Here is a 72,089-nt window from a genome sequence, read left to right on the forward strand (position 1 = left end):
GATTTGGGTAGGCATGTCCCTACTAATATTCAGGAAACACTGAATTGTCCCTAGCAATAATTTCAACCAAACTAATGATCTTTATTTATACAACTGATGTTCAATTTAATTTTATTTATATTGCACTTTTCAGAATTCTTTAATTGTTTTAAAGCAGCTTTACATTAATGGATGCAGGACAAAACACATAAAAATCATAAGACATAAGCAGCAGAAGAGCCGGTGCCCTGCAGAGTTTAGCTCCAACCTTAATCAAACACACCTACCTATGATTTTCTAGTGATCATGAAGACATTGATTAGCTTGCAGGTGTGTTTGATTAAGGTTGGAGCTAAACTCTGCACTCTCCAGGGTTGGGAGTGAAGAACACTGGTATAGAGTATTATATTATAGGTATGATTTTTTTTTTCAATTTTATAGGGATTAAAACATAATATATATGTATGTTTACACGAATAAGTAGATTAGATGGGGGCAGATGGTGGTCATTGGTCCGACATCGGTTGGGCACGTTGAAGGAAGGCCAGTAGATCAGTGGCGTGATGACCTCCTTGGCAGCCGGAACTGGGTCTGTAAGTCCCATTGTCCTCTTTACACAAAATAACCCCCTCCACCAAAACTGCACTGCTCTCAGTTATTAAAGCCCTAAGGCAGGAAAGGGCACCCTCCAAATAATATATACTTTACATTAATTGTTAGTTTTTTTAAAAGACCTTTTGAGAGCTGATTTGCACTTCCTGAATCTCGCATTCTCGCTGTGTTGTGGACTACAGACGTCAGTAATAGAAGAGATCGCGTTTGCGTATTTTTCCGCGGATTAAATCAATGCAACTGAAATACTAACAATGCATTTACATTAAGATGTTTATAAGGAGAATCAACAAGGTGAAATGTTGGTATGTAAATCTAAGTCTAGTGGTAATGCAAATTTGTTTCTGTGTGAAACAGCTAACAGTACAAATAATTCAACACCAATACAAAAGTTGGAAGGAATTCATTAAAAATATAAATGTCAATAGTCAAGAACAAGTTAAAAAAATTTATACATTTTATACAAATTTATACATTTAAAATTTTTTGCTCATCTCAAACAAGCCTATTGGCGAAGTGTCCGACTTATAATTAAGCCCTTTTTCACTCCTCCCCAGTGCAGCCGTCTGCTCTAGTCTAAATTTCAGGCGAGGCAAGGTGCACTTATGTCATGTTATAATCTTTATATTTATTCATTTATTTATTATTTTATTTTTGTTACTAAGTCTACATGTTCCTGTCTGTATTAAGTGCTCCCTCAGGCTATATCTTTTCTGTATCCTATTTTGAAGAAACACATTTTGTGCAGCCATGTTTGTTTGTAAATCTTTATATTTTAAATAAAATTTGTTTCTTCTTTGATGAAGCCATTATGGAAGTGATTTAAACTGCAATTCATCGACTAGCCGCTTGAGGCTGGCTCCAAAAGGAAGTCAATTCCCCATATACCTCCATGTTAAAATGCCCAACTCTACAGTAGAAAATATGTTTACAGCCTGATACAGCCTGGTGCTATTTTTTCCCATCATGACAACTGTGAGGTGGGGGTGAATTGTTTTGTAACTCATCCGTTTCATTTATATTAAGTTTTAGATAGAGCTCTGTATAATTAAAGGCGCGGCCAATTAAGGGACAAGTGAACTGCCACTGCTGTCACTAGAATCGAGCTTTTAGCAACCAGTCACCTCAACTTCACTAACCTCCCGCCTCTTTACCCATTTCGGTTATCCGCGAGTAATACGGATTGCGTCATAACCTTCGACTCTCTGTCGCACAGTAGAGAATTTACCGTATGGACAGGAGGAGAAGCGTACGTAAAATACATTGTACTGGCATTAAATTTTAAAATAAATACTATCCAAAATGACAAAATAATTAATCCGAATACTTACCAAAATGTGCTCCTGTTCACGCTCGCCGTCTCTGCAAGATTCGGTGGGTAATTCAGATTTCTCTTGGCACAGCTATTAGAAGACTTACAATAGAGGGTATGCATTGACGTCACTTTTCCATATGACCACGGGAGAGCTCACCCGGTTAAGTTGGCAAAACATGCAACAAAATGGCTGGTTTTCATAGAGGCTGCTGCAAAAATGCCAGTAAAACTGACTATTATCTGCTTAAATTTAGTTGGACTTGATAGCAGAGGTGGACAATACTTAGTTACATTAGTTACATTTTCCAAGCATCTGAGCATAAACCTAAGCATAGGATGTTTGTATTGGGAAAATTTTTACTGCACTACATTCTAAAGCATATAATCATAATGTGTATTCTTTAATATTGCATATTAAAATTTATTTAATACCTAATTACATTTAAATTGTGTACTTTTACTTGAGTAAAAGTACGTTTACCCCCAGGGGTCCAAAAACGCAGCGCCGCGTTTTGACGTGTTTTCTTCTTATCATAGCAGAATCAACTTTAAATACTCAATCATTAATAATAATACACTTAAGTGTTTTACATCATTTGAAACTGTGAAGGGTCCTCTTTAATGTGTGTACATTCACAAAAACAAGAGATCTTTGTGTTTTTGTCAAATAAAGAAAATAAACAGACATTTTTGTCTCCGCCAGCTGTCTCTCAAAACACGTTACAAAAATCAGTTAAAACTCCACGAATACTCGTCACACAAACATGATACACATATCCAAAGAAAGCCTGGAATGTCTACTTTTAAACAAGCTAATTATAATTGAAAACACTATTGCCTGTTTATATAATCTGCATTGAAGTAAAGAGAGTGCTGTTTTTCCTGGCTGACTTCATTATCTTTAATGCTGTAACGCCCACAGGCGGTACCCGCTGTTGACATGGAAATGACGAGCAGCAGTTCAAACCATAACAAAGCGTAAAGTTTGATCAGATTTAAATACTTTACAGCATGTTTGGATTATAAACTTTATACACACACGTGAGGAATATCTTCATTTATGTCTGGACATTGAGAAAGAGAACCGTGTATCTTTAACGTTAACGTTAAGTTGCCTAAGAAGAACAATGAAAGACGCACTGGAGGATGATATATTTCTGAAGTAAGTAACTTATTTATCCTTATTTATACTTGCTATCATATAATATGCTTATGGCTTGTGTAGGTCAGCCTACATAAGCGACCTCAGCAGACTGCACGCTTCGGATGGAAAAACTTTTGCATTGTTTACAAACGAGAACGATGATCTCACGTAATGGCGGATGCCTGTTACATGCTGTGCAGTGTTAAACACACTTATTCACTTTTGTATCCTCATGGCAACTTTGAGTTAGGCTGCACTGCACGATCTTTTAAGTGTGTGCTGTAATATGATTCCATATATTGTTTACATGCTTGTTTACAAACGAGGACGCGTGATCTCACGTAATGGCGGATAACTTTTACATGCTGTACAGTGTTAAACACAGTAAATTACTTTCGTATTCTTCATGGCAACTTTGAGTAAGGCTGCACTGCAGGATCTTTTAAGTGTTTGCTGTAATATGATTCCATATATTGTTTACATGCAACGCAATTCCATACATTGCGCTATACACGCGACACACTTTTTTTAATGAGCGCCACGTTGCTTAGGCGGAGACGTGAGTACTCACGCACATGGACGCAATGCGATGTGTTGTTAAAGTTCATATGCTCTTACAGAAACGAGTTTAAAACAGAAGCTAGACGATAAGGGGATAGGCATCTGAAAACAGCTTTTTATAAAATTAATCACTGCAGATGTTTATCTAAGATATTCTGAATTTAGTTTATGTACATGATAAATGTAATGCTATCAGTGATATTTACCCATCAGCATGTACCGGTATGTAAGATTATGTGGTATTTCTTTGGACAATTTATGCTAAAAGCTGTTTATAACTCTCTTACAGGTAGGCTTGGGTATCGAGTATAGAGAATCGACTGTAACCGGGCCAACTTTGCGATTTTCCCGGAATCGTTCAAAAGTTTAACTCTTTTACCGCCAGCGTTTTTTAAAAAAAGTTGCCAGCCAGTGCCAGCATTTTTCATGATTTTCACCAAAGTTTAATGCCATTCAGAAAATGTTCTTCTTTAAATATATGAACATACAATATACCAAATGAAAGAACAGACCCTCTGCTTTCAAACAAAACAAAAAAAAAAACGTTTCATCCTACCTTCAGTGGTTCTTTTGTAATCAGCTTTTGAATATGGGTAGGTTTGTGCAAAAACACCACATTTTGAGTAACAAGCTGAGATAATTCCATTTTTGTGACGGACTTTTCATAGAGAGATCCCATTCAGAGCGATCTTTAAAACAGACACGGACATGCAGCCGCTTGCCATAGGGCAATACTTCCGGGTTTTAAAAAGTCACCACCTAGTGGATAATAGCGGTATTGCGGAAAGACGGAAAATCTCGTCATTGGCGGGGAAGCGTTTTCTCTTAATTGACGAGATATCTCGTCAATGGCGGTGAAAGAGTTACATTTCAATTCCTAGTTTCAATTCAGTCCACCAGCGCCGACCGTAAGAAACCACTGAACACTAACGAAGAAGCGTCTACCAGAATTGGTGGCAAAACGAGTGAGTCAAACATGGAGAGCATGCGTCGGCGATCCAAAGTGTGGCTTCACTTTTCCAAACATAACGATACAACGGCAAATTTTGCAGAAAGCTTGTTTCATGCATAGGAGGGTGCACGTCGAAAATGATAAAGCACCTCCGAGTTCATTGAGTAGAGATAACTGTGTGTCCCGTTTTTGACGCGCTGCGTCGACCGTCCTTTGCTGCCTCTTCCTCTGGACGTTATTATTTCGTTCAGCATAGCGGCAAGGGGGAAGATGTCGGTGCAACAAAAGGAAGAGTGCCACAGAAAGGTCACTGTACACATTGTGAAAAGGCTGCATCCCTTTTCAGAGGTGGAATCACCAACATTTAGGTTAGTTAAGCAATAACAATAGAGCTAAGCTAATTGATAATGAGCTATGGTGCGTTTCCCAAAAGCATAGTTGATAACCTGTTTGCAAATTAGTTGGTTGGCAATGGGAAATTGTATTACAACCAACAAAGTTGCTAACTTAGTTGTTGTGTGGATGAAGAGGAGCTCAATAGCCAAGGTGGTTCTCGGAGAGAAGCAACAACTTCTTTGTAAGAAGTTCACTTTATTTAACTGTTGTACATTGACACATAACGACTTTACATGTCTTATCTATCTTATTAATGAGCTCTGCAGCAGAGTAGTACTACAGTATTTGATTCCAATTTTACAAAAGTATTGTTTGTCTGCTAGGATAAAAACCATCTGTTATGACTTAAAATTGATGTTATTGTTTTTGTCAGAGCTGCCCCGACACTCACTCATACTCGATATGAGAACACTGTGGAACTCTCTGTACCTAATGCTGGGGAGATTCACAGAGCAGTACCCTGCGATTCAAGGATAGGGACAGGTAGAGATGGATAGACAAGTTTAGACAAAAACACCAGTACAAAATACAAATTCAAAGAACAGTATTAGAGTGAATCTGATAAATCTGCTAATTTAGGGATTGCATATGTTAGGTGTTTTTTTTTAAGAAAAATGAGAATATTTCTAACTCCATGTGTTTTAAATTATTTTACATACAGACTTGCTCGCCTAACTGAGGAGGATTTTAGGAAAGCTGAAGACTTCATCAACGTGATGAAGGTGCTCTACACCTCAACAATCTGCGTGTCCTCCGAAAAGAGTCCCACATGCGGACAGATTCTGCCTATCCTCAAAAAGCTTGAGGCACACCTGGCTGTAAAAGAGGGAGACACAGTCTTTGTTTCAAACCTTAAAAAACAGGTTTGGGCACACCTATCCAAGCATTACCAGGTAAATGACAGAGGCAGGGCACCTGGAAAGAAATTGTTCTAGAATAGAAATATTATGTGGCTTGTTAAAAAAACATTTAAATAACATGTGTTTTGCAGACTGATGAGATCAGGAACTTTCTCCAAGTGGCCACTGTGTTGGATCCACGCTTTAAACATAAACTGGATGATGACACGGCTGACACCACCTGGGACCAGATCCAGAATAATCTGATTGAACAGGGGAAATGTCATTCATGCACAACTGTCCTTTTCAGCTATTACAATCTATGATCTAAATACTAATTATGTTCTTTGTAGTCAACAGAGGAAGACGGTGGAGCTGATGGGGACACCATGCAGTCTGAGAATGAGGATGAGCAGGAGAGTGTAAGTGTACAATAGCTGATATTATATAGGTTTTTAGTTTAAATAATGATCATTCCTTTAATGGAGGGTTTCCCTTTTTTTAGTGATAATACTGTTGTGTTGATGAACCTTTTGTTTTGTTTTTTAGAAACAGGCTCCCTGCAAACTGCCCAGGAAGACTCCACTGGAGGAGCTGTTCGCTGAGGAAGAGGCACAGAACATTGTGTCACAGCAGAGCTCCATGTCCATCAAGAAACAAGTGGAGAGAGAGCTGCAGATATACCAGGAAGTTCCACTGGTCCTTATGTCGGAGGACCCTGCTGCATGGTGGTGGAACCAACAAAAGACTTATCCTTTGCTGTCAAATCTCGCTTTCTCATATTTATGCGTTCAAGCTTCTTCTACACCCAGCGAACGTGTTTTCTCCACAGCAGGAGATACTATCTGTCCAGAACGCTCACGCATTTTGCCTGAGAAGATATGATCATTTTTCTAAACAAGAACTGTTTTTGATTTTATACTGTACCTGCTGCTAATCTGGACTGGGTTTTACCAGTTGTTTCTTATTGTTTGTTTGCTATTTTGCACCAGTGGCCGGTTGCATAAACATAGCCGTGACGTTAAAGGGGACCTTCCATGAAAATCAGACTTTTTCCATGTTTAAGTGCTATAATCGGGTCCCCAGTGCTTCTACCAACCCAGAAAACATGAAAAATAGCAACCCTGTAACTTTGTTTTGGTAAGGCTCTCTCTGCAAGCATGTGAATAAATAGGTCATGCGGATTTCGCTCCCCGCATGACGTAGCTAAGGGATCTTATTATAATGATACCGCCCCTTCAACTGCGCTATCCAACCATGAACGGCCTCACAAGTGCGAGAGACAGAGAGACAGAATGACTGACAGCACGACGCGTTTGTATTCCATCAAACACAAACAGGAGCCTACAATCTTATAACTTGTAGTTTAAATAATCTTTCTAAATATTGAATTAACGTTCTAAAGAATTAACGTTACCTTAGTGCAAGAGAGAGAGAGAGCGAGTGAGCGAACGAACGAGAGAGAGAGCAACGCGACGGTTCACTTTCAAGTAAGTTATGTTGTTTAATATGTTTCTCTGAAGTTTATATGAATGAACACGAGGATTAATGCACTGCACGAGACAGAGTGAGTGAACAACGCGTATTCACTATCATACACAATAAGTAAATATGTTGTTTAATGTTTCTCTGAAGTTTCAAATGAATGAGGAGTTACAAAATAGATGAGAGACTGACAGAAACGCGAATGTGTTCAATATGTGTACACAATAAACTTAAACATGTCATTTGATCTGTTTCTCTAAAGTTTAAGCATTAAATGTGTTGTTTTATTACAGATCATTTAAATGTGCTTGTGTGGTTTGGTCAAAAAGTAAACTTCTGAGTGTTTGTGGAAGTGTAATTTATGTAGTGGAACCTCCATGACACTAGAGGGCACACCAGTTCAGTAAGATGTATATAGTGAATGTATCGAAAGTAAGGAATAAGAAATAAATGGATGTTCAGTGACTGAGCTGTGTATGTGTTGTGAATCGATCTAACCATCTGTTACATGGTGTCAGAAGTGTTTTTCAAACCCTGAAAAGACGGAACAAGAAGCAAGCGCCTGGGATTAAGCGTGAGTCAACAGTAAAAATATGGATCAGATATTTTCGCTGACGCCTCCGGGAAGCTTCAATTTTGACGAGCCCAGTGCATGGCCACAGTGGATGCGCCGTTTTGAGCGATTCCGCGTAGCATCGGGACTCGCAGATAAACCCTCTGACTACCAGGTAAACTCGCTTCTTTACATTATGGGGGAGAAGAGTGACGATATTTTGAATACGTTACCCCTAAGTGAGGAAGAGAAAAAGAGTTATGAAGAAGTCAAGAAGGCTTTAAGTGAGCACTTTGTTGGCAGACATAACGTAATCTACGAGAGAGCGAAATTCAATAGCAGATTTCAACAGCCTGGCGAAGCAGTAGAGAGTTTTATGACGGACGTGTATAAACTTGCGGAACACTGCAAATATGGTGATTTACATGAGGAAATGATCAGAGACCGTATTGTAGTGGGCATAAGAGACGCAAAGCTCTCAGAAAAACTGCAACTTGATCCAAATTTGACATTGGACAAAACGATAACCCAAGTCAGACAAAATGAAGAAATAAAACGCCAGCAGCCAGTAATTAGACGTGAAAAGTCTGATGTGAAAGAAGTAAATGTGGATGCAGTCATGACAAAGAGAACATCTAAAACAAGAATGAAAACAATGAGAGCAGAGGGGACAGCACAAAGAACACAGAGTACATATGATGCAGCTCAGAAAATTAAACAGATGGATGCCTGCAAAAGATGTGGGAAAAGTCCACAGCACTCGTGGAAAATGTGTCCAGCCAGAGAAGCAGAATGCAGAAAATGCAGGAAAAAAGGACATTTTGCTGCAGTTTGCCGGTCAGCTCCAAGACTTGAAACGATAGTTGATAGCTCTTATGAGTCTGCTTTTTTAGGAGCAATTCAGACTCAAAAACAAGAAAATATGTGGCAACAGGAAATCCTGGTGAATACAGAACAAATCACCTTCAAAATCGATACAGGCGCCGCAGTCACAGCGATTCCAGCTTCTACAGTATGTATTCAGCTGAAAAGCAAGGGAAACTCAAAGATTCTAAAAAGATGATCTTAGGCCCTAACAATACTCCTTTGAAGGTGATGGGTAAATTCAGCGCATGTCTGCAAAAGGACAAAAAGAAGATTCGGCAGGATATTTATGTTGTAATGGATTTAGTGATGCCATTATTGGGATTACCTGCAATCCAAGGTTTACAGTTACTACAGCAGGTAGCCAACATACACGAACCTGGAGAGCAGTACAAAGCAATGTTCCCTAAGGTCTTCTCGGGTCTCGGGAAATTGGAGGGCAGCTACAATATCAAACTGGCAGATGGAGCTGTTCCATCAGCCCCACGACGCGTACCACTGCCACTTATGGAGCGAGTGAAAATGGAACTCCACAGAATGGAAGAGATGGGAGTCATTCGACGAATCGAAGAGCCTACCTCATGGTGTGCAGGAATGGTAGTCGTACCAAAACCAAACGGCAATATCAGGATTTGCGTGGATTTCACAAGGCTGAACAAACACGTTTGCAGAGAAAGACACATACTGCCAGCTGTGGATGAGACTTTAGGGCAGCTAGAGGGAGCAGCTGTGTTTTCAAAATTAGATGCCACATCTGGATTCTGGCAGATACCCTTAAACGAAGACTCAGAGCCGTTAACAACATTTATTACACCCTTAGGGAGATATTGTTTCCGGCGTCTTCCTTTCGGGATATCTTCGGCCCCGGAGCACTTCCAGCTCAGGATCGCACAGATCGTCGCAGGGACGACTGGAACTCTTTGCCATGCAGATGATATCCTAGTGTTTGGAAAGGATGAGAACAAACACAATAAGAGACTGTGTGAGGTGCTGAGGAAGTTTGAAAAAGCAGGACTGACGCTGAACAACAAGTGTGCGTTTGCAGTTGATAGAGTAAAGTTCCTAGGACACACTGTAAGCGCCCAAGGCATCGAAGCAGACCAGGACAAGATTAAAGCCATCGTCAACATGCCTGAACCCCAGAATGTGGAAGGAGTCAGACGTTTCATTGGGATGGTTAATTATGTCGGGAAGTTTTCACCTCATCTGCCGACTCTCACAAAACCACTGAGAGACCTGTTAAAGAATGACAGCACCTGGATATGGGATGCGCAGCAGAAAGAAGCATTTGCGAAGGTAAAGACAGAACTCAGCTCACCAGCTATACTGGCACAGTATAGTCCGAACAACGAGACTGTGGTTTCAGCCGATGCTTCCTCGTACGGTCTTGGTGGCGTGCTCATGCAGAAACAGAAAAGCGGTGAGTGGAGGCCTGTTGTGTATATCTCTCGAAGTCTGACAACCACAGAGACACGATATGCACAAATTGAAAAAGAGGCTTTGGCGGTAACATGGGCATGTGAGCGGCTCAGTGCATACCTGCTGGGATTGGAATTTATGATTGAGACTGACCACAAACCTCTAATATCTCTGTTAGGAAACAGACCAATTGATGACTTACCTCCAAGAATTCTGCGGTTCAGACTGAGGCTGCTCAGATTCAGGTACAACATCATGCATGTCCCTGAAAAACAACTGGTCGCTGCAGACACGTTGTCACGAGCACCAGCTGGGCTGGAAAAATCAACAGAAAGTGACACACTGGAGGATGAGTGCAATGTTTTTGTGGATCTCATAGTTCAACAAATCCCTACGACAAAAACAAAACTGAAACAGATTCAGGAAAAGCAGGACGAAGATCTAATATGCCAACAATTGAGACGGTATACATTAAAGGGCTGGCCAGCACATCGCAAGTCAGTGCCGGAGCATCTCATGCCATATTGGTCTCAGAGAGCGGATATCCATGTCGCCGATGGGATTCTACTAAAAGGTGAACGCCTTGTGATTCCGAAATCCATGCAGGCTGAGATGTTAGAGAGAATTCATCACGGTCAACAAGGCATGACGAAATGCATTGCAAGAGCACAGCGATCTATATGGTGGCCTGGTGTAATAAGAGACGTAAGGGAGTTGGTGGAGAGATGCGACATCTGCTGTCAGCATTCGCTGCAGAAAACAGAGCAGTTGATGCTGACACCGCTACCAGCGAGACCCTGGCAACGCGTGGCTGCAGATATCTTTCAATGGGACGGAGGCCATTATCTGGTCGTGATTGATTACTTCTCGAGATACATTGAGGTTGCAAACTTACCAAAACTCATAACAGCAACAACAGTGGAAAGGCTGAAAGTCATTTTTGCCCGGTTTGGAATTCCCGAAACACTGGTGACGGATAATGGTCCACAGTTTGCATCATCTGAGTTTGCAGAGTTTGCTCAAGACTACGATTTTGAACATGTCACAAGTAGTCCACGTTACCCTCAAAGTAATGGTGAGGTAGAGAGGGCGGTGCGAACTGTGAAACAGCTGCTGAAAAAGAACCTAGACCCTCAGAGAGCTCTTTTGGCCTACAGATCGACTCCATTAGCTCATGGAATCTCGCCAGCTGAACTTTTGATGGGGAGGAGAATAAGGTCAACAGTCCCAGTTCCACCTAAATCTCTCACACCAAAATGGCCAGATCTGAAAGTGTTCAGAAGAAAAGACAGGATGTTAAAAGAAAAACAACAGGAAACATTTAAGTCTAGACACAGAGCGAAAGATCTACCAGTCATCATACCTGGACAGAAAGTCTGGATCAGAACTTCAAAGACAACCGGAACAGTTCAGGGTGAAGCATCAACACCCAGATCATATCAGGTAGAAACTGAGATGGGAACTTTAAGAAGAAACAGAGCTCATCTTACAGTTCTTCCAGGACCAACTCATCAAGATGTCCAGGGAACAGTTACAAGGTCGGGTAGGATTTCCCGTCCACCAGAAAGACTGGACTTATAATTAAAATTTAGAATAGGAAAGACCTGCTGTCAAGAAAAGGGCAGAATAATCCCTTCAGCGGTGTCAGGAATGTCCAGGTAGTCTACCCTGGCTTCCAGCTTAGGAAAAGAAAGTTCAATGTTATATGTGTGAAATTGTTGTTCTAGCTAAAGAAAAATAATAATGCAACTATATATATATATATATATATATATATATAAGTATGCAGATTAATATAAAGAGATGTTTAGACTAAAAGGAGGGGATGTAGTGGAACCTCCATGACACTAGAGGGCACACCAGTTCAGTAAGATTTATATAGTGAATGTATCGAAAGTAAGGAATAAGAAATAAATGGATGTTCAGTGACTGAGCTGTGTATGTGTTGTGAATCTCTAACCATCTGTTACAATTTATTGTAACATGCTGAAAATCATTGTGCCTGTTTAAAAGCAGCATGAGAGCTAAAAGTCTTTATTTTTATTCTACAATGTTTCCCATCTGCTGATAAACATGTACTGTATTTAGTATGCATAAAACAGATAATTGACTTTTTAAACATGTTCAAATATATAATGCTTAACATCGCTCACTAACTTCTTTCGTGAGAGAATCTCCCTCGATGCTCTGTCTACAGCGCCAGCGCTTGAGACTCCGCCCACCTGAGCAGCTTGTTTGGATTTAAAGGGATACACACAAAAACGGTGCATTTTTGCTCAGCCCCATAAAGTGCCTATTTTAACCTGCCACAATAAATTAAAAACGTCTTCTGGAATGTCCCCTTTAAGACTGCGTCTTAAGTATGATTCTGACTAACTAGCAATTAGTTAGGGCTAATCAGTCTTATTATTTGGATTTAAATTAGACCAATCTACCTTTCTATGTAACATACTTAAAACAGTTATGATCACTCTTGAAGAAAAAAATTCATGACTAACTTTTAAAGCTAGTCTTAAAGTTTTATGCAACCGACCCCAGGTTAACTATTCTGCACCAGGTTCTGCGACGCTTCGATAGCATTTAGCTTAGCCCCATTCATTCAATGGTACCATTTAGAGATAAAGTTAGAAGTGACCAAACACATCAACGTTTTTCCTATTTAAGACAAGTAGTTATACGAGCAAGTTTGGTAGTACAAAATAAAACGTAGCGCTTTTCTAAGCGGATTTAAAAGAGGAACTATATTTTATGGCGTAATAGCACTTTTGGGAGTACTTTGACTCGGCGCAGTAACACCCTCCCTCTCCCATTATGAGAGTGAGAAGGGGAGCGGACTTTTCAGGCGAGTCGAAGTACTCCCAAAAGTGCTATTACGCCATAAAATATAGTTCCTCTTTTAAATCTGCTTAGAAAAGCGCTACGTTTTATTTTGTACCACCAAACTTGCTCGTATAACTACTCGTCTTAAATAGGAAAAACGTTGATGTGTTTGGTCACTTCTATCTTTCTCTTTAAATGGTACCATTGAATGAATGGGGCTAAGCTAAATGCTATCGAAGCATCGCAGCGCGCTCCAGCGCTTACGTGCACGCACACAGATGATAGAGTGATGTATCAACAATTGTTAGTTAAGGTAATAACATATTTTAATATTGAAAATGAGTAGAATATTCCTTTAAGTTTTTGAATGGGGTTTGTTTTCAAATAAACTTTGATAGGGGTTTGTTTCCAAATAAACTGAAAATGTCCTACTGACCTTCATTTTTATTTTGATTATATTGTTAACTTCTTAATAAACCACAAACGAACATGTATACTGTTTACTGTAGTTCCCTCTCACATTACTGCCTAAAAGGCTCATTATGCAGCTCATTATGTGAGTTTTTGTTTGCTCAGCTGTGAATACGACATACGGCTCCTCTAAACAAAAAGTGTCTTGCAATTTCTAAATCAATATATTGTTCCCTTTGAGTCGGTCACTATGACGTCACGCCATGTCCGACGAATTGGGAACTCACTTAGAGAGACCAATCTGCTTCGATAACTACTAAAACGCCAATGAACTTGACATTGAGGTATTTGCATAATGCTGGCGCCACCCCGCCAGCCGGCAATATCTGCTACTGAGAAGCTACTTGCTCTTCTGGGAACGGTTGCTGAAGTTGGTTGACAAGCAGTACTACCACAGCGGACGCTCGCAGTTTTCCACTGCTCTGCATTTTTTTATTTGAGTTTAGTGTGTGCGTTGCCTCTCCCTGTGCGCATCTTCAGCTGAGCACCTAAAGAGTGATTTCCCTAAAAGTGTAATACGGAGAGCTTTGTGTCTTGTTAAAGACAGCCACTCTCTCGTATATTCGGAGATCAGCGTCCTTTTCAGGATAGCTTTTCGTCCATGCGATCTTGGATGCGAGAAGTATAGGGATTCCAGAGATGGTCACAAGTGCTGTCTTCGTGCTTGGGCATTGAGTACTCCGAGGCTGCGTTCGTGGAGAGTTTTTGTTCTCTCTGTGAAAGGATAACCCCCTTGGATTGCGGAGACGACCTTTGGATTCCGCGCCTTTGCAGTGCTGACGCCGCCATGGGCGACCCGGAGTGGCAGAGGATCACTCTTCAGGAGACGGTGATTCGCTCCTTCCCCCGGTAGAGGGTCGGGTGGAAAATCCTTGGTTTGCATCTGTTCCACCAGCTGTCCAGCCGATACCCACTTAACCACACATAAGAGTGCATTCCTTGTCCCGCTCCAGGTCTCCAGAGGATCGAGAGAGCCGTGAGCGGGCACACACCAGCTCACCCTACCTCTCCTCTATCGCCAGCGGGTGTTTTCCGGAGTCTGCGCTCTCCGAGCAGGAGACTAGACAAACCGTCACCCTCAGCGGGCTCAGGTCAGTGTCACACACACACATACTGTAGATGTTTATGCTGTCACAGCAGACGCACCGGCAGTCCTACCTGTCTCGCTTCGTTGCCCCACCGTGGGTACTTCGGTAGTGCCGTTAATTCTCCTCGTACGGTCCCTGGATGCTTCGCTTCAGTTCCCAGCCCGTCTCGTTGTGTTTTACGCACTATCCGCCTCGGTTACAAAATACAATTACCGGCACTCCCCCAAATTCTCGGGCATTCGTTTCACTATAGTGAAAGCGTCCGATGCACATGTACTGCGTGCAAAAGTCGATGTCCTGCTGGCGAAGGACGTTTCGAGCCGGTCCCTCTTACCGAGATGATGATAGGGTTTTTCCAGCCTTTATCTCATAGTACCCAAAATACGCGGTGGGTTACGACCGATTTATTTATGCACCGGCTCTACAAATGTGATCCTTTAGGATGATACGCCGAGGCTCGTATTTCAATATGCAGCCTTAGACCTGTACACGTGTACTTCATGTGTCCATCTCCCCTCGCCTTAGACCGTTTTTTCGCTCTGCGTTCGTGGGGTGGGCATATTAATACTAAGTACACCATTCAAGCTGTATCTCTCTCCCCATGTCTCCATGAAAGTGCTAGTCACAGCATTAAAATCTCAGAGAGAGAGAGTGTTGTTCGCATTCTGCTTATATTTATGTTGACTTATAATAGCTCGTTCTTGGCAGACGTGTGCGAACACAGAGATTTAATGCTTCGGCATCTCGCTCGTTTAAGTCATCAGGTCAACTGGGAAAAGAGCAACTTTGCCCCGTGCAGAGGATCCTTTTCTCAGTATGGAAATAGACTCGATCGATTTATTGGCGTGTTTTATAAGAGCGCGCACCCAGTCAATTCTGACTTGCCTTGGTTTAATTTGGGAAGAACGCAGTCCCTCTGAAACAATTTCAGAAGCTCCTGGACATATGGCAGCAGCTGCGGCTATGACACCGCTCGAGCTGCTTCATATGAGACCGCTTCAGCGTTGGTTTTACAATCGAGTCTCGAGGAGAGAGTGGCGCACCGGCATACACCGTCCCAGCACGGGATGAGCAGCCACGTTTGACGGGCTTGCAGTCTAAGGGTTGTGCATAGCACCCCAACTGCCGCGAGCGGGGCGCTGTATATCTGGGACTTGTACGCTCCACTATGGAGATGCGAGGGAAGGATGTATTAGCCGGCACCAACAACATTGCGACTGTTGCGTTATTTACCGTTAAGGCGGTTTTTGCGCTCTCGTCACCTGTTGCATCTCGCTCGTCATCTCCTCCTTTGGAGTCAGAAGCATCTGAGGTCCCTTCATGCCATTTACATCCCGTGTCCGCTCAATACAGCGACAGACGCGCTTTCCCGAGCTGCGCGCCCCGGTGAATGGCGACTCCACCCCCAGACGGTCCAGCTAAGTTGGAAGAAGTTCGGTCGTGCGCAGAGATCTATTTGCGTCACCGGACGATACCCACTGTCGCTTGTTTTATTCACTAACCGAGGGCAGCCTCGGCGTGGATGCGTTGCCACACAGCTGGTCGCGGGGGACGCGCAAATACGCATTCCCTCCAGTGAGCTTAATCGCACAGACACTGTGCAAAGTCAGGCAGGACGAGGAGAGCCTTTTATTAGACGCCCCGTACTGGACGACCAGGAATTGGTTTTCAGAGTTAATGCTCCTCGCGACAGCCCCTCCCTGCCGAATTCCCCTGAGGAAGGACTTTCTTTCTCAAGGAAGGGCCACATTATGCACCCGCGCCCCGACCTGTGGGATTTCCATGTATGGTCTTTGAGCACACGCAAGGTTTAGGTGATTTATCGCAAGTGGTATCTAACACCATCGACGCGGTTCGAGCACCGTCCACAAGACGGGCTTACGCGCTTAAATGAAACCTTTTTCGTCACCTGGTGCTCTTCGCAACGTGAGGACCCCAGAGAATGCTTAACATTGTGCTTTTATATCTTCAACTTAGGTTGTTAGATGGTAGGATGTCACCCTCCACCATTTAAGTTGATATCGCCGCTATTTCCGCTCATCACTCACTTATTAACGGCAGATCAGTTGGCCAGCATGATTTGGTTATTAGATTTTAAGAGGCGCTCGCAGGCTAAACCCCTCGCGCCCTCCCTCTATTCCTCCTGGGACCTGTCCATGGTGCTGAAACTCCTACAGATCCCCCGTTCGAGCCTTTGCAGTCTGCGAGTCTGAAGTTTTTGTCAATGAAAACTCTGACCCTGCTAGCATTTGCCTCCGTGACGAGAGTAAGGGATTATATGCATTCTCTGTTGACGATTCGTGCCTTCAGTTTGGTCCTGATGTCTCGAGCGTAACACTCAGACCCAGACCAGGCTACGTGCCCGAAGTTCCCACCACTCTCTTCAGAGATCAGGTGGTGAGCTTGCAAGCGCTGCCCCCGGAGGAGGCAGACCCAACCATGGCTTTATTATGTCCCGTACGAGCTTTACGCCTCTACGTGGATCGCACACAAAGCCTCAGGACTTCAGATCAGCTCTTTGTTTGTTACGGTGGTCAGCAGAGAGGGAAAGCTGTCACTAAGCAGAGGATGTCTCATTGGATAGTTCATACTATCGCCCTTGCTTATAATCTGCAGGGCATTCCTTGTCTATTTAATTTGAGAGCTCACTCTACTAGAAGTGTTGCCTCATTTTGGGCACTCGCTCGTGGTTACTCGCTAACAGACATCTGCAGAGCTGCTGGTTGGGCGACACCTAACACGTTCATTAGGTTTTACAGTGTTCGTGTCGAGCCTGTCTCCTCTCGTGCTCTTTCCTCGTTAGGGGAAGAACACGAGCTCAGTATGGAAGGCCATCAAGGCAAAAATGCGTAATAATTTGATTTGTCTTCCTCCGCGGCCTTGGCAGCCTGATGTTGCGGAGCATCTGCTGCCAGCCTCTCACTAGCTGCATCCTCGCGAACCTGTGTTTGGCTCGGGCATCCACATTGCGTCCCACCGGGTTCCTCAGCAGAGCACTGCTTTGCTTACACAGCCACGGCTGTCATTTATATCTCAACTACGGTTGACTTTCGCCCACCAATAGCCCTTAACAGGGCGGTGGCTTCCGCAGCGTTCCTATACCGCTCAGATAGGGCGCTTCCCAGTTGCTGGCACTACTGTGGGGTTAAAGGAACATCTAGTGCCGGGCCTTCTGCCTTAAAACCTAATTCTCCTTATCCTTAAGTGGAACCGGAGGGCTTTACGCAGACACTGGAAGAGGTCAGCCATTAGTGGCGTTTTGGTAGGGATTCCCAATTCATTGGTCACGATGTGACGTCACAGTGACCGACTGAAAGGGAACGTCTCGGTTACGTATATAACCCACGTTCCCTGAAGGAAGGGAACGGAGACGTCACGTCACGTCGCCACAGGGCTGCTCCCTGCTGTTTTTCGGCCGGTCACACTTTCCGGCTTTCTCAGCGAAATGAAGCTAATTTCCATATTTGCACCTGCGGCTTATATACGCACCTGGCGGGACGGCGCCAGCATTATGCAAATATCTCTATGCCAAGTTAATTGGCGTTTTAGTAGTTTACGAAGCAGATTGGTCTCTCTAAGTGAGTTCCCAATTCGTCGGTCACAACGTGACGTCTCCGTTCCCTTCCTTCAGGAAACGTGGGTTACATACGTAACCGAAACGATCACATGGTTAAGGTTTAATATAACTGCATGACAGGATATCATCTGATCACATTGTAAAGGTTTAATATAACTGCACGACAGGATATCATCTGATCACATTGTAAAGGTTTAATAAAACTGCACGACAGGTAACATCTGATCACATTGTAAAGGTTTATTTAAACTGCACTACAGGAAACATCTGATCATATTGTAAAGATGACATAAAACTCGACAGGTTACATCAGATTAGCTTGTAAAGGTTTAATATAACTGCATGACAGGTAACATTTGATCACATTGTAAAGGTATAAATGCACGACAGGATATCATCTGATCACATTGTAAAGGTTATATATAACTGCACGACAGGAAACATCTGATCACATTGTAAAGATGTAATAAAACACACGAAAGGTAACATCGGATTAGCTTGTAAAGGTTTAATTTAACTGGATGAAAGGATATCATCTGATCACATTGTAAAGGTTAAATATAACTGCATGACAGGATATCATCTGATCAAATTGTAAAGGTTTAATATAACTGCATGACAGGTAAAATCTCATCACATTATAAAGGTTTATTTGCTAACACTTTACAATAAGGTTCATTAGTTAACATTAGTTAGCTACATTAGTAAACATGAACTAATAATGAACTGCACTTATACAGCATTTATTAATCTTTGTTAATGTTAATTTCAACAATTATTAATAATTTATTATAATCTTGTTAACATTAGTTAATGGACTCTGAACTAACATGAACAAACAATTAAAGCTTTAATTTTTATTAACTAACATTAACAAAGATGAATAAATACTGTAACAAATGTATTGCTCATGGTTTGTTCAAGATAGTTAATACATTAACTTATGTTAACTAAAGAACCTTATTGTAAAGTGTTACCGTTTATTTAAACTGCACGACAGATAACATCTGATCACATTGCAAAGTCTTAATTTTACTGTATGACAGATAACATCTGATCACATTATAAATGTTTATTTAAACTGCATGACAGGTAACATTTGGTCACATTGAAAAGGTTTATTATAACTGCATTACAGGATATTATCTGATCACATTGTAAAGGTTTAATATAACTGCACGACAGGATGTCATCTGATCACATTGTAAAGGTTTAATATAACTGCATGATAGATCACATCTGATCACATTATAAAGGTTTATTTAAACTGCATGACAGGCAACATTTGGTCACATTGAAAAGGTTTATTATAACTGCATGACAGGATATTATCTTATCACATTGTAAAGGTTTAATAAAACTGCACAACAGGTAACATGATCACATTGTAAAGGTTTAATATAACTGCATGACAGGATATCATCTGATCACATTGTAAAGGTTTAATATAACTGCACGACAGGATAACATCTGATCACATTGTAAAGGTTTACTTAAACTGCATGACAGGTAACATTTGGTCAGATTGTAAAGATTTAATATAACTGCACGACAGGTACATCTGATCACATTGTTAAGGTTTAATTTAACTTCATGACAGGATATCATCTGATCACATTGTAAAGGTTTAATATAACTGCATGACAGATAACATCTGATCACATTATAAAGGTTTATTTAAACTGCATGACAGGTAACATTTGGGGCCCTATCTTGCACCCAGTGCAATTGACTTTGTCAGTGACGCATGTATCATTCGTATTTTGCACCGGCGCACAACGGGTTTTTCCCTCCAAAGACGCACATCGGCAAACTAGGGAATGAACTTGCGCTCCCTGGGCGGTTTAGCACAAAAAAGGAGGCGTGTTTTGGCGCAAACCATCCCTGATGCTATTTTGCAGTTTCAAAAAACAATTGCGCCACTGACCAGAAAAAAATAGTCTAAACCCACGTATAAGGTGACGTTCTCGCGACCTTTCGCAACGTTCCCTAAAAGTTCTCTAAAGAGGATGAAAAGACCTGGGGCCTCATTTATAAACGTTGCGTACGCACAAAAGAAGGCGTACGCCACTCTCTACGCAATAGTTGTTATTTATAAAAAGCAAACTTGACGGGAAAATGTGCTGTCCGTCACGCAAGCTCTGACCCAGGCGTACGCACAAAAACGGGTGAAATGAGAAATGGCGACACCGACGGCAGATGGAAGAAACACGTGAAAGTGAAAGTAAAAATGACAACACAACCTCTAATAAATAACATGAAGACTTCACAAAGCAAGTCTTACAATTAACAGCCTACACGAACACCCGTTTGATCGATCAGCAGTGAAACAAAATAAATAAATAAATAAATCGGAAATTACAACAAAAATTCAAATGAACACATATTTGCTAAAAGAAAAGTGAAATATGTTCTGCAATAATATTGGCATGTTGTGCAATTCATCCTCATAAAGAATATAGTTAACAGAACGAAATAATGTACAAAACTGATATTCCCGTCTGGCGGAGCAGATATAGATGCAATTACATAGACAGATAGATAGATAATTAAGGAGATATATAGTTAGATAGATAGATAAATAAATAGATAGATGTATTAATTGTCCACTGGGGAAAGTTGTTTTCATAGTAAACCATATCTTCATAATCTACGGAATTATGGTATTCATGCATATGCCTTTAGTGTGTTTTATTTTTGATAATACAATGTATGGCGTATGTCTCAACCATTCAGGAAGCAACAAGAAATTACATTTGCGCAGAACAATGTCCCATTTCCACGTCGATTATTACCGACATCTGTAGCTTGTCAGATGCAATTAAATGAATGGAAATAAAATGCCCCATCACAATGCGTAATGCCCACACTGTGCCCTCCAAACAACGTTTTTCTCCTCTTTTCCCCCTCGCCAACGATAACTTCTACTTCACATTGAGTGAATTTACGTTTTTTTTTCCTCTATGTGTTTGCCATGATTTCGCAATCAATGCATATTAACTTGTGGGCGTTTCACGGACTATTTATGGGCAACTATGGGCGTGTCATGAAGCCGCAAAAGCTGCGCTACATTTAGAATTGATTGTGATTTATTAAGGGGAAAATGCGTAGGATGTGCGTGCGCACGGTTTTATAAATCCGAATATTTCTGTGCGTACGCCCGTCCTATGTTTCATCCGTACGCCACTTCTGACGCAAATCCTACGCAAAGTTTTATAAATGAGGCCCCTGAAACTTTAGAGAACATTAGGTACATTCCTAAAACGTCCTTTGTTGGTTATAAACGTCTAGCAGTTCAAGGTTCCTCATGTGACTTTAGGGGGACGCCCGAGACATTTACAGAACATTCCTACATGGTACTATTTTGGTCAGATAAAAACGTTCCCGAAATGATTGTAGGAAGACGTTCCATATTGGTTATCCTGTGGTCACATAAGAACGTTAAAGAGAGGACATTTGGAAAATTAACAGAACATTCCCACATGGTACTATTTTGGTCATATCATAACGTTCCTGATATGACTGTAGGATGACGTTCCATATTGGTTATCCTGTGGTCACATAAGAACGTTACAGATACAAACCACAATACAAGGCCAAAACTTCAAAACTAGACCAATAAAACCCCGAATCGGGCCATTAATTGCCAAGCGCAGAGGAGTGATTGAAAGTTATGTATGGCATTATGTTATCACTTGCTCGGCCCTCCTCCTGAGGTTTCTGAGTCGAGTAGGGGAGTACTGTGAAGCCCAGACAGGCATCAGGGAGATGGCTGGCGCAGTCACGTCCCCATCTCCCCTTTACTCCCTTGCTCGTCCGGATTTCAATAAAGCTCGGTGGGTATTGATTTGTGGTGTTAAGCCCACTAGTCGGGGGCGGGACTTCAGTCCTTAAAAGGGTGTCACTGCATGCCGTCCCGTGCATTTTTCTCGTTCTCCCTAAACCAAACTGTGCAGAGTCTGTCACTGGGATGACATTGTATCTTTAATACGTATATGTACATGTGTGTGTATGTGTGTATATATATATATATATATATATATATATATATATGTTTGTGTATATGTACATGTGTATACATATTAATGGCCCCTACGCTAATTGGGTTTTGTTTTTCTTTCTTCTTGTCTCATCCTTGTCTCCGAGGACAATGAGACAAACAGACCCAGTTCCGGTAAATGTGAAAGTCGGCACACCTCTGACCCACCGGCAGACCTTCAAGGTGATGCCCAGCTGATGCATGACCAATGACCACCGGCAGAACCCGCTTAACCTCCGCCTAATCTCCCCTTTCAATGTATATATAAATATATCTCCCAAGGGTTTTTCCCTCCTAGGACTTATTTTACTTCCCCGGCTGAGCCTGGGTTTTTTTTCTCCTAGGGGGTTTTTCAACCCGTGGAGGCAGCCTTCTTGGGCTTAACTTAGCACCCTCTTCTTTACGTTTTATTAGCAATACGCACGCTTATAATGTTGATTCATAGCCGCAGCAAATTTAGCTGCTTGTGCTATTGTGTATTATGTTGTGCTATCTGTCGTTTTTCTGTGCTTTCCACTGCTTCTATTAATGTAAAGCTGCTTTGAAACAATCACCAATTGTGAAAAGCGCTATATAAATTGAATTGAATTGAATTGAATAGGACACCTGAGACATTAATAGAACATTCCCACATGGTACTATTTTGGTCATATCATAACGTTCCTGATATGACTGTAGGAAGACGTTCCATATTGGTTATCCTGTGGTCACATAAGAACGTTACAGATAGGACACCTGAGACATTAATAGAACATTCCCACATGGTACTATTTTGGTCATATCATAACGTTCCTGATATGACTGTAGGAAGACGTTCCATATTGGTTATCCTGTGGTCACATAAGAACGTTACAGAAAGGACTTTTGGAACATTTACCGAACCATCCTACATGGTCCTCTGTTGATCATATAATAATGTTCCTGATATGACTTTAGGGGGACGTCCCATATTGGTTATTCTGTGGTCACATGGCAACGTTACAAAGAGGACATTTGGAACATTAATAGAATGTTCTCACATGGTCCTCTGTTGGTCATTTAATAATGTTCCTGATATCACTAGGAGGACAAAATATGAAATTACAGAGCATTTTATTTTTATAGGCAGTTAATACAAAGGATGTGTCAATGTGCAGTGGACCACACAAACAAAGTAATAAATAAATGATTTCAGAATGAAGAAATATAAATGAGTGATTCAGTCTGCACTATCGTACATCAGACAAAGACAAATAGTAATTAAATAAGACTTTACATTAAATTGTGTAAACAAGCACAAAAATACTAGTAAATAATACTATACTAATATGTATTATGTTGAACTCTCTGAATATGATGATGTAGATTGCAATGCATCTTGGAAACAGTAGTCAGTTAACAACAGCGTTCAATCCGCTTTATGAAAAGTACTACCTTTCCCATAATGCTACAGCTTACAAGAGGACCCGGAAGTCGCATGAAATTCAAACTGCCACACTTGACGACGCATGATCTTTGTTTTGTCTTTATATAATACTGTAAGGTAAGTTAAGATACTTTTCTTTTTAAACCTACATAGATTTCACTCGTTGTTCTACAGCGAGTTACATGAATGTTTTTTCTGTTTATTTGCTATTCTTTTCTGTGATGTTTTTTATTTCTATGTTAGGCTATATATTCTTATTTGCCATTTAAAGTATAACGATAAACATGCAGGCTTACAGTGAGCTAAACAATTTTCATAAAGAGGATGTTAAAAAAATCTTTAAGATGTTTGATCTTTACAAAATAAATGAATGCTCAGCCCACAAAGAAGCCAACCGAAGATCAAATGATTTGTGTACAAAACAAAAAAAATCAACACTTTTTGGAAATACTTTTGTAAAGGAATTTTACTAAGAATCATAAATTAGCGTTGGTCTTACTCTTTTATTTTCCTTTTATTTTTACAAAAAAAAAAAAATGTAATCATTATTGTTCTTTGTTTGCAGAAGACATGTACCACACATTGTCAAACCTGAAGAACTGTATCTTCCTGCAATCTGGGTAAAGAAGGTGTAACTTTAATACACTTTTTTAAACATAACAGTCATGTTCATTATTTATCTTTGTGTAATTTGATTTAAATTACAATATTGAATCTATTGAATTTGTTAAGTTTTGTAATAGTTAATTTCTTGTATGGGTTAATTTGCCTAATATTAGTATTAGATACAAAAGCACAAGTGTTTTGGCTTGAAAGTGACAGCATGTTTTAAAAAAGTTTCAGGTACTGGGGCTTGGATTGTTTGAAGTAGTAAAGAATAATGGCAAATAATGAAGCAGGCAATAAAAAATAATTGACCAAGAAGTTTTGGAGCTTAACATTTTTGTAGTTTGTAATTGCTTTTTTCTTTAAGTTGGTAATTTGAAAATCTTTTTGGAAGTCTGAAATCTTCCAACATATTTTTTTCACATCTCGATTTGAATGTTAAAAATCTTAGTTCTTGGATTTGTGATGTTTTTTAATATATGTTTTGCCCTTACTTATGCATTTTATGTAAATGTATTTTTAACTGGATTTGTATTTGTATGCTCTTATTCTGCAGGCTCCAGACCTGGAGATTGAAGTTCCTAAAGGTTGATGTTTATTATGATGTAGATTATTGCATGGTGTTATTTTTTTACATTTATATGTCACAGGTCGGGGCGGACCACAGAATGTAACGGGCCCCTTCCTAGTTTCCACCTTGAGGAGGTCCAAAGCCACCCCAATGACCAGACACACAAGGAATAAGTTATAATTAAAATAAATCTTGGTAACACTTTACAATAACAGTACATGAATAATCATGTACTTATACATAAATTAATAATTACTTTAATATGAAGTAATGATAAGTTAAGCCATGTACTAATCAATAACTAACCATAACTATGTCATGAGTCATATGAATTCATGCATGAATTACAGCCACCTTAACTACACATTAATACATGTTTGTTAGTTAATGCATTAATTAACACTTTGGGTAACCGAAATCAAACATGCTCTAAAACAGTGGTTCCCAACGGTCCGCATAATCTGATGCTTTGTTTGAGGTCAAATAAAGATGCATAAATTTTCCACTTATAATTTTAGAAACAAAAGATATTTTTCAAATTCATGTGCTCACAATACCAAGATAGCAGGTAGTTAAAGTATTTTAATTGTTCTCTATTTTTGTGTGCTTGTCAATGTAGATTGCAAAATCAAAAGGAAGGTGGATGTAAACGTTACGGCCTAAAACAGGCTGCTAGCTCGTTGCACTTGTGGTCTGCTGCTTTTGGCGCTGTCAAAATACAGTATTTCAGTTAAAATCATTCTGACTATTCATCAGAAATGACAAACATGTTAACCAAAGTCACAATGCCAAATGTATAGTGTTCATATAAAGACCATCAAACCGTTAATCATACCAGTTTATTTGTGAAAGCTATTAAAATGTTATCTCGATGTTATTTTAATTATTGTTTAATTAATTTTTCGCATTGTATCAGGATCAGCGTTCAGCCAGGGGCGGATCTACGAGTGGATTGACAGCTTGCCCATTCAATCAGATTCATGGAAATACATTATGTTTTTTCATCCAAACCGTAATTCTTCAACCATTTGAACTATCAAAAAATTAGAATTGCTCCTAAAGAAAACAAATTGTGCTTTTTGGCAATATATGGTTTATTACGGTAATGTCTTGCTTTCCGTCCACCAATCGCTGCTGTCATCTAGAGCGGAAGAGGCGGGTTTGAAGAGAGCGTGGTAGGTTAGATTGCACTGAGTAGCAGATTCGTGTGAACGTGTGGATCACTGCGGTAAAGAAAAGACTTCTAAATAAAAACGGTGTACATGACTTTTTAGGTCATGACTTTACTTGAGGGGGCACATCATTACTAACTCATCGTTAATTACTCATAAACTAACAAAAATTCATGATTTGTTAATGTATGATTGGGTCATGACTTTACTTGAAGGGGCACATCATTATTAACTCATCGTTAACTACTCATAAACTAACATAAATTCATGATTTGTTATGGTATGATTAGGTCATGACTTTACTTGAAGGGGCACATCATTATTAACTCATTGTTAACTACTCATAAACTAACATAAATTCATGATTTATTAATGTATGATTAGGTCATGACTTTACTTGAGGGGGCACATCATTATTAACTACTCATAAACTAACATAAATTAATGATTTGTTACTGTATTATTGTGTAGGTAATGACATTTCTTGGAGGGGTACATTGTTAAAAAGTTATCAATTACACATTCTATACAAATTCAGCTCATCAAAATCCAAATTTTTGGTGGTTTTAAAGGAGAGGAGCAAATGTGAAAATTGGTCAGACATTTGGAAGGGGTAATAATGGCTTAAAAGAAGAACAAGACATATACTGTATGTGCATTTTGATAATAAGACAAGCCAGTTCACACAATAACCATCGTCTGTAGGCTAATACTGATTTAAATTTAGAAAGAATAGCGTCTGTCACTCTTTTAATGGCAGCAGTGGAACTAATTTTAATTATTAATCCATAATTGCACATTTAATGATTAAGGTTAACTGTAAATGTTGCAAGAAATCCAGTGCCATTCAATGTTTTTAGCTCAGCTGCAGGAGCAAATGTATAAACAGTTTTGCATTACAAACCTAAACATTTTGCATTAACAAAAGTTATTTTCGTTCTTCTAGAGAGCTTGTTTGACATGGGGTATGCAAAGTGTTAATTAATGCATTAACTAACAAACATGTATTAATGTGTAGTTAAGGTGGATGTAATTCATGCATGAATTCATATGACTCATAACATAGTTACGGTTGTTATTGATTAGTAAATAGCTTAACTCATCATTAGTTCATATTAAACTGATTATTAATTTATGTATTAGTACATGATTATTCATGTACAGTTATTGTAAAGTGTTACCGTTAAGCATAATATTTACACATTATGTGTCAGTTCTAACACAAAAATGTGTTGGAATCCTTTTACACATATTTTGTGTAAAATTTTAACACATCAATTTTAAGAGTGTAGAATGGGAATAGGTGGTAAGATGTTAAATTGGATTAGAGATATTTAAGAGAAAGAACTATTGAGGTCAGGATTTGCATGGAATCTTTAAACATCTACTCCAGTGGTTCTCAACTCCAGTCCTCAGGCCCCCCCTCCCAGAAAATTTCAGATGTCTCCTTATATGAAACACCTGAATCCACTCATCAGGCTCCTGCCAGAATGTTTGAAATGTTTCCTTAATTAACACACTTACAAGCTGATGAACTGAATTAGGTGTTTTATATATGGAGACATCTAAAATGTTCTGGGAGGGGGGCCCGAGGACTGGAGTTGAGAACCACTGATCTACTCAATAAAAAATGGTACTCTGCAAGGAAGTGTATGCAGGCAGCCCAAATATTATTTAATGTTATGATTGATGATATATTTTCTGGAGTTGAACAGAGAATGAGTAAAGCCTTATATGCAGATGATGGGGCATTATGGGTAAGGGGTCGTAACATTAATGTACTGGAGTCAAGAATGCAGAAAGCAATAGAACAAGTAGAAAAGTGGTCATATGAATGGGGATTCCGTTTATCAGTAGAAAAAACTCAATATATATGTCTCTCTAAAAAAAGAGTAAATCTTAGATTAGATATTAAATTGTGTGGTTTGATAATAAAATTAATATTCAAAAAATGGTGGATAAATGTAAGAGAGGTATTAATGTACTTTAATGTCTGTCAGGATATAATTGGGGTTCATCTGGTGCATCTTTGAAAATTATATATATTGCTTTAAATATTTGATGGCGGAAACAAATGTCTTATTGTATAAGTCTGCAGGGAAAGGAAAAACACATCCTTCAAAAAAGGTACTTGAAGAGTGCTGGGAGTATGGCCGGACTAATGTCAGTAGTTTTGGGTGGAGTTGGGGAAAAGAAGTATTACTGCCATCCCTCCATGGTTATTTTGTTATTTTGTTACACTATAGTAAGCATGGAAATGAAAAGTATTATACAAAACGAAGCTGGATATCAAAATACCATAATGATGCAGTACAGATAAACACAGATGCGTCTAAAGATCCAGTTACTGGAAAAACAGGTGCAGCGGAATTCATCCCAAAATATAATAGACTATTATGATCCCAAAAAAGAATTACAGATCACCTTTGAAAGAAACTAAACTTGCAAATAGGAAGAAGCCTCAGCCCCCCATTTAGTTAACTTTAGTCGTATTTATTTATTTACCCCCCCCCCCCCCCTTTTACTCACCTCCGTAGTAGCGTAATATAATTGATATTCCAAGGAGTTCACACCTCAGTCCAGAAGATGGCGGTAATGCACACTGTTTGCAAACTGTCAGTAAAAGCTACCGGAGAAGAAGTGCTAGCGACCTTTACGGTGACGTAACGATCCGTAAGTTAACAGTGGTTTATTTCAAGGTGTCGACTTTTCGAGTTTGAAGCAAGAATCGGAGCGTCGGTGTCAGACGTAACATCACTACCTTTACCAAGTAGTGCTAAAGTTTACGATATGGCGTGAACGCACTTTGTGACACTTCCAGCACAGCACTTCTTCTTCTGGCTAGTAGCTACTAGTCATGATTCTAAACTTCGGAAACTGAACAGATTTCACACACTCAAACAAGCACATTGATTGTGAATGTAGTAATGCTTTCAGACAGGTCTACGCATTGAACGGAGACATGAATTCGCTTTGGTGGTGTAGAGTTGCAATTTTCCTCCTGGTTGAAGTATCACTGGGTAAGTTGCTACTACAATGATACAGTTTTTGTGAGTCTGCTTAACGTTACTGAAGAGTGTTCTGTAAGAGTTTGTTTTAAAATGTTAACCTTAGACGTTTTTGTTATAATAATGTAGTTTTTTGAAACATCCGCTGTTCTCTGTGAAATTATTTGAGTGATAATGTGAGAATTTATTAATGTCGTCAGACGACACGCAGTCTCTATGTTTTTGTTCCGACAGTTCTGTCTGAAACATACATTTAATACCCAGAGAGTAACGACAAAATGTAACAATGAAATGATTTAATACTCCATTGCATTAACTTATATTGATGCCACAAAGCCACTGAGAGATTGTAGTTAAGCAGGAAGTGAAAGTGAAAGGGTAAGTTACATGCCACTGCAATGCAGCGGAAGAAAATAAACAAAGCTGCGTGTAATTTCGCTTATTTATGCTTTAATAATAGCCTACTGTTTCTGTGTTAAGAAGTACAAATTTTTGAGTGCACAGCTAAAGTATGTTCCCCGGAGCTTTTTCCGAAACAGCACCATATCTCATCGTGCACTATTTGGGGCGTCCGCCACAATGCACTCTGATTTTGATTGTTCATTCGATAACTCACTATAAGACATGATTCAACGCGCGACGAACATGTGACTGGAATCAGCTGAAGGGGACTGTACAGGAAACACCACAATTGTATGTTCATACACTTGTGTTGGTTCCCTGTTTGTGCAGATGTTGTGTTGAAGTCTGTTCCCTCTATCATGTATTTCTTATAGCGTTTTCATCACGTTACGTTGATAATTTATTTAGAAAGATTAAAGATTTGAATGGGTTATACTAAAGAAGCAATAATATAATGTATTCTATATCATTTATTAAATATTTCTAAATTTTTTTCGTTTTCTAATATTTCTTTTTACCTTATACCTTAGCCTGTGTTTTCCTTTTTGTCCGTACTGTTTGTTTACATACTTAATAAAAATAGATATAGCACACATTCACATACATGATGTGAAGTGTTATTAATATATAAACAGGCCTACGCATATTAGTTTGTATGTAAACATAATAGTTTTAGAACAATCACGGCTAAATATAAGGAAGAAATAATAGAAAACAGGACAATTATTTAATATTTAATAAAGGGTATATAAAATATATAGTATTCCTTTTTTATGTACTTTAGCGGTTGATACTGTAAAAATAATTGTTTTACCAATAAAGAACAAACCATATACATTACATACATGCACACATCTCAGTAGCCTTAAGCCTTTTAAACTTTTAATGTATCTAAAAAAATAAACGTAACATGATGAAAACTCTATAAGAAACATTACACTAAAGGAAAACAGGGGGAACAGACTTAACACCTGTCCTAGATGCTGGGGGGGCCCTAAGCAAACCTTTGTGAGGGGCCCCCTATCAGTGCATTCAAAAAATCCATTCATTGTTTCTGCTTTAATTAGTTGTTAAGTAACCGCATATTGTATTATCTTACAGCTGTATATTATTCACATATGGACTTTACTTTGACACTCTTCTCTGCAGCAGGGCCAAGCTCAAATAGCGGCAGTGGCAGCTAGTAGTGGCACTTCCGGCATCAGTAGTGGCACTTCCGGCACTACTAGCTGCCTCAAAATAAGCCAGATGCCGGAAGTGCCACCACTAGCTGCCTCAAAATGAGCCAGATGCCGGACGTGCCACTACTGATGCCGGAAGTGCCACTACTAGCTGCCACTGCCGCGATTTGAGCTTGCTGTCTCTCCTTCTCTGACAAATGAATACTTGCTGATTATAACATGAAACATGAATTTGTTTTAAGGCTGTTTTGATTTAAAATGTGTTGTGGGAAGCACTAAAAATAAACCTGATTAAAATTTTAATTAATTTAATGAATCAAATTTAATAGAAATGCATAATGTTAATACAGTAAAAAATTAACAATTTAAAACGTTACCCATTCACCAAATCTAAACAAACTGAAAGACAAACACATTAAAGTGCATAAATGTTGTTTACTTTATTTACTGACATAAATTATGACTTAATTACTAAAAATTACTTATAAAGTTCAAACAAAAAAAATTACACTGCTTTGTTAGGCAATACTAATAAAACTTTCAAATATTACAAACACATACTTTCCTTTTGTTCCCTTGCTTCACGTTTTTTCCCATTATTCTGCTCCAGACGGATAGCATTTTATAGCCATGGTGGGCAGATGATATGTGCACTGTTAGCCATCACTCTCCTGCGTCATGCCTCCGGAGGTCGTGTGTGCACGCTGCATACATTATCAATCTAGGTTTATTAGCATTTCATTCGCAAGTCATAAGCATATTGCAACAATTTACTATTAACTAAGAATAATAATCAACTTTATAATTGTTAATATTCTGAAATACGTCTTTATGCCGTATGCAGCCTACAAATGCGACCTCTGAAGGCTGCAGCCTTCGGATTGAGAAACGGCCTGCATGTTGTCGGAGTACATATCAGTAATTAAAGAAATCATTAAGTATTTTTAAAAACCTGCATAAATCCGTATGTTTGCATATTATTAAAATTATAGCGTCTTGTTTTCATTAAACAATAATGGTTTTAAATTATTGTGGTGCGGGGCCTTATGCAAATTGCGTAATTTGCGTATGGAAAGGCCCGGCACTGTGTTTGTGTATCTTCGTTTCCTTTCCTCGCATCTTAGCTCCTCCCCCTAACCCATTGAAACTTTGAGTGATACACAACAGAGCTCTGCTATGAGCGGTTACATAACCTTCATGTGGCTCATGTTACCATATAACTTTAATGCCCAACAGGTGTAAATATTAGGGCTGGGTATTGTTAGCAATTTCACAATTCGATTCGATTTCGATTCTTGAGGCTTCGATTCAATTCGATTCGATTCAATTCAATATGGATTTACTTCCTTCGATATCGATTCAATAATAAGTAAATACACAAGCAATTAAGTACCCGAGTATATTTTTAAATAATGTGTGTAGTATTACTTATGTTCAGAGGTGGAAAAAGTACAAAAATATTTTACTTAAGTAAAAGTAAAGTTACTGGTCTAAAAATCTACTCAAGTAAAAAGTAAAAAGTAAATCATTAAAAAGTTACTTTTTTTACAGCGGGGAGAGGTGGAGGATTTTAGTATAGTTCAAAAACGACAAGGGAATATAAATCTCAAACTAGTTATTTTTAATTGTAGGAACATCTTTACAATTAAAGTGCAATAACAAAAAGTAAAAAAAAGCCTTTTTAAACTAAGAAACATTTATGCAATTATTTAATGATTTTACATGTGAGTTATGCACTTTTGAAGGTGGTCAGCAGCTTGTAAATACAATCACTGTAAGGTTGTAATTGATGTATTGCTGGTAACATACATTATTTTATTAAACTATATATCTAGTTTAAATGAGCATATAATTAGATGAGTGCCATGTCATACTTTTGACACGTTTATTGTCTTCTAGCGTCCCTGACCTGGGTACCTGATGTCAGACCTTTATTCTCTCTCTCTCTCTCTCTGCAATGTCTAATGAGCTGCGCATTTTCGAGGACGTTCTGAAGTTGTGTTTGACTTGACGCGAAGCTGCTAGACTGCGATGGATAATGCGCACTGTATTAAAAACGCGTCGTGCAAATGAGCATTAAACCCCGGTCTGCAATTTCGTACTCGAGAGCATGAATCCTACCTTTCATAGGAATGAAACACTTGCTTCGCGTCAGTGGAAAGTGGTCGCTTAAATATGACCAGGGGTTTCTTTCATAAGATTTGAACTGAGGCGGGTCTGCATTAGCGCGCGCCTGTCTCGTCCGTCTCCATGGTTCTTTTTGCGCGTTCCCCCGCCCATCAATCATCCGTTGCGCGTCTTTATCACCTTGCTTTAAAAAAAAATACTCTGTAACGGATATGATTTAAAATGTAGCGAAGTACAATACTTCAAAAAAAACATACTTAAGTAAAAGTACAGATTTTAAAAACCACTCAAAAAAGTAAAGGACACAAAAAACTACTCATTTACAGTAACGTGAGTAAATGTAATTTGTTTCCTTCCACCTCTGCTAATATTTGATCACGTTGATGGTGCAGGCTTGAAAGAAGTGCTGCTGTTTGCCATCTTTGATCTTTCTGTTTTGATATAGCGCGTCTTGTACAACGCTGAATGCTCTAACTAGAGTGTTGCCCACAGCGCCGCCACTGGCCGGGGGGGCTGAATCGATTCATAGAATTTGATGAATCGATATTGAATTGAGAAACAAATAATTGCAATGCATTGATGAATCGATGTTTTTACCCAGCCCTAGTAAATATGTCTTTCCACTTCATGTTTTTGTTTTGTGCTGTGTGCAGTGTAGTACAGTACTCTCAGTACTCTAAAAGTGATGCGGACAAGAAAGTTGCATATATATGTTAGCATATATATGTCCACAGAAGTACCACATAAGCCTACATAACTGATGGGCAAATATCACTGCTAACCCAAAATTCAGATAAACTATCATGTACATAAACTAAATTCAGAACATCTCCTGAGATGAACATCTGCAGTGCTTGGTTATAAAAAGCTGTTTTCAGATGCCCATCGGCAGATTGTCTGACGTCTATTCTTAATAATTTATTCGGTGCCATTTGTGTCCCCAAGACATAATAGTGTATGAGAAAAAAGAAAAAGGAACGCTTCTCTGGGTCAATTTTTTTAATAAATAATGTACAAACAATCCAGGGTGCTCTTCAAAAAAGGGCCTATAATAACAATAAGAAAAAATGAGGCACTCCTGATAAATGTAAAAAAAGCTTTTAATTAAAAAAATGGCTACATGCCAATGTGTTTCAACTAAACAGTTTTCATCACGGCATGACAAACATACACCGGTGAGTGCATTTACCAGGTAGAGAGGTGTTGGAATGGTCACATGACCTAAGCTCCACCCCCAGCTTTAACAACAACTAGGTAAAACTTTTTTTAATAATCTCATTACAGCCAAACACACTGAGCTGTTCACAAAGAAAACACAAATAGTAAAAAAAAAAGTGATAATTGCACAACATTATTTGTTATACTTGAATATTATTCTGCATACACACATCAAAAACATATTACCCATGATAAGTCTAAAAACAAACAATAGAAAAGTATTAACACAAACATACTATGATTACTAAAATGCCCTATAAAAAGGGGGAGAAATCCACATCGTCATTTAATCCTGGAAAGTAGTGGCTCTAAGTTTTACAATTTACCAGGTTTTCCTTTGAAGAAGACGTTGAAGCCTGTCACCACCACCCCTACATTCCTAGAAATGACTTCAATGACCATTACCTCCAAATTATACAAATTCATGTGCCCAGCCTCTTTGAAATGCACATCCATGGGGTAGTTAGGATTCACAGATCTGATGGCGTATTTGTGCTCTGCAAGATGTTCTTCGCTTACTGCGTCCCACATAGAAACACCCACACTCACATTCAAGTCTGTAAACATCACATGTGCTGGTGTTAAAATTAGCAAAGTCCTAACAATGAAACATTCTTTGCGTAAACACATCAATAAATGAACTTTGGCGGGCAACATTTTCACAATGATTACATGAGCCAAAACCGTATGTGCCCTTAGGTCTCCGAAGCCATGACAAAGGTCTAGAAGAAGGGAGATGACTGTTCATCAGTTTGTTCTTAAGAGTTGGTGCCCTCCTAAATGAAAACATTGTAGGCTCTGAAAACATGGGCGCAAATTAGGATCACTAGATAATATGTCCCAATTTTTCCGGATCACTCGTCTAATGTCAAACCCCATAGAGCTATACTGTGTAGAGAAAAGGATCACAGTCATGTGTGCTTAATTTTAGTTACAAATATAACTAATTATATAAAATAAATCCTAAATTTTTTATTACTGTTGTATAACCATATTTATGATATTCTTCACCAAATGTTATTTTTAATTATTTATGCATTTTTAATTATTAAAATCTTTAAATAAAGTTGCGTCCCTAAGATGAATGTCCCCCTTGTTACGCTTATGGGAATCCCCCTGAACACACTCCCTGGACCAATATGTTTTTATTACAGTTTAATTATAAAATCATGCAAATAAAAAAGGAAAGTTGCCTTTATTCTGAACCAATATTGTTGCATCGTCCCTCTCTCCATCGCCACCAGGATTTTCCCAAATAGAGCTCGTTTTTCCTCTCATTTGTGTAAAAATTGACGCTCCAAATCCACCAAGTAAACTGATGTGTTTAGGTCTGCCGCTTTGTTACACGTTACAAGAGAAGATCGGGTCTGAGTGGTGAATGAATAGGGTTTGGTTTTACACTGTGTGAGTGTAAGCAAGTTGGACATAGCATCTGGATTGTTGAAATGTAAATATGTGAACACGTGAATGCAGCATCTGAATACCGGGAAATACTGCACATGTAAATGAATTGCCGTCATTTACAAAGAGGATTGCATGCATGTATGTATGAATCGAGATTGTGATTCTTTTTTCGATTAATCGTGCAGCCCTAATTGCAAACACATGATTTTTTGTATTTACATCTAAATAACATGTATTGCAACATATATTCTGTTTCTGTTTGTTTTTTTACAGTATTTGGAGATTTGAGCAGCCCTCAGAATTTGACTCTTGAAACACTTAACACACATTACCTTCTGCAGTGGGACTGGGGTCATGAGACAGCTATGAATGGGACCGTTACCTTCACTGCACAATATCTAGCGTAAGTATGCCTGCATCTTTTTTTACAGCTGATGAGTTGACTTGGTTTTAGTTTTTTATGTATTATATATCCACCTTTTTCCTAAGCACCATGAGGCTTTGCTCGAATTATGGGTCTGACTTCTGGTTCACAAAGAAACGCTTTTCTGCTTTGTTTCTAGACATTAAAGGGACACAAGGCAGCATTTTTATGTTAATAAATCATCTTCTCAAGTCGGTATATGGTTAAATGACTCATTACCGGACGAATGAAGTCTCTCTCGCCCGCCCCTACCATCTGTAGGAAGAATACCCCACTTGCAACTTCGCTGTATCCGACCCGGTGTCCTTCAGTCTCGCAAAGTCTCAGATATTGCGAGAAGCATTATCACTTTACAGCAAACAACACAGAGGCAGGCGAGCTAAACACGGCTAGCGATTGTTGCAAATGGCAGAGCCGGGGAAGAAGCATCGAAAACCCTTGACGGAAGGGAAACCTAACTGGATTGGAAAAAAGCTGATACACTTGGTTCCGAGGGGGGAGGGACAACAGTTCGTTTTTACGACAGTGTGTTTGAAACTAGGGGGAGCTCGTAGAGAAATATTACACAGACTTGCCTGGTTTCCCTTTAATTTATAGCATTATAAATACATCACCATACTGCTTTATAGAGGAATAGAATGACTAATTTTAAAACATGTCTGTTAGGGGGAGGGGTGTAATTTCGACTGGGGATGGGGGACATGCTCCCCCCTCACTTTTAAAGTGATTTGTTTTTATTTTTTTAAACGCATTTTAAATTGCTGTGCAAATACAGCAGTAGAGCTTAATCCAAACTCAAACTGTAAACACATAAGGGGTTTTCACACTGCGCTTAACCCTGGGTAATCTTCATTCTAAACTAAAGCAATGGACCCCAAGAGGCAGTGGGTTGCCGGTGCATTTTATAACAGCTAAGGGGCGTTGTTAGGCACGACCCCCTTGGCTGTTACAAAATGCACTGGTGACCCAACGCTTCGAGGGGTTTATTGCGTTTATAAAACGGTTACTTCATATGCATAACGTTAGCGGGATTTTATAAAATAAAACACAAATAAGTTGTAATTATATTAGTATAAATATTACTCTTCCGCCAAACAAAGTAGTTCCTCAGAATCAAGTGTGACTGAAACAGAGCGCAGTTCCCAACCAACAGAGATGCAGCAAAGACACAATGAAAATATGATTTAAGACTGTGGTGTTTATTTTTATAAATCAACATTCATCTAATTTATACATTAAACTTTATATCGTGCAACTGTTGAAGTGATGATCAAATATGCTTGGAAGCATGCTTAACTTTTTCCCCGTCAGCGTTTTTTTAAGTTGCCACCCAGTTTTAGTTGAATGTCTTACAGAAAAATGATCTTCTTTAAATAAACATAATAAAAATAAAATATCAAATGAAAGAACAGTCCATCCGCTTTCCAACAACATCAAAAAACGTTTCATCCTACCTTCATTTGTTGTCTTATCAGTTATCACCTCTCAAATTTTCAGCTAAATGCGGAGATAATTCCATTTTTGTGAAGAACTTTGTAAGAGATCAGATTCAGAGCCATCAAAACACACGTCCCGCTAAATCCACCACAACGCTGTTGTGTCGAGTGAATGCCTCAGTGTTTAAGTTGGGTAAGATTGCCATCTTGTGGATAATAGCGGAAATATCAATAAGACAAAAAAAAACTTCAGAGAATGTTTTCTCTTTATTGACGAAATGTTTTATTTATTGACATTTATCTGGATATCGCCATAATTGTGCAAATGTAGAAAAATTAAAAAATGATTAAAGACTGTGGTGTTTATTTTCATAAATCAGTACACAGCAACAGTGGCGCAATGATACTTGTGATGCGGTCTGAACCGTGGGTTTACCGGGGTATTTTATCACGGCTTAGAACGCGTTTCAACCAATCAGAATGAAGAACCAGAACGAGCCGTTTTATAACCTGCTTTTAACCCTGGGTTAAGGAGCGTTTCACACCTGTAATTTGAAAGCGGTGTTAGCACCGCTTTTTACCCAGGGTTATGAAACCCTGCTCCGGAGCAGGGTTAGCACCGCATTTGTGGTGTTAACCCCGCAGTGCGGTGCCAACCGCCTGCAGTGTGAAACGAAGCAGGGTTAGAATGTTATGACCCTAATTAAACACAGCTGAAGTAGCTAATCAAGGTGTTCAGGGTTGCTTGATAATTACAGACAGATGTGTTGGAGCTAGGTTGGAGACTCCTGACCCAGGGTTTAGGAATGCACAGTGTGAAACGTCAAATTATGAATACCCAGGGTTATCTCTTAACCCCTGCTTAAGTTTAAACAGTGTGAAACATGAAAAAAAAATAACCCAGGATTTCGTTAACCCTGGTTTTAGAATAACCCAGGGTTAACAATTTCAGGTGTGAAAAGCCTAATATTGTATTTAGAACACAGTTGTGCAGTGCAATGCACATTTTAATGTAACTGCTGTATACACAAATTTTGACTTTTTTTTTATTTAAGCAAACTTTTTTAAAACAAAAGCTGCTTAGCTTTTTGGCTGAAAAGACGGTTACTCTTCTCATAAGAACATGAGATGGTGCACTGATTAGTGTCTCACTGTCTGTGCTGGTGCTTGGGGCAGATAAATACCTGCGTGCAATCCATGCAAATATGTGTGTTTCCTTAATATTAGTCTCAGCCTCAGACGTCACGCCCACAGTCTGTTGGCTATTGAAGGTCTTGCTACGCGAGACTACGTTAGTTTAAATGCAGTTTACATAATGTTAAAACAATGACAATTCATGAATAAATGCCAATGCGAAAGACGCAATGCTATAGAAATAGCAGGGTCACAAAAAATAGGATGAAAAGAAAATATTTTATCTGCAAAAGATTTTTAAACAAGTTAAACAAGATGAAGAATTAGTTGTGAACAGTTTTCCAGAAATGCAGTCTCCAGAGGTCAGGTTCTCTGAGACTTTGCTAAGTTGAATAATCCTGAAACATTATTCCCATTTTAAAGGGATATTCCAGTGAAAAATGAGAATGAAACTTTATTTATTTTGTACAAACACGCAATTTATGACAGAGACCCTTCAAACTGTGTGGAGCACTTTCACCATAGAGGCTTGGATCTACGAGGTTTTATCAACAGTTTAAGGATCCAATGGTGTTTTGAGGTTTCATAACTAGCTCTTTTCAATACTTTTTATTTGTTAAATATTTGCAAAACCCACAGGCAGATGTAAAGGGGGATCAATAGCAATGATTTATGCAAAAAATTTAGGTTTCTGTTGATATGGTGCACATTTAAATATTGAATTATAATGAAGTAGGCTACCTCCAGTCTGCTAACAGGAAATAACCTTTTGTTTCATGTGTTTCTCCAACAGGCAGTATAAGACCCGCAGGCCTGCTCATAAGCAGGACTGGAAGTCTGTATGTGTTGATGTGGTGGAACGACACTGTGATTTCTCTGATGCTGGTCTATTTTACTTTGGCATGTTTCTGTTGCGTGTGAGGGCACAAATAGCTCAGCAATCTTCTCATTGGATCCAGATTGAGTTCTGTCCTGATAAACATGGTAATATACTATAAACAGATTTCTTTCTAGCTTAGTTTTACTTTTGACATTGCTTTCGCATCTCTTACTTTTATTCACTGCTTGTAGCTGATTTAGGTCCTCCATCCAGTGTGAAGCTGAATCCAGTTAAAGAAGGTTTGGAGATTACTATCTTTGACCCTCTAGACACCAACAACCAGTCCATGAAAGAGCTGGTACAAAAGATGTATTACCAAATCCAATACTGGAAGAAATATGAAGATCAGGTATCTATACCCACCATTGCATTAGAGGAAATCTTTCACACATAATATGTATGTATATGAATCTCTTTAAAGCAAGTACAACTGGTTAGCTGGTCTTTGATTTTTTGACTTTTGGACTTTTTATAACAGTTCAACAAAACTCATAAAGGCACAATTTAGGGATGCATCGAAATTTTGGCCAACGAACAATTTAGTCAGAAAATGGCATTATCAATTTTCGTCCGAAAGAGAAAAACGTCTGAAAGTATAAACCAAAAATAAATGGCGCTCCGATTTCAGTCTTACTGTAACCCGTGTCACAGCACTACACAGCAAAGCACGATCATGACTAGGCCTGTCAAGATAATTACTTTATCGACTTTATCGCACGATTAACTCATTCCCCGCCAGCCTTTTTTTGTTATTTTCACAAAATGCCTTCCGGGAAAATTTTCTTCTAAAAATATATTAGGGCTGTCAATAGATTAAAATATTTAATTGCGATTAATCACATGATTTCATGAGTTAACTCGCGATTAATCGCAAATTAATCGCACATTTTTATCTGTTCTAAATTTCTAAATCAGTTCTAAATCAGCATGGATTTGGATAATATATATGCTATATGCAAATGTATGTCTACAACAGCCTGTTTACATTTTTAACAGAACCATCAGCCATAGTTTAAAAAAAGTTTTTGGCTTTAGAAGACCTTGTTCTTTCTCCAATTATGTTTGCTGTTGCATAATTTGTGACCTGTGCTGGCAAATTGAGTTGGGATGAGCAAATTTTCAAAAATGTGTCACTTATATTTTAACATTCTCTATTAAAAAACTTCAAAACAGTTGGAACAATTGTTGGAATCTGACAAAGCATGACAGAACTACACCTGTTAACGCAGAGCAAAAACAATATCAATATATGTTACATATGTTTTTCTTTTATTGTTTAATTTTGACATTGACCACGTTTACATGCACACCAATAATGCGATTATTTCTAATAATGCGAGTAAGGTCTTAATCGCAGTAAGATGTTTACATGACTGGAGCTAACCTCTTCACTCCGGTTTACATGCAGTTTTTATTTTCGGATTATTCACACATAGCCCAATGCAGAGCACAAATGATGAACTCACATATGGTCCACTGTTTTAATTTTCTTACGTTATATGACAAACACGTTGTTATAGATGTATTTCATTATCCGGTGCCATGATGAAGATATAAATATGACAGTGCCTGTAAAGGGCGTTCACATGATATATAAAAATATCGTTTTAAAAATCGTTTTATAATAGCAGAGCTCACACAACAACTATAACGATAGCGATTTTGGCACATGATGAACGATAAACCATTGACAGCCAATCAAATCTATTTTAACTTGAAGTGCAAGCGCACTTAAAATGCAGTAGAAAGCTCATTCATTGCTGAGGTTATAACATAAAATTACCTCAGGTATCCAGAGCTGATGCAGTTGTTGCTGTGAAATTTTTCTACCACACGGACTACGCCAAAAGGTAAGATATTAACCTACTACATTCATTGTTTAGTTACGCGAAACGCAGCGAGTTGAGGACATCTGCTGGTTTCCCGCTGTGTAAATGCAACAAGAACAGCATACATTCAGTGACATGTAAACAATTTCAAAAAAGTTTTTATTACAAGAAATATCCGATGTTAGGTAATGCCGCGCTCGTTGAGCGAATTAGCATGAAGTTATCATTATGATGTGGTCACTAATATATTTATCGTTATAATTATCGTTATAATGTCCCTTAAAGCTTTTATACACTGCTGTTGTGTTATTTGAGCTGTTTCTGAATGAAGGCAGACTGCTGACAGCGAGTCGTGTTAGCAGAGTTCATGTAAAACTTGCTAATGTCAAGTTTAAAACAAATTTGTGCTTAGGTGCGTGACTAAAACACACGTGCACTTAATTAGTGCGGTATAAATGCGATTAAAGCGTTTACATGGACGCATACTGCGATTATAAACGGCGTACGCCACCTCTTTTAATGCGATTATACTTACTGCGACTATAAGCTTAATCGCATTATTTTTATCGAATTATTGCGATTACATGAGGTATAGTATAATCGGAGTATTGATAAAATCCCATTATTCTCGCATTATTAGGGTGCATGTAAACGCTGTCTTTGAGACAGACTGCTTTAAGATACTTTAGGCTAATGCAAGGGTTTAATATAATGACACAACAGATACTTTTCCGTAACAGTTAACCAAACATTCACTTCAGATATAACAGATTATAGGTCATACCTAATTGAATTCTTGTCAAAACAGATATTTTTAAACCTGTAATTTTGTGTTAGATGTCTATATATATCAGGGTCACGCACTCGCACGTTTGTATGCATGCGTTTCAGACGTCTGCGTCAGGCATCGCTTTTGAGCCTTGTCACTCTTAATAACTCTTTTAACATCAATCAGATCCCGAACTTTATCTCTCTTAATAATTATTTTAACATCTAGAAAGTCCTGCAGTCTATTTTCTACAATTTCTGAATGCTTTAAAAACGAAACTAAAAAGTGAAAGAAGACGCATCTTTGCTTTATATGGATTTGGGACGGTACACCTCACAGAAAACGTGGAGATAAAGAAAACTGCACGTGCAGAAAACGTGCATTTTAGATGTTTAATGACCATTAGAGAATTGGATTCGCTAGACGAGAGCTTAATGTTCTTATTTTTATGAAAACCTCTGACTCATCTAGCCAGCGCCGGTCACTTGCTGCGTCTCAATTCATCTAGCTGTGGGTCAAACAGAAATTGCGTGTTGCGTTAATAAAATTAGTGCCATTAAAATGTTATTAACGCGTTTATTTTGACAGCCCTAAAAATATATATAAACATACAAATATATCAAATGAAAGAACATACACTCTGCTTCCAAATAAACAAACGGGAAAAAAATGTTTCATGCTGTGTATATTTTTTTCTCTGCTTATAAACGCTTAAATATGGGTATTTTTCCAAAAATGAAAAATAAAAAAATATAAATTAAATGTATAAATTGGGTCTAGTGAATAATTGCGGTATTACAGATTAACATAAAAACTCATCAGGAACACGTATTTTCATGCAAACGTTTTCTCGAGAATGATTTAAGGAGATAACTCTTCAATGGTGGGGAAAGAGTTAATGAACATGACCTCAGTGATTTTTGAGAGCCGTTGTGTTTATATGTGTGTTGTTTGCATAAAATTAATTCCATTATTATTTTAGCCGATCGTGCTGCCGTTGTCATTTCTCTATGCTGTCTGTCTCGGAGGAGTGGCACGCGCAGCTCAGGGTCCACACATGCACGCAAACATGCACTGACACAGAGCGGACAGAGACGGGCAACAAAAAGCTGGACAGTAATACAAAAAGAGCTTTAGTGAATCATAATTATTAGTTTAAGTCAATAGTCAAAAATAAATTATTATAAAAACTAGGGATGCCACAATTCTCAATACATTATTGAACCGTTCGGTTCGACCCCCACGGTCCAATACGCGCAGGTGAATTGCGGTTTTTCGGTTTATCCATCAAAATCTGTCAGTTTTATATTCCCTGCACTTTTGTTAATGTGCACATGCGCGTGATCTGCACGCTTATAAACGCCACAGCGAGTTGATATCCAGTCACTGTGCGCTAGCTGCGTTAAACTCTGCTTGAACTCTGCTTGCAATGCTGGTGTCAGATTTCATTCGCGTGCACACACACCCAACAGAAGTACGACAACAAAAAGCAGCAGCACGACTGTCTTTTAAATCTGAGGTGTGGATTAATAATTTGTGCGTGTAGATTACATACAACATCAATGTAAAGATGCAAATTCGCGTGCGGCAATGCGAATGACGCAAATTGGGCTTGTTATTGATGCAAACGCGCGTTATTTGCCTCAAACACATCTTCTGCGCAAGTTGAAAAAGTTTAACTCAAGAAGATGCTAAAATAAATCCCACCAGTAATGTTGTTTGAGGAACGCATTTTTGGTTTCTACACAGACAGCATGATGTTGGACTTAACATTAGTGCAGTACGGTATAGCCTTTATTTACAATGTAAAGTTTAATTTACTAAGTACAGGTATATAAAATGGCCAATTTATGTAATGTAATGAATTCACATGTTCCCCAGTTTTAATAGGATATGATTTTTATATGTCTTTATTTAATTATATCTTATATTGTTGTATCAGTACACTAGAAATATGTAAGATGATTTTTGCATTTACATAAAATGAAGAGAACTGCAATTAAAACCAGTATTTTTGCTTCTTAACATCTCAATGTTCCTGTTACCTAAGCATAGAATAATTAAAAACAGTTTAATAGGCCATGGCATCAGAACCGAAACCGAACCGTAAACCGTGAACAAGAACCGAAATATGTATTGAACCGTGAACTAAGTGTATTGTTGCATCACTAATAAAAACACTTTACAATAAGGTAATATTTGTTGACGTTAGTAAATGCACTAGCCACCATCAACTAACAGTGAACAATAGAAGAGAGCGGGGCAACAACAACACAATTTTGTTTTTCAATTAAAACATATTTGTTATATAAATCATATTTCTACAGAAGCGACACACACACTGCTCCAAATGAACACATAAAGTTTATTTTTAATCCCACCATTTTAATACAATTATGACAAAAGTGACAAATGTTACTTAACCCATGGATGGGGTAATTGTAACAGACAAAGGATTGTTTGTAATACTTGCTAGAAAATTCTATTAGACAAAAGCACTGCTAGACAAAAGCACTATTCAGACTGGATTGTTTTTCCAAACGAAGTTTGAGTTTAACGTGTCCCCCACGACATCTGTGATTTTATGTACCAATTCGGACGGTATTGAAATTCTCAGGCTATTCCAGACAGAGATAGGAGTTTCTGTTTCATGCGACTGATGAAGAGCACATGCTCTGGATACGCATGTTTGTAATGTTTTATATTTTGCTTTAAATGTAAAATTATTACAGAACATGTAATTTATTAATTTAATGTTAACAAATCAAAATAAAATATACAAATCCTACTACAGTAGCCTAGGTGTTTAATATAACTAGCTGCTAATAATAAACCCAAAGAAATTAAGAAATGATTAATAGCACTTTATTATCTTTATTAATTAACATTGGGCGGCAGTGGCTCAGTGGTTCATGTAGGTTGTCTACAAACCGGAAGGTTGGTGGTTCAATCCCCGGCTCCACCGGACCAAGTGTCGAGTTGTCCTTGAGCAAGACACCTAACCCCAGTTGCTCCCGACGAGCTGGCTGGCGCCTTGCATGGCTGACACCGCCGTCGGTGTATGAATGTGGGAGTGAATGGGTGAATGTGAGGCAAATTGTAAAGCGCTTTGGATGGCCATAGGTCTGTTAAAAGCGCTATATAAATGCAGTCCATTTACCATTTATTAATTAGCATTACCATTCCGGAGTTTAACAAAATAAGGTTGAGTTTCTTACCTTATACTGATATTACAGGGGCCAGTCTTAACACACTCTAAAAACAGACTGTTCTGTGTAGCACCGGGGGTGGTTCTTTGCTTGTGGTCATGGAGGGGCCGTTTTTGGTGCCATATAGCACCAGTGAAGCACCTGTGTGGAACCAGATAGGGGCAATATAGCACCACATATGGTTCTACATAGCACTATATGGTTCTACACAGGTGCTTCACTGGTGCCTCACCGGTGCTATATGGCACTAAAAACGGTTCTTTTATGATTACGAGCAAAGAACCACTTTTGGTGCTGTTTGGCACCGTTTGTTTTTAGAGTGTTAACATTGTTCGATATTCAGCTCGTCTTGATTTAATTATTTTATTTTGCCGAATGAAAAAAAAACATCCATATCTGAATAGAGGGTATGTTCATGACGTCACCATCGGCGAGAGGTACTGCGGTTATGCCCACTGAGTGGCAAAAGACAGAGCGGCAGCATTTGAGTACAGCGTGACATCGGCGAAAACAGGTCCAAATGGGAAAACAGATTAACAAGAATTCGGAGCTGTCGTTTTACAAACTGCCAACAAACACAGAAAGGAGAAGTAAATTGATTGTTTATGCTAACATCCACAGACCACAGGTGGGTTGATAAGTTGCTAGGGTCACTATCAAGCAAAGATTTTACATTGTACTTAAAAGTATTTTTCAAGTATTTGTATTTTATCTGTGTTTTTCTTTGGAAAACACATTCCAAAGCATATCATCACAGTTTTTATTCTATTACATTTCATAAATACACGTGTTTGTTTTACATTTAATATTTAAGTACATTAACATACGTTTACTCGCGTAAAAGTACACAATTTAAATGTAATAAGGTATTAAATACATTTTAATATGATTATATGCTTTAGAATGTAGTGAAGTAAAATTTTTCAAAATTTTTACAAAAATCCTAATAAGGCACAGATGCTTGGAAAATGTAACTAATTGTCCACCTCTGCTATCAAGTCCAACTAAATTTAATTTAAGCTGATAATAGTCAGTTTTACTGTCATTTTCGCAGTAGCCCCTATGAAAACCAGCCATTTTGTTGCACGTTAGTAAGACCTTACGGCAGATCATGTTGGCCAGAACACGACAAGAACCGCGTTTTCAAAAGATATTGCAGGCAAACACAGACATTTGCATCCGGACGGGATAAAATTTCTCAGAGGACCTCTGAGTTCGGCGAAAAACAGTAGGTAAATTGCTCAGAGGTCATCAGAGAAAAACACAGATGTGGCCGATTCGGACGGGATTAAAAACACTGAGAAAATCGTGCTTCTCTGAGGTCCAGCTGTAAAACGAATCCCGTCTGAATAGGGCTGAAGTCAGAATACTGAGCTTAAAAATATTAATTATGGTAACAAGTCAAGAATGTGCTTTATAAACTTGTGATGATTATTTTTTACTGCCATTTTACACATTTTTATTGACAATTTTACACATTAATTATACACTGAATCGCATGATTTGATCTTATGACAGGGGCCTTTATTTTTAGCACCAGAACACTGTTTTGATCAATCAGCTTTTAGGACTGCAACGATTTTTTTGATAATGGTTAACACAATAGCACTGACATCAAACACAGGTGTAAAACTGCTAAATCTTTTAACAAATTGATTGGTTAATTTTTCAGACATACAAATTTTAAAAGGTTTTATGGTTATGGTATAATGCTTGATGTGAATGCGACAACCCAAGTTCTTATTTTTAATCTTTGCAATATAGAAGGCTGAGATCCTGCCAACACATAATAATGTTGCAACATTGTCTGGGCTGGATAGATGGACGTATTATTGCGTAAGAGTTCAGTCCCGCTGTGAGTTCTACAACAAGAGCAGTATCTTTAGTGAAACGCACTGCAGAAAGACAGGAGGAGAAACCCTATACACAACTCGGTGACCTTGAGTTTACTGTCTAAATGTTTCCAGTTAAGATATATTTCCGTTTAGAGTAACATTTCTGATCACTCTAAATAGGGTCAGCCTCAACCTCTGTTTATTTCAATATTATTCTATTCATTAACTTTGACTAGAAATAATTATTGTAATAATTAAGTGTCACCTTTAAGGGGACTAAATAAAGTATGTTTAAAGTTGAGCACGCAGAGAGCGGCCACTTAAGCGTATAGTCCAACACTGATTCGCTTATGAAAGTTGACCAGTATATTAATTATAACGCCCGTACTAGGATCATGTGCGACTATGAGAATCAAATGAACGAGTGTAATACCACAGCTTAATCAGAATAAATAAACAAACATCCATCCAAATTCTGTAAGTGTTAAAAGTAATACTCAGTCCGATTTGCTTAATAAACAATGAGATCTTTATCTTTTGGAGACAGATAAATCTACCTAAACGCATGGATGGCTGATACATTTTTCCCCCTTACAGTAAGCAATGAAAGAATGACCCCGTCACTGAAATGGTCAATAACTTAAGTTTAATCTCACAAAACTCCCGTTATAATTAATTAATTAGTAAAATCAGCAGGTGTGTTTAGCGGTATGCACCGACTTTCGGTGCAGACACAACCAGTTTAACAGCGAATTTCGCAAGGTTTACATAATCTAATCAGCATTTGATCAATCGGAGCACCCTTAACACAGAATATGCTTAGAATGACCAATGAGTGTTCTGTACAGTTCATGCACAGCCCTTGCAAACAGCCAAGAAGCTTCATAAACTGAATGTGTTTTATGTGTGATTTCAGGAGAAACTACATACCTGGAGATATTTCTTTATTTCCTGTTGTCACTGGTGATGTGTTTGCTGTTGGGGTTGGTTCTGTCATTAGGCTGCTACAAGACTTTCAAGACCTTAACTAGCATTTTTTACCCAGCTACTCAACTTCCAGTGTACATCCATGAGGTATATCACATTTCTTTGTAAAAAAATAATATTACAATCTGACATCATATTATTTCATTACATGCTACAAAAGATTACATGCTACCTTTTGCAGAGGTGGAAAAAGTAATAAAATCTTCTACTTAAGTAATAGTAAAGTTACTTTACTTTAACTTAAGTAAAATATCATTAAAGTTACTGGTCTAAAAATCTACTCATGTGAAAGTAAAAAGTAAGTCATTTTAACTGTACTCAGAGTAAAAGTTACATACAGAGAATTCTAGTATAGTTAAAAAACGACATGGGGATATAAATCTCAAACTAGTTGTTTTTAATTGTAGAAACATCTTTTAGCAGCTAGTAAATACAATCACTATAGCACTATAGTAAGGTTGTAATTGATGTATTGCTGGTAACATACATTATTTTATTAAACTATATATAGTTTAAATGAGCATATAATGAGATGAGTGCCATGGCTATATGACTTTTATTCTTTACATGTTTATTGTCTTCCTAGCTACCCTGAGTTGGGTACATGTCTATTCCCCTCTCTCTCTCTCTCTCTCTCTCTCTCTCTCTCTCTCTCTCTCTCTCTCTCTCTCTCTCTCTCTCTCTCTCTCTCTCTCTCTCTCTCTCTCTCTCTCTCTCTCTCTCTCTCTCGCATTCTAGAGGACGTTCTTAAGTTGTGTTTTACTTGACGCGAGGCTGCTAGACCTCGGAAGACAATTTGCAAATGAGCGGTAAAAACTCGGTCGGCAATTCCGTACTCAAGAATCCTACCTTTCATAGGATTGAAACACCCGCTTCGCGTCAGTGGAAAGTGGTCGCTTAAATATGGCCAGGAGATTCTTTCATAAGAATTGAATTGAGGGTCTGCATTAGCGCGCGCCTCTCTTGTCCGTCGCCATGATTCTTTTAGCACGTTCCTCCGCCCATCAATCATCCATGCGCGCCTTTATCACCTTGCATTTCTTAAAATATTTTTTTACTCCGTAACGGATATGATTTAAAATGTAGCGAAGTACAATACTTTAAACAAAACATACTAAAGCAAAAGTACAGATACTACTCAAAAAAGTAAAAGTACACAAAAAACTACTCAATCACAGTAACGTGAGTAAGTGTAATTTCTTACTTTCCACAGTATTGAACGTTTTTAAAAATGCATTTATAAGTAATGACAGAGCATAACGAATCCAGGTTTCTGTAAAAAAGGGGTTTATTGAATTAAGTAAATATTATGCCAGAGTAGTGACCATTTAATTGTATTTAGGGCTGGGCCATAAGACGATAACAATAATTATTGCTAAACTTTTTTTTCTTGTTTTAGTGGGAAAAAAATAAAATAAAATTAAGAAATTGTTAAGTTTAGTACATAGACCTCACCAGTGGTTCCCAAACTAGGGGTCTGCAAGATTGTGCTGGGGAGTGGCAGTATTATGATATTTTATAAAATGGATTAATTTATCATAAATAATGTGTAATTAAATCTCAGAAAAATCAAGCTTCTAACCAACAGCAGTACATTGTATAATTTATAATTAAGTGTGCTTGCAAAATGTTCGGGCAGTACCGGTGTAAGTTGCTTGAGAAGATGACGTCACGGATCCATGTCGTTCCTCCGCCATATTGGATAGAACCTTAAAAAAGTTTCACAGGTCACAAGTTTTGTCCAAACTTCAAGAAATTTGACGTACACGATCCTTGGACCAAGCCTCACAAAAGTTACTAGAAGGATTTTTGATTTTCGGAAGCGTTTGCCCATCACAGCCCAAACTAAATGTGCGTTGACGCCGCCAAAACAGGAAGTAGTTTATATCTCAGGAACGCTTTCACGTATTGAAACCAAACTTTGTACATGAATTTGGGTCTCCAATGTGAGGATGCACAACATCAAAACAATTTTTTTTTTCTAAAATTTTACACCGCCAAACAGGAAACAGTTTATATCTCAGCAACGCTTTAATGTATTGAAACCAAACTTTCTACATGAACTTGGGTCTCCAATGTGAGGATGCACAACATCAAAAGAACATTTTTTTTTCTAAAATGTTACGCCGCCAAACAGGAAGTAGTTTATATCTCAGGAACACTTTAACGTATTGAAACTAAACTTTGTACATGAATTTTGGTCTCCAATGTGAGGATGAACAACATAAAAAAAAACATTTTTTTCTAAAATGTTACGCCGCCAAACAGGAAGTAGTTTATATCTCAGGAACACTTTAACGTATTGAAACCAAACTTTATACATGAATTTGGGTCTCCAATGTCAGGATGCACAACATCAGAAAACAATCTAAAATTTTACCCAGCTAAACAGAAAGTCATTCATATCTCAGGAACGCTTTCACGTATTGAAACCAAACTTTGTACATGAATTTGGGTCTCCAATGTGAGGATGCACAACATCAAAACAATTTTTTTTTCTAAAATTTTACACCGCCAAACAGGAAGTAGTTTATATCTCAGCAACGCTTTAATATATTGAAACCAAACTTTCTACATGAACTTGGGTCTCCAATGTGAGGATGCACAACATCAAAAGAACATTTTTTTTCCTAAAATGTTACGCCGCCAAACAGGAAGTAGTTTATATCTCAGGAACGCTTTAACGTATTGAAACTAAACTTTGTACATGAATTTTGGTCTCCAATGTGAGGATGAACAACATAAAAAAACAATTTTTTTCTAAAATGTTACGCCGCCAAACAGGAAGTAGTTTATATCTCAGGAACACTTTAACATATTGAAACCAAACTTTATACATGAATTAGGGTCTCCAACGCAGGATGCACAACATCAGAAAACAATCTAAAATTTTACCCAGCTAAACAGAAAGTCATTCATATCTCAGGAATGCTTTCACATATTGAAACCAGACTTTGTACATGAACTTGGGATTCCAATGTGAGGATGCACAAACTAAATCGGTGGCACCAGAGCAAGCACACTTTTGCAGTTCCTCCGGAAATGCATTTTCTAGTTATTATTAAGTGTGCTTGCAAAAGCACAATTATTGTTCTTAAGTTTTATTATTCTTATTCTTCTTCTTATTATTATTCCTGGGTAGATTTTTTGTGTCAGCTCTAGCGACCAGACCGTTTGACACAGAGACACTGTTCAAACTTTAAAATGTTTGGGCAGTACGGGTGTAAGTGGCTTGAGAAGATGAAGTCACAGATCCATGTCGTTCTTCCACCATATTGGATAGAACACAAAACCTTAAAGTTTCACAGGTCACAAATTTTGTCGAAACTTCATGAAATTCCACATACACGATCCTTGGACCAAGCCTTACAAAAGTTACTAGAAGGATTTTTGATTTTCGGAAGCATTTGCCCATCACAGCCCAAAATATACCTGTGGCGTAGTCGCCAAACAGGAAGTAGTTCATATCTTAGGATGTCTGTAACATTTCTTAACCAAATTTTTTATATGAACTCTGGACTCCAATGTGAAGATGCCCAAGATAAAAAAAAACATTGCAGTAACATGTCTATATTATGTTATTTTCACTTTAAAATGTCCAATAAAATCCTATGTAAAAATAAAAATGTCATTAGACTTTACCACTAGAGGGCAGCCCAAGCGTGTTTAATTGCCTTCACACGTGACTAGACCGAAACTAAGTGCGTGCCTATTGAAAACTATATATACTGAGGATTATTTGATACTAAATCCGATGGAATATTAATATTTCTCATATACGTTTGTGCACAAAACTGCAAATGGATGTTATATTCTGAAGGCGTGAATCAACGCGAGCTCTCTGGAGAACGTGCAGTTAGGAATGTTTCGGGGATTCAGACGTAAAACCCTTTCTTTTATTTCAGTAATATATGGCATGACAAGTTTAATTCCCTTTTTCATCAATGTAATACATTGTAAACGTATTAGTTTGTAAAGACGCGTATCCGCGCGCGTCAGTTTCGCGTCCTCGCGTAGCAGTGATCGTTTGGCATCGGCTCTATAACAGCTGCATGGTTTAAATGATTGTGAATTTACGCGAAAAAGTGTCACTTTACCTTAAATAATGCATGTGATGCCAAGTGTATTTAAACAGTCATGACTTTGAGAAATTTATGACACATTAAAACACAGCTTGCCACAGCTAGAAGACTGCTTATATGCCATTTACATAATCTTCAGATAAGAAAGCTATATATCTAAATCGTATGCTTAACTACTGTTGAACGGGAACATTATGCTGTCAAGAATTATGCTCTCAATCACTCAGCGAAGCATTGATTTCATATGGAAAGCATGCGGACAGGGTCGCAATCTTGATGCGCGTGCATCTGTTTTATACAGCATGAGATGCAGAGCGCAACTCACCCCTTCACGTGTATTCGCTCTTTGGTCTGCCCGCATCAAGATGCAAAGACTGACAGTGGTGAGTTAAGAGACCACCGACTCTATGGCTGTTTTAACTTTATTTATTGTATTTCCAGCTTACAACACCACCTTTTCCGACAGTTGTTGTCTGATATGTCGGCTCAATGATCACTTGCTTATCCACAAAGACGTTAATAAAAGATCCTGGCGTTTCTCCGAAGTTCAAAGCAGACAAAGGCTCAGATATTATGCGAGTCATCGTTCTCATACAAGAATGCAATTTAAACAGTTAATCGCAGTTAATCGCCCATCGCTCACAGCCCAGTACCTGCACCACTGTATGCGTATCGCGCTGACAAACATACACCTGATTTTACTGCTCTGACGAAATCTAAAAGTATAATTTCTCTTATTAGAAGCTAGCCTAATGTTTGCCAGTTATTAAGATGGCGGTTGTAGTTTAAATAGAGGTCGTGAAATAATTAGCCTTGACAAAAAACTGCATAAAACAATGTTATGTTCCATATTATAAACTTTTGGTTATGTGTACTTAAGTGAGTAAATAAGTTAAATTCTCAATGAGTGTGATGTAGCTCTTATTTACCCCTTTAAATGTAGAATAAAGCTTACTCGGGTATCTTACAATGCACTTATGTTGTTATGCAGTTTTAAATGACAAAATACGAACATGTCTGGATGTAGATAAAGCCTACTTGGTCATATTACAATGCACAAGTTTTTTTTGTATGCATTTTCAAAACACATGTTTGTAGAAAAAGTATATTGTACAATGCACTGATTTTGTTGTTATGCAGTTTCAAAATACAACATGAGTATGTTTAAATGTATATGTAGTCATCATCACTGATATATCTCTGGCCCTCATGACAAACTAATTGAGTAGCCCTGTCGTAGACGCTCAACACGCAATCATATTCATAAATAGTAAAGAAATGCAATGATATTAGGCTATCTGTGCTGCTGTCGCTCTCTCCTATCGCTTATTTTAAAAATGAGCTTATGATCAATAAAATGCAGCTTATATCTGCTGCTTTTTGTGACATGAACTCTGGCCTACATTAAAGGTGCAGTGTGTAATTTTTAAAAGGATCTCTTGACAGAAATGCTAAATAATATACCAAACTATATTATCAGGGGTGTATAAAGACCTTTCATAATGAATGTTATGTTTTTATTACTTTAGAATGAGACGTTTTTTATCTACATACACCGAGGGTCCCCTTACATGGAAGTCGCCATTTTGTGCCACCATGTTTCTTCAGAAGCTCTTAATGGACAAACTTTTTTATTAAGCTGTCTCCAATCATGACATGTTTGTCCTGTGGTGACTACCGTAGCTTCTCTATGCATTTCAAAAGCGAGGGGTGAGCTGTGAACCAGAGCATGTGAGCGAAGCAGAGCGGTGTGACGCTCCGCTAAATATTCCGGTCTACTGTTCAAGCGCTCCACTCAGTCGCTCACCGCCCAAGCAAGCGCTCCGTTAACTTTCCGCTCACGCTCGCAAATAAACCAATTCCCGCTCAGATCCCGCTCTGACATAAAAAAACATTTAGTAAGCCTAATTGTTTTCTGTACTGACGTTCTTGAATAATTGCATTTAATTAAAGTATTAGCTGATAAATCGCAGTTATGTACAGTTGTGTGTTGGCTATTAGACCTAGTTTAACTGATACGGTGCTCCGGATATAATTTAAATTAACAATTTGTTTACACGACATCCACATGTTTTACTAATTCACAATTTTAGATAATAATAAATGTAATAAGTAATTACGAAATATTATAATACTTCGTTCCCCTTATGAGAAAAAGATTAACAAACTATTATATAAATATATTATTTGAAAAAACTAAAATAAATTGAAGAACAATTTCTTAACAAGAAGGTTTTTTTAAGTGCAAATTTACAGTGCATGATTAAATACAGAACACAGCGGTGTCTTAAAGAAATTAAAATTAGACCGTATTTATGAATCTGTAAATGTACAAAACGAATGCAATACAGAAGGCCATGATGAGTATTTATTTATGGCATTTTCAATAGTATATTAATAGATAAATTAACGTGTATCTATAGCAGTGGCGGCTGGTGACTTCTTTTTTTGAAGCTCACGATGCGAAGTTCGTCACATGTATGTAGCATTTCAAAATATGTGTTCTGCGCTTTGAGAGATTGTGTGTGCATCACGTGTCATGCCAAAATAAGTGCCTGCTGCCTTGAACTTGAACTTGAAAGGAGACGCTCGCGTGTGCCAGAGATTAGTGCATCCTCGGAAGTGCAGTCACGAGCCGCCACTGATCTATAGTATGAAAACGAATAAATCATTATTTTGTCTAAATTAATCTGGATAGATCATTTCAGTCAGACTGATTTGTCATCATTTCAGAACAAGCTTAAATGCTATCTATAACAACTTACATTTTATCCCGAGTGTTACTTGGTTGAAAATATGTAGAAATATAGCATATGCGAGAACAAATTAGGCTACAGAACAAAAATGTTTAGCTCACGCCGACCGAACGAAAAGCCGTTAATTAAGCGGACTCTCTGTAAAATAGAGGACAGGCTGAATCAGTCGAGTCGGCAGATTATCATGTTTATAATGTTCCACGCAGATACTGTTCATGAAAAAATGTAATATCTAAATGTCCAGAGTCAAGTGTTCAGTCAGTTAATACTAAAGGCACCAGCGTTTTTGGTTGAAGCTTCCTCATCCACGGAGCGGACGCTGTAGATGCACATAAATAAAAACCTTTATAGTTCTTTCTTTAAGTGGTTTTAATGTTGGTAAGCAATCAGTTATATTATGGCGCTTCGTATTTGTGTTGATCAGTTATTAAAGTAATTTTAATCTTTAAAACTGCATCAAGATGCAGATGACGCAGTTATTCTGTCATCTTAGTTTCGTTTCTTTCATTTATATATAAGGCTGGCGACTTCATTGAAACAATATTTGAACTCCATAACTTATTGCTAGCCGTTTTAACAGATTCTCGAACTAGCAAATTACCAAAGGGCATTCTGGGATGAGCGAGCGGTCCGGAGCGTATTGAGCAAGCGGAGCGGAATTTTTGGAAATGCGCTCTGATGGAAATATTACCACACCGCTCAACGCTCCGCACCGCTCACATGCTCTGCTGTGAACTGAGCTGTTGTTTGCAATTTGGAACCTCACCACTAGATGCCACTAAAATTTTACACACTACACCTTTAAGTCTCATGTTTTTAAGATTATCTTAAGTACTAAAGAAGGATTTTTGGTATATTATGTACAAAACTAGTGTGTGAAAATAGGGCACTTTAAAGGGATTGTTCACTCAAAAATTAAAATTATTTAAATTACAATTCTAAAAAAAATTTAATAAGAAAACACTGAACATGTGCAGCACAGCCGTTATAGTTGGTTCTAGGCTAGTTAGAGTGGGTTATCTAGGCTTGTGATCCCTGTATTTACATAAAATGGTCTGTGCTAAGCCCTTAAATGCTGGAAACACCCCTGGTTACAAGCCTCTATACATTTCTGTGTGTGTGTGTCAGGAATGCTTTCACGTATTGAAACCAAACTTTGTACATGAACTTGGGACTCCAATGCGAGGATGCACAAGATAAAAAACATACTAAAATTTTACATTTCACAAATCACGTGACGTTAGTGACCGCACCAGAGCAAGCACACTTTTGCGGTTCCTCCGGAAGTGCATTTTCAAGTTAGTTTTGTTTGTTCCAAATTGTACGTTTTTTTTCATACATTTTCTTCGGGGAGGCCATGAAGGGATGCATCGTACACAAGCTGGGGTATACGCCAAAAATGTTTGAGAACCACTAGGCTACACAATCGGCAGGTTTTTAGTTGTGAACATGTTTTTTGGTGAACTTTGTTTTTTACACAATTAATCACAGTCAGTGAGACCAGCAGGCAGCACCGAACACACCGTTACAGTATCCACTTCAAATTTATGGTGCAAAGGTTGCTTTATTATTTAGTCATCAATAATAAATCTATTAAATGCACCTACTTTTATTCTATAAACATTAAACATGCTTTGACCAGTCTCAAATATCAAAAAAAGGAGCACTTCTCGGACAAAAAAATATGCTAAAGTCGAGGTGCTAGGTGTATTATGACCAAGCCATATTAATAAAGGCTTTTTTAAGAGAGTGCCTTGGAGTTTTTTTTGTTTTGTTTGTTTGTTATGCTTTGACCATTGGTGGACTGTGAATCTCATGTACCATATGGTATCTGGTGTATGTGGCTTGTGTGTCCTATTATCACCATTATATGCAACCAATGATTTTACAAAAAGAGCACAAAATTTACAAGAACATGAAATCGCTCATTGATCTAGACACTTCTTTTAACTTTCAAAATGCACTACATTGTTGTATTTACTTTTAAATACACAAAGTAACTGAATTTGTTCAGACTGATGATGGTGTAAAGTAAATAATCACAAAAGTAGCAAAAATATTTGTATTTTTTATGATAAGCATGTAATTAATCACACAGAAAGGGTCTCTCTATTCTGTCTCTCTATTCACTGGAGTAAAGTTAAGTTTGTGGTTCGTTTAACTCGACTGACATGAGCTCCACTGGCCAATTTCAGCTTTGCAGATCCATCTCCAAACGATTTCTGCATATATTTAAAAATTATTTCATTCTGAAGTCTAAAGAAGTGGGAAAATAAAGCTAACCTTAAACTATCTCTGTCTTTAGCACTGGGCAGCTGACATGCCATGGCTTTTGATTCCTGAGTCCGAGACTGTCTGTGAGTACCTGGACATTACCAGTGAGATAAACACTGCAGTTGCAGTGATGGATGCCCATATCTCAGAACAAGATTGGGCCACAGAAACGCACAACCAACACGACAGTGGAGATTCTGGCTTTAACTCCACAGAGGAGGACTCAAGCCATAGACAGTATGGCCTAACAGAACACATCACATGCAATGACGATCAGATTGAAGACATGTGTAATATAAAAAACAAACAGATGCTTGAAGTTCTGTGTTTAAAACAAGTAACACAGTACAATAGAGATTTACATGGAGATTAAGGCAAGCCCAGCCTTTCCTTAAATGTAAATAGTAATAAGTTTTGTTCACAAAATGTACAAATCTAGCATAGTTTTGGCCGACATCATGTAACCACAGAGGCGGCTTTTTTAGAGATGATGTGGAATATTCTATGTTTAGATTGCTTATGATTTTTATAATTAGTAAGCTGCTCAAAGACAATGTTTAGCTTTTGTTATTGCTTTTTCTAAGCTTTGAAATAGCCCTATTTAGTCTCTAGTGAAATGATATATATGACATGGTAAAACTGAAAAGCGTTTTATTCTTTGATCTCTTTATGCAGTTCTTTGAGTCTACATTGTCAGATTTTTTTGTCCTTTGACGAAAACAAAAAGCTTATTCTCTTTAGAATACTTTACACTTTATTATGGCTATTTTACCACTTGTTTCTACCACTGTAAATTTGTTTTTAGAATACCTCATATTGAGGTGTCACTATTATTAACTTTTTATAAGCACTTTTTGTTTCATCGCCTCCATATGACACATGATATGTTGCTTTATTGTTCCTAATCTTTGTAAATTGCTTTGGATAAAAACGTCTTCTAAATGCCTAACCGTACACATGTAAATATTTTGGGGTCCTTCACATGTCATTTCCCAGTCCCTGACTTTAGGTTTAGCAAATTACATAGGGGCGGTTTCCCGGACAGGGATTAGACTAGTCCTAGACTAAAAAATCTTTAAGAGCTGTCTAAACTGAAAACAACTTGCACTGACATATCTTAAAATACATCAGTACGCTTTGTTTTGCCTCAAAATGCACACAAGTAATTTTTTAGTAAGGCATGTTTGTTAAAACTACTTATATTTCCTAATTAAACTAAGGCCTAGTCCTGGTTTAAGATATTCACTGTCTGGGAAACTGCCCCATAGTGTTACACGCAAACGTCACTGGCAGAGACTCCAGATTACTGCTAACAATGTTGTAAATAACACCGACTGATCGTCTGGTTTTATAAGAATTCCTAATGTATTATCAGGAGCCGGGAATTACTTTTGTGTTGCCTGTGTATCTGGGGGCTGGTACTAAAGCTTTGAATGCTATGAAGCATGCTATGCTTTTAACACAAAAGAAGTTTGCTTGTCTGGAACCAGTGAAATGGTTAGGCAGAGCTTCCAATACAGACTGCCATTTAAAATACATAATTTTTAAAAGCCTTTAAAAACTGTACCTATTTGTGTAGACACATTATGGGCTTATTTTATGTCACAACACAAATTATACTAATTAAAGTTTGAAAATGAAAAATAATATCAACATACCAATAAAGCATAATTACCATTATGGTAAAAGCATAATAAAAGAAGTAAAACCCTTCAAAGCAACTGTAGATAAGCCAACTTTGGGAGTATAAATATTCTGAAGAACTGTACTATGCTACGTGTTATATTCCTTAAGTGAGCGTGTAATTAGTAACAATGTAATTTAATGCTAAGTAATATAAGCTGTAACAGTATAATAAAATAAAGTGAAAACGAAAAAGTGAATGTAGTGTAATGACCAATGTATGTTAACCCATACTTGGAATGTAACCCACCCAGTGAGTACTAAACACGCGCACACACAAATGCAGTTTTTATATAATGTATAAGCAATTCTGGTCACTGGCGATGTTGTGCATTCAGTTCCCTTTTTGGTGTAAATGCCAGTCAGAATGGAGTGAGTGCCAGGTGTGGCAGAGCCTTTACTCCAGCTTTGGTGCTGACCCATGTACCAGCTCTCATGGAAAAGGGGTATCAGAGACACGGCACCCAAGACTTGCATTATATTGATCATCAAGGACCATGGATTCAGATATCTCTGCTCTACTAAAAATAAAATGTCACATACATCTTAGATATCCTGAGGGTGAGTAAATTAACAACACATTTAGATTTTTGGGTGAGCTGTTCCTTTAATAAATCTGTTGCTTTTGTACATGATTCAATAAATCTTTAGGAAGAAAACAGTTACAGCATCAAAAATACATACACTTCACATGCTGTGGTAAACGCTTGTGCACATAAACAGATAGAATATATACTATAATTACATCGTCACCAAGTAATTGCAAGCAAATATGATTTACATTTACATGACAATAGCACAGGATACAATACAGTCATGGACAAACATATTGGCACCCTTGGTAAATATGAGCAAAAAAGCTGTGAAAATAAATCAGCATTGATTATCCTTTTTTTTTATTTATCTTTTATCAACATCATACCAACAGTAAAATGTGGTGGTCTGGGGCTGTTTTGCTGCTTCAGGACCTGGAAGACTTGCTGTGATAAATGGAACCATAAATTCAGCTGTCCACCAAAAATCATATAGGACCAGCCATCTGTTCATGACCTCAAGCTGAAGCGAACTTGGGTTCTGCAGCAGGGCAATGGTCCAAAACACACCAGCAAGTCCACCTCTGAATGGCTAAAGAAAACAAAATAAAGGAGTGGCCTAGTCAAATACCTGACCTCAATCCTATTGAGATGATGTGGCATGACCTTAAAAAGGCAGTTCATGCTCGAAAACCCTTAAATGTTGCTGAATTACAACAATTTTGCAAAGATGAGTGGACTAAAATTCCTCCACAGCGCTGTAACAGATTCATTGCAAGTTATCGCAAATGCTTTGATTGCAGTTGTTGCTGCTAAGGGTGGCCTGACCAGTTATTAGGTTTGGAGGCAAACACTTTTTCACACAGAGCCACGTGGGTCTGGATTTTGTTTTCCCTTCATAATAAAAACTTTCACTCAAAAACTGCATGTTGTGTTTACCTGTGTTATCTTTGATTCAAATTATTTTGATGATCTGAAACATGTGTGACAAACATGTAAAAAAAATGGGAGGGGCCAACACTTTTTTACACCACTGTATGTATTGCTTGGTCAGTATTTGTTTTGGTTATAGGTTTAGTAAGAAAAGAAAGAGTCTATCAGCAAAGTCAAGCAGTTTCAGTGCAGCTTCAGGTTCCTCCACAGACTCTGAGCCTCCAGAGGAGCTTTGTACTATTAAGAGTTTAGCACATGCCTGTTAACCCAGCCAGGGATTCTCTATTTGTGATTATACAGGGTCATGATAATCTGACTCAATTAATTAGTTACAAATGTGCAGTCAACTGGTCTTATTCATCTCTGGTCTTATTCATATCTGATAAAATAAATGTTGCACTGGACCTGCAAAATGCTGTAAATTATTCATAAATCATGTATCCTATCTATCTGTTCGGGTAAAGAAGATGCTGTGATCTTGCTCACAATAATCTTAATTTCCAGCTTCTGACAAAGAGTAACAATTTGTGCATAAAATGCAACACACTCAAAGAGGAGAATGAGCAGCCAATGGAGGCACTAGGCAGCCATTATTTTTTTTCTTTCAGCTCAAAAGAAACAATGCTCAACGGCCACTATCTTTATGCATTAAATATTTTAATAGGTGTTTTGATCTACTTTAAATATTGAAATGCAATTCCTGCGTTGAAGTTTAGGGTATTTAAAATCCTAACTTGGTTTATTTCATGTTTTATGAATATAATAAAAAATATTTTTTATGTTCTTGTGTCTGTTCTTATTACCACATTACTGTTATACTTCAACCAACCTACTACTCTTTAAATATTGGTTACTGCAGTACAAAGACAGCTGTGTGCATTGAATATAATGACTTGAACACAAAGTTTATTGCACATTATCTACTATAAAGTTTTTGTTTTTTAAAAATCTAGTGTTATTGAGCAAAATCCATAGACGTAGGAACAACACTAGTGTTTTTTAAAACTACAAACTACAGCAAATGTGCATACTGTAAGATGGCCGCTAATATAACGTTGCAGATTGTAAAGGAACAACATTTTTAACAATAGGGCTGAGCGGGGCACAAACTAACGTGGGGTTAATTGCAACGCAGCTTTCTACAGGGCCGAGCAATCTGTGCTTTTGGTCATTTTCTCTTAGTGTCAAAAGATGATATCCTGTGAATTTGTGAAATGTTTGAATGTGTTTTGGTTAAGATATTAAAGAAAGAGTGTTTTAGAGGCATAAAAGTAAATTTCTTTGTCTTAAGTTTTTTTTTTCAATTTTTGAGTTGAGTGTGTAAATCACCAAATCCAACCTTATATTATTTGAATCACTGTCTTGTTACCTAAAACACCATTTTGAAACATGTCAGCAACTTAGTAACTGATAGCTGGGATTAAAAACATTTTACACAGTGGGATTAGTTGTCACACAGTGTTACAATTAAACCTCCAGTATACAATGATAATGAATGAAAACTATTTAAATACTATTATCAAAATGATAACTGTTCATACAATATCAGGAGAAATAACTCACAATTATTATTATTTTTTTGTCTTAATTGTGAAACCCTCTGTTTTTTACAATGAACCCCATCTATGGAGTGCTCCTGTCACTTTTGGTGTAATTGTACAATAATGGTAGGTCCCACAAACAAACTTAAAGGGCCCTATCTTGCACCCAGCGCAATTGACTTTGTCAGTGACGCATGTATCATTTCGTATTTTACACCGGCGCACAGCGAGTTTTTCCCTCCACATATGCACGTCGGCAAACTAGGGAATGAACTTGCACTGCCTGGGCGGTTCAGCGCAAAAAAGGAGACGTGTTCCGGCGCAAACCATCTCTTATGCTATTTTGCAGTTTCAAAAAACAATTGCGCTACTAACAAAAAAAAACTAGTCTAAAGTCAGTGGCGCGTTGCGCGTAGTTCATTATGCTATTGTAAGGGCGCATGCTTGACCAATGTATAGCATGCACAACGCGCATTGCTTTTATCTAATCTACACAGATATTTTTGCAAATCATAAATTGTTACAATAAAAATATTAACACATGAGATAAGGGAAATCATTGTGGTGAGAATTGTGGTGATAGTTTTTATGTATTGTGTGGCTGCGTTAAAAAAATCTCATGCAAATAACGATTAAAATATTTTCATAAGTTTGTTGTGTGGATGTATTACGTTTCTTTTATGTAAATAATAATTAAAATGTTTTCATAAGAAACCTTAATGTATATGAACTTGATTTGTAGGTGTACTTTGTGGTTGGACCTTGCTTGCATTTCCGATTTCAAAGCCCCCAAACCCTTTCAGCGGTGAGGGTGGACGCAGCGATGTACTCTGCTGGTGCAGGTCATGTGTAGAGGCAGATCCACCTCCCGTTACATGGCGTGCCCGATTTATGCTGGCCAGCTTGGAATTCCCCCGTCTCCTGACATCATTTTAGCGGATTCCACCTGATAAGACAATTGTGGCTATATTTCCTCTCACGCCTGTTTAACCGACGCTGATTTGTGCGGGTTTCTCCCAAGTCCCATCCCCATACAAAACAACTTCTCTGTTTTTGACTCCTCTTACAAGAACGTCGGTCTCCTCGGCTGTGAACCGCTCCTGGCATGCGCCTGGTAAATCCGTCATTATAATAGCAACCCGCCATGGAACTTGCGCCCTTGCGTGTAAAGGGAATGGTTGGATAGCGTTCTGATTGGTTTATTTGACGTTACGCCCAACCCACACCTATGAATAATGAACCTACTTCAGACCAACCCCTTATTGATTTGCAAATAGCAACAGCGCCCAAGATCCGCCCACAAAGACACTTGCGCTTTGCGCTACGCACTTGCGTTTCAGATCGTTAAAATAGGGCCCAATATGTTCATTTGTAGCAAAGATGTGTGTGTTGATTGTGTAAAAAATTATTCATCTAACTTAAATATTTTTTGAAAGATAGAGCCAAAGTCAAAATGGTTGTCAAAGGTTGTGCCCCCGCTCTGCCCTATACTTTAACACGTGTTTAAAATAAGGTCAGAGAGATGTTGGTTTGTTGTCAATGAGAGCTGTGAATTATTACAACGTGCTTAAGCAGTCACATCACAGGAAAATAAGTGAATTTTGCCCAAACCTTACAGAAATTTTAAACTGAGGTCCACCTTATTTCAGCAAGGTCCACTCAATGTCTACAATCAAATTACATGATTTTACAATAAAGAAGTGGTTAAATTAATTTCATTATGTTTTTCTTAAATTTTTCACTGGAGTGATGAGCTGATGAGCCAATTGTGGCTATATTTCCTCCCACGCCTGTTTAACCGACGCTGATTTGTGCGGGTTTCTCCCAAGTCCCATCCCCATACAAAACAACTTCTCTGTTTTTGACTCCTCTTACAAGAACGTCGGTCTCCTCGGCTGTGAACCGCTCCTGGCATGCGCCTGGTAAATCCGTCATTATAATAGCAACCCGCCATGGAACTTGCGCCCTTGCGTGTAAAGGGAATGGTTGGATAGCGTTCTGATTGGTTTATTTGACGTTACGCCCAACCCACACCTATGAATAATGAACCTACTTCAGACCAACCCCTTATTGATTTGCAAATAGCAACAGCGCCCAAGATCCGCCCACAAAGACACTTGCGCTTTGCGCTACGCACTTGCGTTTCAGATCGTTAAAATAGGGCCCAATATGTTCATTTGTAGCAAAGATGTGTTAAATTTTGGTTAAATGTTAAATTTAACCAAAATTTAACATTTTGGTTAAATTTGTCAATCTTTAAAGACATGTTTACTTACTGAGACACACGTGTCACGCGAAGCTGTGGGCGGGGCTACAAAAGTAGACTTGTCCTTTTGGTTATGGGGAGGTGTTTCAATTCTACTTTGACGTCATAGATTTCCGAATTTTTCACTGGAGTGTTTAGCTGGCTTGGTGCCAAAGACGGTTATATTTCAGTAGCACGGACGTTTTCAGTTCTGAAACTTGCAGGATGTTCATTTAAGTATGATGACCTCTTATATAACAAATTATCAAGTTAAAATTGAGTTTTTGATTCACCGCTCCTTTAAACATGGGTCAAATAGTTTTCCGATCAGCAAAAAAAGGGAAATAAAATCAAAACAAATTAAGAAATTAAATAGAAAAGAACAAAGTTACAAATAAAGTATAACTGTTATGAGAGCCAGATTGGCACCCTCTGCTGGCCTACTGGCCTATTGTTCTGTGATTGTTTCTGCCTGCCCTGACCCATGCCTGGATTATTGACTACTGATTTTGGATTGCCTTTGATGTTGTTGTTTGCCTGCCCTGATGTATGACCCTTGCCTGTATTGTGGATTACCCTTCAATAAAACCAGCATTTAGATCTAACCGGTTTCACGCTCATTACAGGAAAGTGGTATAAACAGAGGTCGGAGTCAGCTGCAAATGGGTGGGTTAGCAGCAAGTGGGTGGAGCTTTAGCCACAAGTGGGCTGTACAAATTTCCAGAGGATTCACCACCGTCCCATTTGAATCATAAACCCCTCCTACTTGCACATTTCTGAAATCCCTCCTACTTGCGGCATAAGCTCCTCCCACTTGCGGCACAAGGTCCTCCCACCTGCAGTCTGCAGCGATATATACTTGGCATTACAGAGGAGTGTGTCTGAGTGGATTAATAGTCCAGGGAATTACTAACAGGAAACAGGTGTGGTGAGGAGCTGGTAGTGCAAGGGATGATGGGTCCGGATAGTGACAGATGAGAGAAACCACTGTGGGCCAGAAGTGGGAGCCAATCTGGCTCTCATAAGAATAACAGTAGTATTTAAGAACAGGAATAAAATCAAATGAATAATAACACTGTCTTCCTTATTCTATAAATCAGGGATGGGCAACTTCGGTCCTGGAGGGCCGGTGTCCTGCAGAGTTTAGCTCCAACGATAATTAAACACACACCTGACGCAGCCAATTAAGGTCTTACTAGGCATACTAGAAACTTTTAGGCAGGTGTGCTGAGGCAAGTTGGAGCTTAACTCTGCAGGACACCGGCCCTCCAGGACCGAAGTTGCCCATCCCTGCTATAAATCAAATTAATCTTTTTAATGATACAGCTGATGATTCAGGAACTAGTGATTTTCCTTTGTCAATGGGGCCTCTGATCAGTTTGGATTACAAACATTCCTCAAAATATCTTCCTTTGTGTTCATCAGAACAAAGAAATGTATACAGGTTTGGAACAACATGAGAGTGCGTAAATGATGACAGAATATTTATTTTTGGGCGAACTATCCCTTTAAGACAGAAAAATCATGGATCCATATACACATTTCTTTCTGAAATGTTTGCGTTCACTTTAAGAGACAACTGACTGTTTTTGTGAAAATACTTGCCATGACGTGTATGTGTGGGTGTATGTGTCCTGTCAAGTGCAGAGAGATGCTGTGGTTGTATGCTGTTTGCATCTGTGTGCACAGAAAACAGCTCACTTTAACATCTTCTTCCTTTCAAATTGTTTAAAACGGCTTAAATGTTAACATTCGCAAGGTTTAGAAACACATGCGATAAACTTTCAATATAAATATATATTTATTTTTGAATGATGTGTATTTCAACGATTATTATTAAAGAGATTATTATCATTTATGTGTGATTTCTTCTGCTTTTCCACAAAAATATTTTTTCGTCTCTTTTAGGGTTGCAAACTTTCTCAGTCTAATATACTGGACAAAAGGTGACCTGTCGCAGCAGTGCCGATATGGTTTTATAAGCCATCTGACAAAATGATAGCTAATCTCCTAATTAAATAGCAGGTAGCTGGTAGCCTACTTTTAACACAATGACCATCACCTTAACTATCTGTCTAAAACAAAACACTTGTGACTCCCACAATAAGGGTAAATAAAAGGTTATCCCCTTCATGTTTATCTTTTGTGTGACAAACTAAAACTACCATGGATTCTTTAAGCTGTGGTTTTCTGTAAGTCAACATCAAAAACCTCAATTAAAACACACTTACAGTTTGTGAATCAGAATCGCCAAAATGTCCTAGTAAAGTTAGCAATGACTTTGGGCTTTTCAGATTGAGGCATTTTAGGCAGGTCTGGATCAGCGATCATTCTCTTCAGAATTAAGACCAAACTTTGTAAATATGCAGATTTTATACATTCACAAACAGCTAAATAATGGACTAAAAAAATAACATGAAATCATTTTAATTTAACCATCTTAAACATATAATGATAGTGCTTGAGGGGGTCTGTGATAGGATAAAAGCTGTTGGAGATAATTATCAAGTGTTGTGATCAGCACTGCTGCTGTTGCTACTTGTGGTCCTGCAAGGACTGACAGTGGATGACATCAAAGTACCGCAAGAGCATTTTGATAGTGGTCTCCTCTTTATGATTTCTCGAATCCCTCTCACAGGATTTTAATGTTATCTGGCTCTCGGTTGTGGCACCACATGAAGTTGAACAAGCCTGATCAGTCAATGGTTACATCAGTCAATAAACGGGACGTGGGACATTCTGTAGGCTACGGGATAAATTAGGCTCAAAATATGGAACAGTTGGCAACCCTTGTCTCTTCTGACTGGGTGGGCCAATGCCACTCTGGCACTTATGTAGCCTCGCCACTGCTGCATACACAATATTAGAGCCGACTGATTCACAAGCTCGGGAGCGGATTGAAACAAAATTCATATAGAAAATTGGCAGCTGGCATCAGGAAGTGCCTGCCATTGACAGCCGGAAGGCAGTTACTGGCAGCCGGAGGGTAGGAGGGTCCTGACACTCGCTAGCAGCCAATCAATATAGACCAATGTAATTGGCGGTTCTACACGGAGGCCAAGGGTGGCCCGTGCCTCTGTAGACAAGTCCCTGGCCACCCCTGTGTCCACCCAGTGCTGACCAAATAAAAAAGTATACATTTATTTTGATTTTACACGCGAGCGCCAAAAGCGGAACTAATGCGACGCAACGTTCTACACGGGAAAATTAGAGCCGCGCACCCAACCACTGTGGCCGGCTGCGGGTGCTGCTCGGGGAGTTCTCATTTCGTTCCCAATCTCCCGATGTTGTGAATGTGTATACAGGTTTGGGCAGTGGTAAGGACCCTAGCTCACTTCACATTATTGGGACACTGTTCACTTGTTCTCCTGTGACGTGGCTGCTTAAGCGCGGTGATCATTCACAGCTGTTACTCATCAACAACCGGCAAAACCAACATCTCGCTAACTTTTTAAAGTTTACACATTGTACAAAGCGCTGTAATTATGCTCTTACATATACGTGCATAAAATTGGAGGAATATAATTAAATGTTACATATAAAAATGTTTACAATTTTTAATAAATATTATTTTAAATACTGATTAGATTGTGGTCCCTAACTGTCTAGCAATGTGTGTTTATATGTAAACTAAAACAAACGTTTGTCTTTATAAAAGGTTGCATTTCATAAAGTTTATTGAGTAGGCTCGCATGATTTTCGGTTGGGGGGCTTTAGAAAAGAGCCCAGCTCCCCTTTTGCACCTGCACTCACTATTATATTAAATAAAAATGTATATGATTGTAAAGTAAAATAAAGTTTATGGGGCAGTTTCCCGGAAAGGGATTAGACTAGTCCTAGACTAAAATAAATGTAAGAGCTGTCCAAACTGAAAACAACTTGCAATGCCATATCTTAAAATACATCAGTGCTCTTTGTTTTGCTTCAAAATGCACACAAGTAATGTATTTAGTAAGGCATGTTTATTAAAACTAGTTATATTTCCTAATTAAACTAAGGCCTAGTCCTGTCTTAAACTAATTCTTGTAACCGCCCCTATAATCTTTAAATATAATTTCTTGCCATTTTTTTATGTGCCCCTCTGGTAAAACACTGGCCCCTCCTTGGCCCCCCTAGTGAAATTTGTCTAGAACCGCCACTGTGGGGACAAAATCAGCCATTTCAAAAAGTGGTGGGGACATGTCCCCAGCGTCTCCAGCGTAAATGACACCTATATTGAGAAGACAGTCTAGAGCTTCTCTAATTATCTCTAATCTAATGTAATTCTTTCAACAAATCTGCTGAAGGAGAGCTATTATACATTTTGTCTTTAACCAATACCTAAGATTCCAAAGCCCTTTGATTTGCTCCATAGTGACACTGGCATAATCTGACAGTAAAATACTACCTATATTACAAGATAGGACTAAATGCAAATCTGTCCTTGGCATGAAAAAGTAATCTAATCTTGACTGACAATGATATGAAGTAGAATTTTTTTTCCTTATCAGCAGGATGAAGAATTCTCCAGACATCTACAATACCAAGATCATTACAAATATTTTGAAGAGATCTCGCCTGAGCAGTGAGAGATGCAGAGCTATGTGGGTACCTATCTACAAGAGGGTTCATTACACAATTAAAAAAGGGATAAAAAGAGACACCTGGGGAGCAATTGGCACACGGACCAATAAACAAAAGAACTACAGACATGGAAGACAAAGACAAACTTCAAAATAAGGGTACTAAACAGGGAGACACAGAAAAGGATCATGACAATATGCATCAGCAGTCCACTTCAATATAAATGAAATATTACGGACAGGAAATTACATGACATAAAACCAATTAGATTAAAAAAGAAAAATTACAGACTCAGATGCAACAGATGATCTCTTGATAACTTCAAGTTTAAGGAAGCTTTAGTGTCATTCCGCCAGGGTTCTGCTCCAGTTGAAAATAATAAAAATAGATACAAATATATGAAAATGGAAAATTTTAAAAGAAAAAATTTAAACTGTAGTTTAATATATCCTATAGCACTTTTTAGCAGTAAAAATGCCTCCTCTGCAATAAAAATCATGCGTTTGGATGGGAATAAATTTGCAGTGGATGTGATCAGCAACAAGTGCTGAATACAATTATAAAATGTTTTCAATTATAGAACATTGTTCCATATACATAAACCAAGTAACCGGGTCATGTGAATGATCATGTAATTAACAACATAAATGTGCAGCGCATTTCTACGTGTTTAGAGTTATAAACTCGATAGACATTTTAAAAATTGTCGTGATTTTCTGTATTTCTGGCACTTGCTGTAGTGGAGCAATGATGAACCTTTGTTCACACAATATTTAAAATGCACACAAAGAAAGACACAAAGAATGCAAAGCACATGACCATAAAGTGCTTTCCAGTTATCTATCTAAAATGATGTGCATTACCTTTTGCATTGATAAAACTCAGAGATGTGAATTCGGACAGCTATTAAATTACCCCATGACTTTGGTGTTTGTCATAAAAACAGTAGATAATTCTGGCAGGAATTTTTATGCGGCTGGTCGGAGAAAAACACAGATTTTCGATTCCCATGGCAATACACCCCCCCCCCCGGTAAATGTTGAAAAAAACTTGCGTTCCGTGAACAACAATGACCATCTGAATAGGGCTAAAGACACAAATTATGTGAACTAACTTATGTCAATTTAAATATATGGATTAAAAATGTTTCTTATTAACTTTATATTATTTTACATTTATGTTGCTGTCACACCACGGTCTGTCCAGCAGAGGGAGACAGAGAACACAAGGCCTTCCGCCACTTACCTCTGATCATGATCATCCTATTGATATCACCTGTCTGTGCCTGTTAGTAATTTTGAGTTTATAAAAGACCAAAGCCGTTTCTCAATATGCGTTCTTGTCTGTACTTGTGTTCTTGTGAAACGTCATCAGTCGCGGCCCAAGTACTGTTCCAATTCAAAGTTCGCATCAAGCCCAAGTTCACATAAAATCCCCGGATGTGTTCTTGATCCGCCCATTTTATCGAGGATGCATCAGAGGAGACTTGTGTGGACTTATGACAGCGAGGTTTCCCAGAATGCATTTTGCGTCAGGAGTTCATTCTTCCGAGTCTGAACTTGCAAGTTCGAACTACGAAGGACACAAGTCCGAGTTTGGCGTACCTGGTATTGAGAAACGGCTCAAGCTTTTGTGTGTGTCTTTGCTCAGTCTTGAAATCCTTTTGTTTGATGTAAACTCTGGTCTAAGATTTATTGAGAGACTTTTTGCCCAGATACCTTGTGATCTACTTGTTTGGAAATTCTTTGTTATTGGAATACTTACCTGTTTCCAGTCTGTGAGGAACTACTTAATTTTGTTACCTTTTGAGACCTGTATTTTGAGTTTGTGTTTCAAGATTTACCACAAGTAAAGACTGTCTATTCTCTTCAAGTCCTGCCTCCTGTGAGTTTCTGCAACTTGGGTTCATACTGTTCCCATAGTTTAGTGGTTAGTGTTGTTGAACCCTCAATGACAAATCTCGGGTTCAAGGCCCACCGTTGACAGTTGCTTCTTATGAACTGATTGTAAAAAATAATTTTTTATTTATTTGAATTTTAAAGGTGGGGTGCATGATTTTTGAAAAACACTTTGGAAAAGAGAGTCAGGCCGACTACCAAAACACACTTGTAGCCAATCAGCAGTAAGGGGCGTGTCTACTAACCAACATCGTTGCGTATTTGTGTGGCGGGTCTATCAAAAGAAGGTCCAGATTCTACTGGGTAGGGGCATGTTTGTTTAGGTGATTTCAAATGTCAACATTGACTTTCAGAGATCATGCACCCTGCCTTTAAAACAAATATCGGATTATTCATTTTTTTTTTTAGATGAAGGTTAAAGATTTAAAACAATTATGCTACGTTTGTGCAAACGCTATACATGGATTTCTCGGTGACGGCATCACTGCTTGCGCATGCAACCGAGAGGCAGAAAGAAGAGACGTGCCTTGTGTTGTAGGCTAGTAGCGGTGTCTGTTAGTCAACGTGCCAAGGAGTTGTTGCGTGGATAATAGTACCAACAAAGCCAGTACTGGGTGCAGTGGCGGAGTGGCAATCGGGAGAGTCGGGACTTTTCCCGGCGGGCCGGTAGTGTTTTAAGGCTGCGAGGGCTGGTCTGATAATAGCCATGCTTTCAGTCTTTAGTCATGCACTCCGGCCACACTAAAACCTATTTATCATACATTTAATATGCTTCAGCGCTCAAAATGTATCTGGCCGCACCGCTCTCTCTATCAAGCCCGTCTCCCCTGGAGTTCTATCAGCCAACCAAAAAATAAAGCGGCTACACAATAGCCAATCAGAAAATAGCACTGTTGTATCTGGGTAAGATTTAATGCAACAACCAATAAAAAAAGCATAGCCTCGCACACCCACAGAGGAATGGAGCTCCGAGCATCACTTTGAGCAGCACAGAGTAGCCTAAGTCTGATCTCCTGTTTTAATGTTACAACAAATGCACAACTTTGACACAAACAATGACAACTTGACTGCTGTTAGAGAATGTTTCCCAGATAATCAGCATCAGTTTTTCACGAGAGTTTCTGTAACTTAGCCAACAGTTTACAGCCTGTTCACTGACAACACCTGCTCAGAACACGTAAGTTAGTTTAAGCCTCGTTATATTTTCGTTATCACACGATGACTGACATTTTGTCACATAAAATATCTCTCTCCAAACAGGCTTAATAATTTTATAAGCAACTGCTTTGCAACCAAAGTAAGCTTTAGCTTACCTAAAACTAGGGAACTGTTGACTTTAAGATCTTTTAAATAATAATTATTACACTTGGTATTTCATGATGTTTTGCAGTCATTTTATTGTAATTTTAGATTTCAGCATTTGCTTATTTACAGCGAACCATTTTCTTTTTCTTTTTTTTTTGACCACAGAGGGCTGGTGGTCTATGAAATTTCCCGATAGATTTTTGGGTCCCACTCCGCCCCTGACTGGGTGCCTGATGTTAACATACCAGTAGATATGACTATTACGTTGCCTAACATTATAAATCATCCATGTATCACAGTAACATTGCAAAAATAAAGACAGAAAAACAGATCCAACTAAAATCAAGTTTTATTTATATACAAAGAACAAAGAAAGCTTCAATTCTTAAGGTTTTTGCAGTAGTGGACCAGCTCACCTATCAGGCTTTCTGCCCACCCCCCGGATGCGCACGCACCCTGTGATGTTTGTAAACAGGAAACCCGTATATAGGGACACAGAAAATTATGAGCTCATCAAGTTGTTGGAATGTTTTTATTTTCTTACTTGAATGGCACAATGCAATAA

At 38.3% G+C, this 72,089-nt stretch overlaps 1 protein-coding gene across 1 annotated transcript; it reads left to right on the forward strand.

Moving 5' to 3' along the window:
* The first annotated feature begins 28,497 nt into the window (after positions 1 to 28,497).
* Positions 28,498 to 58,706, forward strand: il10rb (interleukin 10 receptor, beta). The gene is made up of 7 exons (XM_073854830.1): positions 28,498 to 28,888; positions 35,482 to 35,611; positions 38,996 to 39,186; positions 39,274 to 39,431; positions 46,654 to 46,799; positions 47,639 to 47,798; positions 56,855 to 58,706. The coding sequence occupies exons 1-7, from the start codon at positions 28,831 to 28,833 to the stop codon at positions 57,194 to 57,196; spliced, it is 1,185 nt and encodes a 394-aa protein (XP_073710931.1). The 5' UTR covers positions 28,498 to 28,830; the 3' UTR covers positions 57,197 to 58,706.
* The last annotated feature ends 13,383 nt before the right edge of the window (positions 58,707 to 72,089 follow it).

The sequence above is a fragment of the Misgurnus anguillicaudatus genome, chromosome 17, assembly GCF_027580225.2.
Source record: "Misgurnus anguillicaudatus chromosome 17, ASM2758022v2, whole genome shotgun sequence".
Lineage (NCBI taxonomy): Eukaryota > Metazoa > Chordata > Actinopteri > Cypriniformes > Cobitidae > Misgurnus > Misgurnus anguillicaudatus.

Coding starts and splice junctions, on each gene's coding strand:
- il10rb (XM_073854830.1), top strand. CDS start 28,831: ATGAATTCGCTTTGGTGGTGTAGAGTTGCAATTTTCCTCCTGGTTGAA. Junction 28,889..35,481: donor CCTGGTTGAAGTATCACTGG/GTAAGTTGCTAC, acceptor GTTTTTTTACAG/TATTTGGAGATTTGAGCAGC. Junction 35,612..38,995: donor TTCACTGCACAATATCTAGC/GTAAGTATGCCT, acceptor TTTCTCCAACAG/GCAGTATAAGACCCGCAGGC.